Genomic DNA, 60948 nt, shown 5'->3' with positions numbered 1-60948 from the left:
ATAAATATCTTTCAAAAGGGTTATCACTGAACATGTGATGCAATATGAACTCCAGGCAATTAAATCATCGAATACTAATTGTGCTTCTTTGGATTCCATAATATCTCTTCAAGATTTCCTATCAAACTATACTTTAGATGTCGTTAGGCTTTGAAAACAACAAAAGCCATCATACCTCGTGCATAACTTTTAGGATAAAATATAGTCACCAAGAAGCGGAAGAAATGAGGGATTGTGACGTTCATAACATTGGACATCAATAATTTTGCTTTTAAACAAAATAACTACGAGTGAGAATCGAAAACAATTCCTGTAATTTTCTCGCCGGCAGTCCACCCCCAACTGAGCGACACAGTCCGAAGAATAACCAAGGAAAAATTGGATCTATTCTATGACATCGGAACTTGGTCGAAATTAATAATTGGAATACATTTATTGTTTGAGCATAATAGAGCAGAATAAGATGCTTTTATTTTCAAGAGTTAAATCATTGTTTAATATTGTTTTCGCGAATTTGTGGCTTAAAAGTAAATACATACCAAATCCCAGTGGTAATATTTTTGAAGGCCATAATTTAAATTTTTACACCGGTAAATCAACAAGGTTTGAACGGAATACGCAATGCCGGCCAGATGCTGTGATTTGTGATAGGATTTTGAATTTTTTTTAAACTCTAATCTGGCAAAAGGAATGTCATATAGAGGGAGACCCGTTGTATCTCGTGGATCAAATTATGTACCACAGCCTCGAGTAAGTTGATGGAATATATATTCTCGTCCAATTTTGCAATATTTAACCATGCTTTAAAAAATAATATGTGTGAGTATGTGTGTGTGTGTATATATATATATACATATATGTGTGTGTATGTGTATGTTTGATAATTAGATATATCCCCCACAAGGCATATCTAATTCGTCTAATTGAAGCATTAATTCACTGAGAGTGCTCTGCAACTAATTTAAAATTAGTTGGAGCTATAACCAATGTCTATGAGCCAAATCAACGGAAAGACCGAATTATTTAATATACCTATGTAAAGGAAAATACTGGTATGTTTACCTAACGCTAAGTATACGAATATTTTTATATAAATATATGTATATGTATAAATTCATGTAAAGGACTACTCTGATCAATAGTAGAGCCAACCTATACACAGCCTTTTAACACGCTAGATATAACAGCTAATTTTCTTCTTAAATTACATCACACAGCATTAAAAGAAAGGGAAAGGTTTATTGAATACTTTGGTCCTGATAAATGAACGAAGATATTTGGCCAGAAGTCTTTTCATTCAGTTTTAAACATCACAACTGGAGTCGATTTAATCAACAGTACCCTCACTGCAAATAAAGCGATGATTTGTATCAGATAAAAGATTTCTTTTGAATGTCTGTATGTATGTATATAATTATATATTTACACAAATACATCCACCCGCCAACACTCATTCTTGTCCTTATAACTTTTTTCTTTTACTATTTTAGGGCTGTTTATTAGTAATTATAAGCGGGAATTCAGATGAGTGCTCGAATTGATATGGAAAGTGCAAATTATGATATTATTTATGTGTATTCACACACATCGTCTTTGATCTTCCGTCAGCAATGTATTTTGTCCCGTTATGCAATACTATATAGTAGCGAATGCTATTTAGAAAAATAGATTTTGCCATTTGCGACTTGTTGCATTGCAGTGCTCTCTCAATCTTGTTAATATGTGCGTTTATACAAGTATGTGTGTATATATATATATATATATATATATATATATATATAATATATATATATATATATATATATATATATATATATATGCACACACTATCCATTTATTACACCTGCACATTAGTACAAATCTGTTGTACATATAGGATCATCTTTTCAACTATTGTAACTACTAGGGTAGCAACTACTAGCTGGTTCTTTTGCTTTGGTAATGCAGCAACGCAAAGTTCACTCAATATTGTCCTGAGGTTAGTCATGGTTCCCTTGTCTTTATTTGAATTTTGTTTTCTAAAATTCCAAAGATATCGAAATTATGGTGTATGGAAGGGCAAACATGTGCGAAAATTGCGGTATCAAATAGACCTGTCCAATCAGATGTTTTCGTGGGAGAAGAATATCAGCTGTTATAATTGGAATCTGTCTGCTGTTATGGAGCTGTTGTATCAAAAAATGTGTCCGCGATAGAGGCTAATAATGCTTCAAAGGGCATTTTCTATCATAATGAAGCAGAATTGGCTACAATACAACCCTAATAGCTTCATTTATTACACCACTGTCACAGTCATCATTATAATTATAACATTTTTTTTTTGATAGCATGAATTAGGCAAATCTGCAGTAAAATTTTTTGTTTTAATTTTGTGTCATCGTATTTGTGCACTTCTAGGTTTGTCACATGTCTTCTTTGAACCATCCTCCGTCCACTTGCTTTTTTTTTTTTTTATCTTTCATATGAACTGAATCCTTTCGAATTGATAATAAAAGAAAATACTCAGTTTAGGCTTTGTTAAAACAAGAATAGGAATTTTTTTTTTCCTATTTAAGAGAGCAACTTTGTGAGTAGATTTGGTTGGTGGAAACTGAAAGAAACCCGTCATATATATATATATATATAGGAGCACTGTCGGTTTTGATGACGAGAGGGTCCCAGCTGATACGATAAACAGAACAGCTTGCTCGGATCTATTCAGATTGAAACTGAATAGATCCGCTTGCTCGTGAAATTAACGTGCAAGTGGCTGAGCACTCCACAGACACGTGTAGACTGGACTAGACTGAGTAGACTGGAGCAACGTGAAATAAAATGTCTTGCTCAAGGACCCAACACGTCGCCGGGAATTGAACTCACGACCTTACGATCGTGAGCCGAATGCCCTAACCACTAATTTAGTAAATGGAGTAGGTAAACTCCAGGCTACATATGTTTCCTAGCTAGCAGAACCTCAGAAGTAATAATTACACAACGAGGGGTGCTCCACCAGCTACACATCAGACCTAAGTTACCTTTGCCAAATGAAGGTTACATTGTCGTCAAGGGATCCCATATTAGCAACCTCAGTTGCTAAACGTGCACTATAAAATAACTTTTTCCAGCTCATCGAACTTTGATGTTGAAAAATTTACAACCTTCCACGTCAATAAACTACTATTGTTCCTTTAAGTTGTTTTTCATACCTTCTAGGCTTACTTCCTACACTTTGATCCTTGGATCTATCTTTACACACACACAGTGTTTGTGTATTTGTTTTTTGTTCCAACCACTGTTAGACAATCGCTGTTGGTTTGTTTACATTCCCATAACCAGACAGTTTAGAATAAGTAACAGGCTCACAAAAAATAAGTAGTAGAGTCGATTTGTTTGACTAAACCTGTCAAAGCTGTGCCCTAGCATGGCCACAGTTCCAAAGATTGAAACAAGTAAAAGATGAATAGTAACTGCTTTTATAATAATAATAATATAAATATTATTATTAAATTATCGGATAGCAGAACTGGTAGAATACTGGATAAAATACTGTACTATTTGGCTACATCTCTTTGCATTTTAAGTTCAAATCACACGAGTTGATTGGACTTATTTAATCAACCCAGTCCATTACTGGGTTGATTAAATCATTTTGATTAAATATACATCACTAAAAACAAGCCCTGAGTAATTTCAAAATCAATAGATATTACTAATTAGAATTATTTAGTCAAAATAGAATGTGTAGTGCTCATAATCTTTGCAAGATTTCTCAGATTGCTAAAATCATAGTATTTGATATTTAGGATGATCTTCTGCAGATTGTTATTTACAGTAAGATATGAGCATTGATTGATCCAAAGAAAGGTCATAGTTTTAGGAGAAAAGTTAAGTGAGAATTTGAGGATGAGCATATACAATTTGTGAATGTATATAACATGCATTGTTTAATGCTAGGTCAACTTTGATTGAAGAGTCTGGTCTAAATGCTTAAAAGTATCATCATATCATTGTATATCTTGTGATCAAATTTTATGGAGATTGACATTGCTTTTCTTCCTTTTTAGGTTAAGTCCCAATCTTGTATAATTTCCTGTATTCACCCTTTACAAATGTTCCCTGTTGTAGTAATACAATGTATCACTGTTTAGGAGTGATTACAAAAACAGTTGAAGGTAGAATTAGTATATTGTTTTTCAGCATACAAGTCAACATAGTTTGTAGTGTAAATATTCAAACATTACCACTGTTTTCAAACCCTCATATATTTCACATTGAATTTTTAGTTTTCCAAAGTCATCATGGTGTGAGTTGACTAATTTTGGGGGCTGTAAATTTTGGTCTGAAAAATTCGACTTGAATGCTGGAAAATACAGTGATACTGGTCTTAATGTTGTACTCTATTTAGTTTCATCTTGTAGGCCTCACTTTGCCTTTATTCTTTCAATTACAATATTATTATTTAAGGTGGTGAATTGATATAATTATTAGCTGTTTATGTTTTGAGTTCAAATCTCATCAAGGTCAATTTTGCCTTACATTCCTCCAGGGTTAATAAAATAAAGTACCAGTCAAGTACTGGAGTTGATTTTATTGGCCAACTCCTCCCAGATTGCTGGCCTTGTACTTAAATCAGAAACCATTATTGTTGTTGCTGTTAAGGTGGTGAGCTGGCAGAACTGTTAGCAAGCCAGACGAAATGCAGCTATGCATAACAACATTTTGTTTGTTTTTATGTTCTGAGTTCAAAATCCACCAAGGTTGACTTTGCCTTTCATACTTTCATGATTGATAAAATAAGTGCCATTCTAGTACTGGGGTCACTGTAATTGACTTCCCCCTCCCTTTAAAAAAGACAAAAGAGCTGCTGGCCTGTGCCAAAATTTGAAACTATTGTTATTATTGTTGTTCATTTGTTTTTATATCTCTTTCTCTGTTCTAGTATGGGTTAGATGAATATATTATTGAGGCATTGTTTTATAACTGGACACCTTTCCTGTTGCTATCCTTACCTGTTCTCAAAGCTAGCAGGCGATTTGTTGATGAAGGAAGTGACAACATCACTGCTTCAAGCTTGCAAACTTTGTAGGGCATTGACATAAATAAAGACACAAATTCACTCACAAGGGTTTGGTTGGCCTGGGTTGATAGTATAAAACACTTGCCTTAGGTACAATGCTGTGGAACTGAACTTGGAACCATGTGATTGGAAAGTGAACATCTGTGCTTTGTTGTTGTTGTTGTTGTTGCATCTGTGCCACCACTGTTGTTGTTGTTGGTGTTCTTCTTCTTCTTCTCATCATCATGCTGGCAGAATTGTTAGCACGCTGGGCAAAATGCTTAGTGACATTTCATCTGTCTTCACGTTCTAAATTCAAATTCTGCCAAGGTTGACTTTGTCTTTTATCTTTTCAGGGTTGATAAAATTAGTATCAGCTGATCACTGGGGTTGATGTAATCGACTTTCTTTTCCTTGTAAATTGCTGGTCTTGTGTGAAAAATTTGAAATCATCATCATCATCATCATTATTATTATTATTATTATGGCACATAAAAAGCACCATCCGATTGTGGCCATTGCCAACCTTGTCTGGCCCCCGTGCCGGTGGCACGTAAAAAGCACCATCCGATCATGGCTGTTTGCCAGCCTTCTCTGGCACCTGTGCAGGTGGCACGTAAAAAGCACCCACTACACTCACGGAGTGGTTGGCGTTAGGAAGGGCATCCAGCTGTAGAAACATTGCCAGATCAGACTGGGCCTGGTGCAGCCTACTGGCTTCCCATTTGAACCGTCCAACCCATGCTAGCATGGAAAACGGACGTTAAACGATGATGATGATGATTATAGTAGTATTTCTATATTCATGCATATCCCAGGACTTAGTTTATCTTATTTTTTTTTCCAGCTTGCTGTACATCCTGTCAACTACCTCAGCTCTCCACCACCTCAGCTCATTAATGCTCCCAACCGACAAGCTGCTCCAGTTGTTCCACCTCAACACCCACTGTCTCTCCCACCTCAGGGTAGTGGCGTTTCTGTTCCTCCTCCACCTCCACCACCAGTCGGTCCACCACCTCCGGTACCACTTCCATCACAGAGCATTGGCAGTGGGGTAGGTGGATATGTACCCTCTGGGGGTCCCCCGCCTCCTCCACCACCATTACCTGGCTCCTTAGGGATGCCCCCGTTTCCACCAAACAATCCTAGTGGGTGTGTGACGGTGGGTGTGTCTGTGCCACCACCTCCCCTACCACCCCTTCCACCACCTACATCTCTGATTGGCCCTGTAGCAGCAGCGGCAGCAGCAGCAGCTGCTGCAGCGGCAACAGCCCCACTGTGCCAACCATATCCTAATGTCTGGAGTGGGTCATACCCCACCACATATCCTGTCCACAGCAGTATGGCTTCCAGACCCAACCACTTCCCACAGTGGAAGTCTCCAGGGAGTGTTCCATCTACAGGCCAGAAGCAGCAGCCCCCTCCACCCCTTCCTCCCCTAGGTAGGGCCTGCATAGGACCAGGGAGTGGTTCAGGGACGAATAACAACATTAACAATAACAACATTCACAATAATGGTAGCAGCATGTACCATGGCCCACCCTTGGGACACCCCAAATCAAACCCGCCATTGTTGACAGATGGTGGGGAATGCAGTGGCAGTGGTGTTGGTGAAGCAATCCCTGTGATCTCATTGAAAGGCTGTGAGAGCCATCAGCATGGGATGCACAATAGCATGTGCAGTTCGTACATAAGCGGTTGTGGTGTCAGTCGAGACCGTGACAGGGACCGTGGTGACCGAGAAAGGGACTTGAATCGAGACAGAGACAGAGACAGGGACCGAGATCGAGACCGCGACCGTGACAGAGACCGTGACCGTGATAGGGATCGAGAAAGAGACAGCTCCCACTTCTCTTCAAATTCTTCTTCCTCATTGTCATCACTGCATTGCAAGAATGGCAGCAGTCTCCTGTGTCCAGTGCGTTGTGATCGAGAAAAGATATCCAGTGGCTCGACTCTGTCATCCTATAGTTCTAGTGGAACAAGTAAAGGCATGTATGGCACTTCACTGAACTCCAGTAATAGTATTAGTAGTCACCACTCGAAGAGCAAAGAGAGAAAGCGACTGTATGAACCACGGTCAGAATCGCCACATTATTCAAGAAGAAAAGACAATGAAAAACACAGTAGTTCTTGGAGCAGACCAAGGTAAGAGAATATGTATTCTTAACCCTTTAGCATTCAGATTGCTCTGTCAAATGTAATGCTTATTTATTCACATTGTTTGAAATTAATCATGCCTTATCTCATACCTTTGAGATTTAAATGATAGATTATTTATTTCTAGAATGACATTATAGGGTAGGTGTGAGAGGCCAGATCCAGCCAGTTTGAACATAAAACAGAATATTTTGGCCAGATATGGCTGGTTTAAATGCTGACAGGTTAAAGTATAATGGGATTCTCCGAACCATTTACATCATCTTTTGTTTTCTGTTTTCTCCATTATGTTTTCAGTGATATATATTCTCTAGTTATCTTCAGGTATTGTTTTTTCTACACACCTAGTTATGCAAACTAGTCCTGGAAATATAAAAATGACAGGCTGATTATGGTTGGAATGTTTTGATCATAGGTCAGCTTGCTCAAGCTTCACTCTGGGTTCAACAGCAGCGGCATTATTCTGTCATTGTTTTGTTATCTCTACTACTCCGATTGCTGATATATCTGCAGCTGAGGTCTTAACTAACAAGACATACTTCCATATTCCAGTAGACACAGATCAAGGTCACCATCACCGAGAAAAAGTGAAAAAACTAGTGAGAGAAGAGATCATCGTCGAAGTCCAGCTCTTGGGTCCAGCTCAGTGTCTAGTTCTAGTAGTAAGAAAAGATCTTGGAGTAAAGAGAGTGATTCACGAGAGAGCAGGTAAGTTGTCAGTAGACTTTGTTGTTGCATGTTATATCTTATTATATCATAGGGTAATATACCATACTACTATGTAGCATAGTGTAGTATATCATACCATACTGATGTGTAGCATATTGTACCATTTAATAAATATTGTTTTGTAATGTACCATATAGAGCTGTTGAGCAATAGTCCATACCATTGCTATATTATATTGGTGTGTAACCTACAATAATGTAACCATATCGTAGAATGGTGTACATAATACATACTGTATGACATTAATTTCTGTTTGAAGTCTAATCATTTCAGTATAGTAGTAGAAAGGTAATAAAAACCACTAAAGTTTGACTATAACAAGTGTTAATCTTGAATTGAAAAATTTGAAGTAGAAAGTAAATATTAAAGGACAGAAACTGAGATGACATGTGTATTAATACACTTGCGTTGAAGATATATACATGTTAACGTAGTTATTTCACATGCAGAATATCACCACACATACAATAACTGCATGTTATACCACTCAACTGAGAGTAGTCTATTTTGCAGTTTGTCACTGTTATGTTTTATCATACCGTATTATACCATGTTCAGGTCATTGCATGGAACACTATATTATACAATAACAAAACCATGATATGTTATATCTAAACACTAATGACATACCAAATGATGTAGCACAGCAGCAGCAATTATGACTAACAAGAATATTATAATGTATTATATCTACCACACTTTTCCTTATCATATATATAGATATGTATAGTGTTAATGTATTTGTGTGTGTGTGTGTGTATCCTTTCCACTATCACTAGACAACCAATGTTGGTGTGTCTAAGTCCCGATATCTTAGTGGTTCAGCAAAAGAGACTGATATAATAAGTACTAGACTTACAAAGAATAAGTCTTGAGGCCAATTTGTTTGACTAAAGGCAGTGCTCCAGCATGGCTGCAGTCAAATGACTGAAACAAGTACAAGAAGAAAAGAATATATATATAAAATATACTTACAAGGCTTTGTACAGCCCATGGCTGTAGTAGAAGACACTTACTGTGGGCAAGTGTGTATATTACACACTGGCAATCATAACATATTTTAGGTTACTCTCTCTCACCTTCACCCAGTGTCATGCTGTACCAACAGATAATACCATGCTACTCAACCTTATGAGATCTAAGCTTACAAAACTGTCTTGCCATACCATTACCTTATATGCTTACTTATTGAAGCAGGGTATTAATATGTTTTTAATGGGTTACATCTCTAGAGAAACGAAGAAGCCAAGACGGCCTGAGAAACCAGAATCTCCTGAACCTCTGCGGAAGGAGTACAAAAAAGAAAAAACTGAAAAAAGTGATACTCCAGCTTGGATAAGGTGTTCTCCAGCTGATTTGTACTTTTACCGTGATAAGGTAAGCTCCTTCTCAACTGTTTCCTTAAGTTCTGTTTCTGTTGATGGTTGGAAAATTTTTTTTTTTGAAAGTTAGAAGGCTGGTGGTTTTAGTTGAAAGTTGTGTGTATTTACAAGAAATTTGAAAGATTACAGTTGAATATAGGAAAGTAAACATTATTCAGATAAAATTTAACCTTTATGAACTACATTTTTTTGCTAGGCTTGCTAGGCTGCATTTCTCTAATGCCATTTTCAGGAATTTGTTATACAGACTGAGTGTGAATGATGTCCATAAGAAAGGGGCCAGCTTATAAAGTCATTGGTCAATGTAACCCAAGGAGATTTATTTTGCGTAACAAAATGTTGTATATTGAGAGTGAAGAGAAGTTGTTTCTGGATGACTTAAGTTCGGCTTTGCATAGAAGTAGCTAATCAAACAATCATTTGATCAATATTGTTTCATTCTCATAGAATATTCTGTTCTAAAGTTTAAGATGTAAATATGTAACCTCCATTTTAAATAGGGTAAGGAGTTGTCAAAAGGAAATTTAATTGCTATATTGAGTAAGTCAAGCAAATTTGTGGAAATTCCTTCATTGTATCAAATTTTAGAAGGTTGTTAAATTAAACTTTATGAATTTACTTGGTGCTTTATATTGAATTAAATGTAGAACCTTCTAAGGAGTGAGGTAAAAAACGAAGAGTTGGACGTTTGTCATTTCACATGATGAGGATGCTGTCACAGGTTAATCACTACATCTGCTATTTCATTTTGAATCTGTTTCCGTCTAAAGAACTAGTCATTGATATTTTGTTTTCTCAGCAAACTAACTGTTTGATGGCTACACAAAAGATGATAGATCTACAACACCGTTTCCAAACAGAATTGTGTGACCGGGCAAAAACGATCATAGAAACCAGACCAAAGTATGAAGAACCTAAAAGACCAATAATAACACACATCCATGACAGTCCAAGTAAGTATCACTAGTTTCTGTTAACAGGTAAAAAGAATTACTTATTAGCTTTGGATATTGAATGGTAGTTGTTTTACTATTAGAAATATATTGTTTTATTGAGAGAAACCTGCATAAAGCACGTTTATTATGATGTTTCAGAGGAAAATATAATATAGCGAGTTACTTCTTGACAAACGAAATATTACATTGTTTATAGGTCTTTTTTCTTTTTTCTACTCTTTGCTGTTTTCTATCCATTTATTTATGCTTCAAATGGGATATTTGTTATAACCACTATTTCTGTAGTTGGATGTTCTGACTACTAATTACTTACTATGAAGTGAAAATGGTACTTTTTGTGTCAGATAGGTTGACTGAGACATACGATATCTTGTTCAGGAGTACAAAGGACTTGGTCATGATTTGAAATTACAGTAAGGTATATTTTGTGACCACGTAGTCAGGATTCTAGTATTTTAACCATACAACTAGTTGTAATTCAGTGTAATCTCAATACAACCTATCCTTCATTTCTGCAGCTATGCAAAAAGAAAAAAAAAAAGAAAAACTTTATCTTTCAGTTGCATTTCTGGGAGAGTACACTAGAGATATTTCCCAGGGCCTCCATGCAGTAGGCATTGAAACTTAATATTTTTAGTGAAACAGAAACCAAAGTTATGATGTTAAAGCATTGTAAGTGAACTGAAACTGCTACAACCATGAATTGTAAATATGTTACTGATTCAGTTCATTAATATCTCAGTGAATCTGTCTATTATATGGCAACCTTGGGAAGTATTTAAATTCAGCACCATGAGTGAAGACAATGAATTAAGACAATACAGTAGGTACTTGACATGTCATTTATTTACCTACCAGCATGGACAATGGACATTAAATGATGATGATGATGGACCAAATTAGATAGAATAAAGATACATATTTAGTAAAGTATTGGGATGATGTAATGAATATAGTGAGTAATTTGCCACGGAGTTCAATTTGTTGGCTAAAAAATCTCTCTCTAAACACCCTCTAATATCTAAAGGAAATGGTAGGTTATGTTGGTGAATGTGATCCTAAATAACTTATATATGAAAAAATAGTAAGAAAGGGCTAGAATGCTTTTCTTGATAGGTCTATTTGATCAGTGTTGACTTGGTTGTTAAACAACAATGAGGAATATTGGGTTGGTGCATAAATTATTGCAGCTTTTTTTCAACAAATATGATTCAACAAAAACAATAACAACAAGTAACAAAATCATCTTTAAATGATTATTCTGGAGCATATTCACCATCTACTTCAATTACTGCTTCCCATTTGCTTGGCAGATGGTCAGACCGTCATTTAAAGATGTTTTTGTTAAATATTGTTATTGTTTTTGTTGAATAAAATTTGTTGAAAAAAAGCCACAATAATTATGCTCCAATCCAATAGTTTCACTCCTACTTCATAGTTTAATAGTTAACTAAATGAAGGATATCTATATATAGAAACATTCATAATTAATCAATATAGGGTGGCAAGGAAAATTTTGTAGAATTTTATTGCCACCAGCGGCCCAGTGGGAAAAAATTAAATAGTCATAGACCATTTTTAAGTTCAACATTAACAATTAAGGAACGGCATAATAGGCCATTCACCCACTAGAAATAACAGCCAAAGCTTCTACCGCAAATAAAGATTAATTCCGTAAACAGAGAAAATTAAAAAAAATTTACCCTGTAATTTCTTGTACGGTATACCGTTTCATCCGCTGTTTAATGGTAAACTAACCTGATTAAATTAAATCAAGCCAATCTTCCATAAGCCCTCGGATTCTTCAGCAAGAAATAGCTCAAGTCGGAACAGATATTTACACGAGGCATACCCAATCTTGCCAAGGCAATATCTGACCTAAAATTTTCAAATCGTCGCACTCGCGCCAAATTTATCGGCAGCAAATAAATATCAGCCGTCGATTCCATTACGGAATTAACCAAAAAATTCATAATTAATCAATATAGGGTGGCAAGGAAAATTTTGTAGAATTTTATTGCCACCAGCGGCCCAGTGGAAAAAATTAAATAGTCATTGACCATTTTTAAGTTCAACATTAACAATTAAGGAACGGCCATAATAGGCCATTCACCACTAGAAATAACAGCCAAAGCTTCTACCGCAAATAAAGATTAATTCCGTAAACAGGAGAAAATTAAAAAAACATTTACCCTGTAATTTCTTGTACGGTATACCGTTTCATCCGCTGTTTAATGGTAAACTAACCTGATTAAATTAAATCAAGCCAATCTTCCATAAGCCCTCGGATTCTTCAGCAAGAAATAGCTCAAGTCGGAACAGATATTTACACGAGGCATACCCAATCTTGCCAAGGCAATATCTGACCTAAAATTTTCAAATCGTCGCACTCGCGCCAAATTTATCGGCAGCAAATAAATATCAGCCGTCGATTCCATTACGGAATTAACCAAAAAATTCATAATTAATCAATATAGGGTGGCAAGGAAAATTTTGTAGAATTTTATTGCCACCAGCGGCCCAGTGGGAAAAAATTAAATAGTCATAGACCATTTTTAAGTTCAACATTAACAATTAAGGAACGGCCATAATAGGCCATTCACCCACTAGAAATAACAGCCAAAGCTTCTACCGCAAATAAAGATTAATTCCGTAAACAGGAGAAAATTAAAAAAACATTTACCCTGTAATTTCTTGTACGGTATAACCGTTTCATCCGCTGTTTAATGGTAAACTAACCTGATTAAATTAAATCAAGCCAATCTTCCATAAGCCCTCGGATTCTTCAGCAAGAAATAGCTCAAGTCGGAACAGATATTTACACGAGGCATACCCAATCTTGCCAAGGCAATATCTGACCTAAAATTTTCAAATCGTCGCACTCGCGCCAAATTTATCGGCAGCAAATAAATATCAGCCGTCGATTCCATTACGGAATTAACCAAAAAATTCATAATTAATCAATATAGGGTGGCAAGGAAAATTTTGTAGAATTTTATTGCCACCAGCGGCCCAGTGGGAAAAAATTAAATAGTCATAGACCATTTTTAAGTTCAACATTAACAATTAAGGAACGGCCATAATAGGCCATTCACCCACTAGAAATAACAGCCAAAGCTTCTACCGCAAATAAAGATTAATTCCGTAAACAGGAGAAAATTAAAAAAACATTTACCCTGTAATTTCTTGTACGGTATACCGTTTCATCCGCTGTTTAATGGTAAACTAACCTGATTAAATTAAATCAAGCCAATCTTCCATAAGCCCTCGGATTCTTCAGCAAGAAATAGCTCAAGTCGGAACAGATATTTACACGAGGCATACCCAATCTTGCCAAGGCAATATCTGACCTAAAATTTTCAAATCGTCGCACTCGCGCCAAATTTATCGGCAGCAAATAAATATCAGCCGTCGATTCCATTACGGAATTAACCAAAAAATTCATAATTAATCATATAGGGTGGCAAGGAAAATTTTGTAGAATTTTATTGCCACCAGCGGCCCAGTGGGAAAAAATTAAATAGTCATAGACCATTTTTAAGTTCAACATTAACAATTAAGGAACGGCCATAGGTTAGTTTACCATTAAACAGCGGATGAAACGGTATACCGTACAAGAAATTACAGGGTAAATGTTTTTTTAATTTTCTCCTGTTTACAGAATTAATCTTTATTTGCGGTAGAAGCTTTGGCTGTTATTTCTAGTGGGTGAATGGCCTATTATGGCCGTTCCTTATATATAGAAACAGTTAATAGTTATCAACTGACAGTAATACACATGCTGTTCAAAAGGTGTATTAGTTGTAGAGTTAAGTTGTTGTGCTCCTGAACAAATCACTTAATTCTGCTTGTTCCAGTTTACTTTGTGAACAAAATATGAGCTAATAAAGGAAGCTCATGCTTTGTTCCATGTATCCTCTATACACTTGCCCAGCCTACTAGAAATAGTAGTCAAATTTCTTTTGTCAAAAAAGAAATAGAAGGCCACTTTGGAGTACATAGTCTTAGCTGCATCATGTCTGAAGAAAAAACTCAAAATAACGAGATGGTTAGGACTGGGATGCTTTTTATCATAGGTCAACATGGGGCTTACAACAATAATAAGAAATGTTTCATTCTTCAGGGCTTATGGGTAACTGCAGGAAGGACATCCATTTGTAGAAATAGTTGCTCTAGCAAAAGAACATCCCACTCATTCATACATAGAAAAATGGATGTTAACTAGAGAAAGAGCTTAGTCAATACATTAATAATAATAACATAGTATTAGTAATAAGAACATGATTGCTTATCAAATATACATATACACAGCTCTTCATATGCATGCATATTTTCATATTCTCAGCAACAAAAAAGAATTGCATGAAAGACTTAATATCATATAAACTCAGATTGCCAAACACTTTGTCTCAGCAATGGCATTTGTTCAGTAGAATGGTGTTCCTGAACGCCATGTTTGCAATATATTTTTGTTAGTTATTTCACTTTAGTTATCATATGTCCTGCATGCACAATGTATATTTCATATTCTTTGGAATATGGTGTATGTCAAATTGAAGATGCAATCTGTGAAAACATGTCTGTGTGTTTTATTGTATTGTTCTATTGTGTTTTATTGTATATTAAGTATACTTAATTCCTGCTGTAGTACACAAGTCTGTGGACTAAATATTTAATTAATTTATCCTTTTGTAAATTGCAAGTATCTAGCATTACTCTTACAACTTGTAGCATCAAGTGTTTGAGAGATGAAACTTCCTCTTGTTAGAGAGTTAGTTTACTAAAAGAAACATAGAAACCCTGGTACCTTTTCCTGCACTGATAGGAGAATTGGTGTCAGTACAACAAAATATCTTGCCAGTAGTTGAAGTGCCTATGTTAGTCTGTGGTCCTATACCTTATTCACTCTGGTATTTTACATCATCCACCAATGTACTGATGGTAGATTCTATCAATTATACCCTCACCTGATAAAATTGTGCTTGTATTTAGTCAAAATATCATTATCATCATCTTCATCATCATCATTGTCACCACCATCATCATCATCATCAGTGCACTATAATAATAATAATAATAATAATGAAATTATTGTATACAGTGCTCAGGTGCACCACAACTTGTCAGAAAGTGCATATAAAGTACATGCAGTAATGTAGAAATGTCTGGAAAGTGAACATGCTTGTGTGTGTATCAAGTGTAGTGTTGGCGAATCTCAGAAAGCATGGAAGTTTTGAAGGATGCAGTGCTCCGACAACTAACAACCGATGCCGGCAGTTTGTTCCACGCTTCAGCAACTCTCAGCGTGAAAAAATGTTTCCTGAAGTCATGGAAGCTGTGCTCTTTTCTTACTTTGTAAATATGTCCACGGGTGTTAGATGGGTGGAGTTTGAAGAGGTGCTCAGAATTATTGTTTGTGCGATGGTTGATAATTTTATGGGTGTCTGCCAAGTCAGCTGCCAGACGTCGGAGTTTCAATGTGTCCATGCCCAGGGAAGTAAGGCGTTCAGGATATGGCAAATGCCTGATGGAGGGTATTCTTTTGGTTGCACGTCGCTGAACAGCTTCCAGACGATTGATGTCCTGGGCAAGATAGGGGTTCCAGACCGGTGAGACCTCATCATCTAGATTGTCCTCTTCTAAGATAGTAGAATGTGATTTGAAAGAAATTTAGTTACTATTTCTAGCAGGTAGAACAACCAAGTAGAGGCTGTCTTACTGGCTTATAGTTTTCATGTTGTGTTTCTAAGAAAATTAGTTTAGTGGAACCTGTCTTTTTTCAAACCGAATCTTTATTTTTTATGCAAATTATATTTGCCGAAAATTATTCATTATATTTTTTCCATATGTTAAAATCTTGGTCAGCTGAGCAGTTAGGCTTGGGTAGATAATACTATACTGTCTAGGTTTAACAGAGTGAAAGGTATCCTGTAAATATCAGACTTTCCTTCCTCTAACGATGTATATTAACTTTGTAAGAGTAATTAATTTTCTTGAAATTTATCACCCTTTTTCTTTGAGGGTCATTAACATCTGCCACTAGGTTTTTGCTTTCTTTCTCCAACTCAAACATTTGACTTAGGAATTGTTTGCTTATACCATTCACTACATCACCCTTTATTTATCCAAATTCATGCCATTAGCTTATTTGATTTTCCTTTTGCTTGTTTTATATATTATAACTTATAGATTTATAGCTTTAGACTCATAAAGGGTTTAAGCCCAACATTTCAAGCAAGCAAAATGCATTAAGGTATAGTGTCACTCATTTTAAGCAGTAATCCCACTTAGTGTTTATTTACAGCTAGGTGAACTGAGATGTTGAGATCAAGTATTGCTGTTGCTGATGTCGAACCAGGTGCCCTGATTGAGCAGAGATATTATCAAAGGCATTCAAACCATCAGTACTCTCTCTTTTCAGACATAATTCACTTAGTACTATATTATCCAATTTATGTACTGGTGGCATGTAAAAAGCACCAACTGATCGTGGCTGCTGCCAGCCTTCCCTGGCACCTGTGCTGGTGGCACGTAAAAAGCACCCACTACACTCACGGAGTGGTTGGCATTAGGAAGGGCATCCAGCTGTAGAAACACTACCCAATCAGACTGGAGCCTGGTGCAGCCTCCTGGCTTCCCAGACCCCAGTCGAACCGTCCAACCCATGCTAGCATGGAAAACGGACGTTAAATGATGATGATGATGTCCTTCCTCTTTTTTAAAAGTTGTAGGGCACGAACTGATGGAGATTTGGCTGCTGTTTTTAACAGATCAAAGACATAGAGGTTCCCGCATTGACTAGAAGTACAAATGTCTATGTAGTTGGTGATTAGAAGTTCAAGTGTCGTCGTAGAATGTAAAGTGTTGATCCTTCAACCAACAGGCTTAGTTCAGCTTGTTGCAGCTGTCCATAAGACTTCAGAAACCAAATGATAATGTTTGCAGATGGTTATTAAAGGATTGAGTCACTGTAAAGAAGGTTATTTGGATTGATTACACAAAGCGGAGTTTTAGAATAGTATTCACTAGAGAAGAATATTCCAACTCTGGTCTGCTCATGCCGTAACTAAGTATAAAGAAGATTATGATGACAGTAATGGTATTGTGTTTCCATTTGTTTCAAATTGATGAAAGTTATATTTGATAGTTGTGTATTTATATTTGTTTGCCTTTTTCGCCATTTTCCAGCCAGTGAGGTGACGACTTGGACTTTTCATACAAACAGACATTGTTCAGTCGGTAAGAAAAGTTTGTTTCTCTGACAGCCCCGAATCCCACCAAATAACGATGGGACATTGAGCATTAGCAGGACAAATATTTACTTCCTTTACTTCTGTTTCTGCAGACGATTCTACCGATGATTCTGATGATACTGATGACAGTGGTTCTGAAGAGACGACCAATGAGTGGCTAGAGGAATTGAACCGTAAAAAGCGTCATCCATATCGATTACATGAAGAATTATGGTACAATGATCCAGGAGAAGTAAGTATTAAAGGGCTCAGCTCACAAGGGAAGTAACTCATACTTTCTCGAGGATTTACTTATCTCTTCTCAAACTGACAAGTACTAGTTCATCCAAAAATATAAGTGAAATTTTTTGCTTGTTCTCCTTTTATCAGCGAGAGTTTGCATCGGTACAATTCTTCACTCCTTGCTATAGTGTTGTACAAGTTTAAAAAGTTTAAAGCCTTGATTTTATTAAACAAGGTAATTTGTCAGCATAACTATAGTATGTGCTTGCTTTATCTTTGTTTCCACTTAACATTCTGAAAAAAGGATATTTTTTCATGAAATTTTCTGCAAATACATTTCAGATTGTGTAGGTTACGGTTATATCCTCTGAATGGACAGAGATTTAAAGATGTATTACTTGAAGCTTTTGACAAAATAGAGGAAGATATAGTGTCACACAACATGGAGGTTCCTACGGGACAACCTGTTGAGGGCTATTGACCAGATCTGTAACTGGTGCAAAGTCCCCTCTCGACCTAAGGTAACATAGTGGTGGAACAGTGTAGTTGACAAGGCCATTAAGGACAAGAAGCAGGCCTGGAAGAACTGGAAGTGTGGTGGTAGCAGAGAATTGTATCAGATAGCCAGAAGAGAAGTTAGGAGACAGATTTACTTAGCCAGAGAGGAAGCAGAAAAGAAGAGATTTGCCAATGTTCTGTATCCTGAGGACCAGAGACTTGAAGTGTTTTGAATTGCAAGACAGTGTGTGAGAGAAGATCATGATTTCATAGGAGAGAAGTGTGTGTGTGCATGGATGATGGCTCACTTGCATTTAATGCTGCTGCAAAGAAAGAGACTTCGAGACACCACTATACAAGGTTACTAAATGAAGAGAATGAATGAGAGAGAGTCTGCTAAATGTTGACCCAACTGAGGGACCAGCTATTCGAATTAACAGTACCTTGGTAGATAAAGCAAGGATATGAAGACAAGGAAAGCCCTTGGCCCATCAGGAATCACTGATGAGATGCTTAAAATATCTGACAGTGTAGGCTATAATCTAGTCACCCATATAGTCAGCCAGGTGATACATGAAGGAGTCATAACCCAATGACTGGTGTAGCAGCACCATAGTCAACTTTTACAAAGTTAAAGTAATGCCTTAGATAGGAATAATTACAGAGGTATCAAATTATTAGATCTGGTGATGAAAGTTACAGAGGGGGTCATAACCCAACTAATTAGGGGGAGAGTTAGTTTAGATGAGATGCAGTTTGGGTTTGTGCCAGGGAGAAGCTGCACTGATGCTATATTTGTCACCCATGCTGGTGGCATGTAAAAACCACCATTTGTGTGTTGGTCCTCATGGAGACAGTGGTATCAACCCAAGTGAGATCACAGTCATAGTTGATACCAGTGTTGCATAACTGGCCTGTTAAAAGCACCCTTCAATTGTTGGGCGATATGCTGTGTTCATGAAGATCTGTTGAACCGAGTGAAATTGTAGTCATGGCCAATGCCAGTACTCTCTGACTGGCACCTGTGCCAGTTACATGTAAAAAGCACCATTTGAATGTTGGGCTTCAGGGAGGCAGTGACAAGTGATGAAGACCCTTGGTGATATACTGTACTTGTGTTGATTTGTCAAGCCAAGCGAGACCATAGTTCTGGCCAATGCCAGTGTCAGGTCAATGGCACCCATGCTGGTGCATGCAAAAAGCACCCACTACACTTTCAGAGTGGTTGGAGTTAAGAAGGGCATCTAGCTGTAGAAACCTTGTCAAATCAGAATGGAACTTGGTGCAGCCCACCAGCTTATCAGTTTTCAATCAAACCATCCAAACCATGCCTGCATGGAAAGCGGACGTTAAATGATTTTGGTGAAAGTTTATTCAGAGTGTAGGTGTGTGGGGAACAAGGAGTTTTGGATAATTTGTCATCTCATTGTCCTTCAATGTCCATTTTTCCATGCTAGCAGGAGTTGGACAGTTTGACAGGTGCTGTCCAGAGTCCAGTTGTCTGATTTGGCATGGTTTCTTTGTTTGAATTCCAATATGTATTTGTAGAAAATATCATTAAAAAAATATCCATTTTTCAGAAAGTTGTGAGGAAACAATGTCAGAATTATGGGTGGGGCACAGTTGTGTAGTTATGTCAATTTGTCCCCTTCCCACTTCAATCCTCACAGACGGAGAAATATTGCATTAGTTATCAGCAGTAATACTCAAACAGTATGTTGCAAAGGAGACCCTATACATATGATTTTATAAAACATAATGAAAATCCATACTAACACTGAAGAGTCCTCAAAAGCATGTTAATTGAAATTTTCTTATATACAAGTATAATTGCTAAAAGACAGGAAGCAATAGTTTTCTATATTTGTTTTAAAATTTTTAACCTTCAAAAATGTTCTAAACTTTTTACGAGAAATGCACTAGTAAGTTTTAATTTGATCTCCAGTAAGCCATGGTGTCAAAGAAATTTGAAGTTACATTTTTTATCATTTTAGATGAATGATGGACCACTCTGTCGTTGCAGTCTAAAAGCACGAAAGACTGGAATTCGACACAATATATTCCCTGGAGAAGAGGTTTGTTGTGTTACATTATATATGACATTATATAATATTTAGTGTATGTAGTCTACATACATAGAAGTGTATAGCATGGTGCAGTACTTTAATATAAAGGCATGTATATCTGTGTATAATTATAATACTGTAAGAGTATAAATGACCAAATTGATAAATGTTTCTTTGTGGCTATGTTAATGAGATATCATGATGTTGATATTGTCTTTCATTTCAGGAAATCATTCCATGTGTTTCAGAGAGTAATAATGCCAACAGGTTATACCATTATCACATCACCATGTCACCATCCACAAATTTTTTGGTTAGTACACTTTTGCTAGTTTCTTTCGTAACTGTTTTTCATTCAGTCTTGCTGATATAATTTTGGGTGTTATTTGTAGCTGTGTAGTGTGGATTGTTGGTTCTGTGTGTGTGTATGTATTTTAATGTGTATCTGTCTAGTGCATAATTATGTTGCATAGTAATGTGTGAATATATCTTTTAATGAATGTATATATGGAGAGTATTATGTTTCTTTTATATATTTTTTTATAGTTTCATCAATCATTGCATTCACCGCTATCCCCGTCTCTGTCTATCTGCCACTCTCCTTTCAACTCTTACAGTCTTACTATCTGTTTACCCTGTAGGATCCTCTGGGCCACTTCTCTTATATTCACCTTCCTGATGATATTCTGATGCATTCCAGAACCAGCTATGTATCTCCTCTATCACGAGACACATGTTTCTACTTACACCCCTCTATCATACCTTAACCTCTTATTTGGTATAAAGCCATCTCCCTCAATGTTACACCTCTCATTTGAGGGGTCTTATTTTGCAAGTTACTTGGTGACTTCACTTGTGCATTTGCCATGTAAAAAGCATCCAGTACACTCTAAAGGGGTTGGTGTTAGGAAAGGCATCAAATCATAGAAACCATACCAAAGCAGATGTTGGAACATGGCATAGTCCTCTGGTTCATCAGCTCCTGTCAGGCCCATGCCAGAATGGAAAACAGAATGGAAAATAGATATTAAAGGATGATGATGATGCATAGTTAGGAAGAAGGGCAGTTGCTATGACCCGTTACAAGTAAGATAGAGGTGGGAGGATAGTATCTTCTAACCAGAGACCTGACTTGAATGTTTGCTATAGGCTTGGCTCTGTTAATGGCATCCAAAGACAAGCTAATGATTTAGGTAATGGATTAATTTTGCCACCCAAGTAGCCTATGACAGGATAGGATTCTGCTAGTACACTGCCCTTAACTAGTACTTTATTTATTGACTCTGGAAGGATGATATGCAAAGCTTATTATGGTGGAACTTGGAACTCAGGACCACTTATAATTGCCATAGCAACAATAGGTGATGAAGTGTCATAGTTGTTATTGATAGTGGAAGTGTGTGTGAGAAAATGGTAGTTGGCAGGATGAGAGAGGTTGCCTTTTTTTAGAAATGTGATGCACTATAGTATGTTTCCAGTAATTGGGTTATACTTCTGTTGAGGGAGAGAAAAATGAAAAGGTTTGGTGAGGATAGGTGTTAGCTGTGGGACACATTATTTCTGTAAAATAGAAGCAAAATTGTCTGGGGTGGTGGCCTTCTTAGTTTGAAACAACTGGATATGTTTCTGTACTTGGCATGTATGTGTGCAGAGGAATGAACCAGGTGGTGAAGTGGAAAGAAGGGGATTTATTATTGTTGTGTGTTCCCAGTTCAATCATAATCAAACAAAACTATGATGTAAGACCTGTTAATCCCATCTTTTGTATATCAGGAACTATATTATTATATATAGCTTTTATCACCATTCTTATTCAGCTTTTGCTTTTCATTATTGATAATGTTGATGTCTTAATAATTGATATGTCTCCTTTCTTTTCAGAGTAAAAACCCCACCATCATTGAGCATGATAATCATGAATATATCTTTGAAGGATTTTCTCTTCTTTCTCATTACCAGTTAGAGAACGTAAGTTGTGTTGTCTTTCAGTTAATGTTATGCGTTAGTATTGTTTGCTGTTGTTGTTTAGATTTTGGTCAATCCTGATTGAACAAATTTATGACTGAAGTTTATCCAGCAGTGTTCATCCTGTTTTTAGAGTTATGTAGAAGTTCATTAGCAAATGTGTCTTCTTTTTTTAAGATGGTGGGGTGTGATTTTGAGAGAAATTTGACTGCTATTTATAGCATATTGGGTGACCATGTGACCATCTCTGTTGTCGGCTCATAATATTGTATATTGCCTAAAGTGTGTAATATTGTTGTTGTACATAATGTGGTATATTTATTGAAAAAAAAAAAAAACTATGGTTGAATTGTTAAGCAGGTTGACTCTGTATGTAGGAGTGTTTTTTGTTGATTTTGATGTGTCACTATTGTCTTTTCTTGAAAGATATTTGTGTATGAAAGTAGTTGGAAATTATTGAAAGTTGTAAGAAGTGGGGATAGGCAAAATGCAAATGTAAGAAGAGGTTATGGATAGATTATAATGTCTTCTGAGATGAAAGATTGTATGTGATGTTTGATGTAGGGATTTGTTGAAAGAAGTAGCAGTCTCATGAGATATACTGGATAAATCTGTGATCTCATATTCTACTTTCTATTAGGTTCCTGTTTGTAAAGTGATCCGATTCAATATTGAATACACAATCCATTTTTTTGAGGAGAAAATGCCAGAGGTGAGTTTATTTTGTATTTTTTAACAATTACTTTTCTTCACTGTTGTTTATACCAGTTTTCTCATGTGACATCCATATTGTTGTTTTATGTCTTTATCAAAACCTACCACTTTTTTATGCAGTCTTGCACATTCTTCATATTATTTATCAAATTATCCAATAATACACAAACAAGCTGGTGACCCATAATTTAGAAAGCTCTGTAGTCACAGAAAGGGGATTCAACACTATATCCCCATTCTTTGTGAAGATTTCTTTTGGATTAGGCACTAGGCTATCTTTTTATATTTGTTAGGAATTGGTATCCAATATGTCCCAGGTATTTACTTCAGAAACTCTAATTTGATTTGAAAACATTGAATTATTAAATCAGATATCTTGATATCAAGTTTTTTCTTGCCAACTAATCATATTAAATCTCAAGATCAATCAGATGAGCCTCAGCTATTTTTATAGTTTGTCAGATAAATCAAAACATTATAACAACTTTAATTTGCTCTTGGTAAGCACTGAAAACCAAAAGAAAGCATCAAAATAGTTGAGACAATTATTTGTTGATATTGTTTAATTCCAAACTAGCTCTGATCTAGCAGTATTATGATAATGCCGTCCAACTATGATTACTCTATCTATTTTCATAGAATGCAGTATTCAATGTGTTCTTTTTGAAGAAGATAAGATATTGTCTGAGTTGAATTTAACTGCTGTTTTTAGCAAGCAATGGTTCAAGATAGACTTGGTCAATAAATCTGGTAGATATAGCCAATGGTTTTGAGTTCAAATTCCACTGAGGTCAGCTTTGCCTTTCTTCCTTTTGGGGTTGATAAAATAAATACCAGTTGAGCACTGGGATTGATGTAATAACTGGCCACTGCTCTCAAGATTTCAAGCCTTGTGCCTTTAGTAAAAACTGCTGGATATAACTGTTTGATGCACACACAGACACAACAAAACCCTTTCCAAATTATGTTCTTTTTACTCCACATATTTTTACTTCCCTTTATACATAGGTATCAAAAAGGGAAAACTCATACCACTCCACACCTACATGATAGTGTTGTGTTTTACAACATTACAGTAGTCCCACCCATGCCAGCATGGAAGGCTGACGTTAAATGATGATGATGATGTAATAGCAACAGCCATTGATAATCATCTCTGTCATCTGGGGTTTCTCCCCACCCAGTTTCTGTAGAACAACTAACCAGTCTAAGGAGGATTGCAAACGTCATGGGCACCACACTCTTCTTTATCTAAGCAAATACCCTTTTACACTTTTGTTTCATCATTTGACTGCAGCCATGATGGAGTACCACTTTTAGTTGAGCAAATCAACCCCAGAACTTATTCTTTGTAAGCTTAGTACTTGTTCTGTTGGTCACTTTTGCTGAACCACTTAGTTACGGGGATATGAACACACCAGCATTGGTTGTCAAGCGATGTTGGGAGTACAAAAACAGACACACAGGCACACACACACACACATACAATATACGATGGGCTTCTTTCAGTTTCTGTCTACCAAATCCACTCACAAGGCTTTGGTCAGCCTGAGGTTATAGTAGACGACACTTGCTCAAGGTGCCATGCAGTGGGACTGAACCTGGAACCATGTGGTTGGTAAGCAAGCTACTTACCACACAGCCACTCCTGCACCTCTATACAGCCATACCTGTATATATATAATAAAGAATATGTATATTTAAAAAAGAAGAAAAGCAGCAAATAGTGCTGGTTTTTGCTATTGTTTACTTCCTCTCAACCCTGAAAACGGATAAAGTAATGGTTACATCAAATATGAGGTAACCATTGAATATGAATGCATCTTAAAAATTTTAATCTAAGTTAGCTGTTTCTTTACAGTTTCTCTTTGTTTATTTCATTTTTCTTGTGCTGCAGAATTTCACTGTTCGGTCCCTGGATCAAGTGTGTCATTTCCTCTTTAATGAGATCCTAGAACTTGTAGATTTGGACTGGAAAGGCCCCGGAAATGAAATCAGTTGTAGTAGGTTTCATCTTATGCCTCGGTTTGCACGCGAATTGCCAGGTGAGTTTGCAGTTACTCAGCTTCCTTTATTTCTCAACTATTTTATCAGATTTCTCCTCTTGTTATTGATAATGGTAATGATGATGTTGCTGCTTATTTTGTGGAACAGAGAAAGAAGAGAGCTTAATTGGTGGTTTGATGGTCTTATGATATTTTTTGTGAGTATGTGAACATGTGTATATATGAGAGCATGTATGTGTGAGAAGATGTCTTCTACTGTAATGTTATCTTTATGTTACCTCACTGCTGTGCTTGTAATCCACCATCAGTCCCATCTTTCATCCTGTGACATTCAAAGAAATGAGCACAGTAGGGTGACAGAATCAATAGAGTATTGGATTACATCAGATGAACTATTTAGTTGTGTCCCTTTATGTTCTGATTTTGAATATTCTGTCTTGTGGAGGATGACTTTTCCTTTCATCTTTTAGGGGTTGATAAAATACAATAGGTCTCAAATATGGTGTTGATATAATTCACAGTTCCCTCACCCAGAATTTGTGGCCTTATTAAGCATGTGGATTGGCAGAATTGTTTGAGTGTTGGACAAAATATATTGTGGTATTTCTTCTGGCTCTTTATTATCTGAGCTCATATCTTGTAGATGTCAACTTTGCCTTTCATCACTGGGATCACTTTCATTGACTGATTATTCCTTCCACCTAATTTGTGACCTTGTACCTATGAAAGAAATTATTGATGTTTTCGTTTTGTAAATTTAGTGTGTATTCTTTTTGTATTCTGTTGCAGACAATGGTAAAGAAATTTTGTCAATGAATGAAGTACTGCTATATTTGTTGGGCAGTTCCAAGCCTCTTCTGGAAGAGACGGAACTGGCTCAGCTTCTTAAATATGACAACAATGAGTGGCAGAACTTGGTAGATGAAGTTCGAGGTATGATTGTCAGTAAACCTGGAATGGTTAGTAGTGTTATTAATTATTATTGTTGTTGTTGTTATTATTATGAAAGCTATGAGCTGGCAGAATTGTTAGTATGCTGGACAAAATGCCTCTAAGCATTTTGTCTGTCTTTATGTTCTGAGTTCAAATTCCTCTGAGGTCAGCTTTGCCATTCATCTTTTTGGGGTTGATAAAATAAGTACCAGTTGAGCACTGGGGTTGATGTAATGACTTGCCACTGCCCTCAAGATTTCAGGCTTTGTGCCTTTAGTAGAAAGTATTATTATTATTATAAAATAATACAAAGACACTATCAACATGAAAAATTTTAGGTAAGTTAGTGTTAAGATATTCATTACATTAAGTATTAAAGAGCGAAGTTGAAATAATTATACCAATGACTAATATGATGTTCAGTACGGGCTACAACTCCAGATGGGTTTCAGTTTTATTCTTTCCTCCTCAGTAAAGCATACCTTGCAGCATACTTACCAAACTAATGTTGAAAGATTCACTATTTAACTATATAAGATTGTACCTTTGCTGGTATAGGAAAATAGAATTGTTTATAAACAGTGAATTTAGTATTTATATATTTAGTGCATGGAGCATTAAAAAGCTAACTAGAATTAAATATGAGGGAAGGAAAATTTATTAGTGACCATCAATATTACTAGCAGTGTTTTGAGGTTAGAACACTTGGCTTTCACACAAGCAACTCGTGTTCAATTCCTGATATGGGACCATAGAGTCTGTATGGGTGCAGGCATGACTGTGTGATTAAGAAGCTTGCTTACTAACCACATGATTTTAGGTCAGTCTCACTGTGCAGCGCTATGGGTAAGTGTGTTCTTCTATAACTTTGGGCCAATCAAAGTTTTGTGAGCAGATTTGGTCGGTGGAAAGTGAAAGAAGTTCATTGTTTATATATATATATTACACACACACACATACACACACACACACATATATATATATATATACATGTGTTTGTGTGTATGTGTCATACGATAGTTGTAATACTGTCACACATACTTTGAAATCACAGCCTTATTACACTTATGCCATCACAAATATTTAACATAATATCAGCAACATGACCAACACATAGTTGCTCCACAGACTTTAGATGTGTAACTATTCTCTGTTTCAGAAACCAAGTTCTATCCGTGTTGACCAACTTGATCGGCAGCAGTTAAAACCAGATGTGATCACATATCCTCTCATCATTCATTTTGGTATACGTCCAGCACAGCTCAGTTATGCCGGTGACCCTAAGTATGAACAACTTTTCAAATATCAGCTAAAGCATGTTAATAAAAGTGGTTAATTATTCTCATTAAGAAATAGTAAATGCCTTATGCATTCTGTGTTCAAATCTCATCAGGGCTGATTTACTTTTTATACCTCTTGGTATAAAATGAGTGCTACTAATATGTTGTGTTGATTTATTTGACCTTTTCCCTTCTTTCTAAGAACTGTAACAATTTTTTAAAATGAAAAAAATCTTTTTGACAATTTTGCATATTGTTAGATTGAACTAATGTTTTAAGGTGGTGAGACATGAATAAGTCCTAGAATAACAATAAGCATCGGAGAGAAATGAGCTAACTATAATTTCATAAGTGTGCAGTGTAAATTTACACAAAAGGCTGAGTACAAATGAGTTGGAAAGGTTACTTGGCATTGAGGACATCAGTTGCTGTTTACAGGAAAGCTGAAGTAATTGATATGGATAGGCTTGTGATGTGAATGAATGAGAAAATGTATTAATAGCTAATGGTAGGAGGTATCAGATATAGTGAGTACCTATAAAAGTGATGTTAATTCTTAGTATGCTGACCAATTAAGTTATGAATATGCTCACCAATAAAGGTGAGGTTAGTTCTGAGTAAGCTGACTAATAAAGTACTGAGTATGCTCACCAATAAAGGTGAGGTTAGTTCTAAGTATACTTATAAAACAGATGACTCAGTATTTAGATGACTGAAGATATGCTGTTTGCATACCTATCTAACCCATTTCAACATGGAAAATATATTAAACTAATGATGAGGAAATGTTTTTTTCCACAGTGGTTGGCTTTCCAATTATAAAGTTAGAGTCAGACCATTACGCTCTCATTACACTTTATTATAAGACTAAATACAGTTTTATTTTCATTATATTCTTTGTCCAAACCATGCTCATGTTAATGCTGCCTATCATTCTTCTAAGACAGAATTCACTCCTCAATGCATTAAACTGTTTCTCTAGAAATTTCTGGGTTGATGAGATGGATGCTCAGATAGATGACAGATCATTTGAATTTGAGTATAAAATGAAATGAGAACACATCTGGGTATCTGAGATATTTATTGTTAAAACTGTAGCTCTGTTGGCATGTCTTTGTTCATCTCCCAATTTCTCTCATAATATACTTTCATTTTCTTATTCTACAGTTATCAGAAAGCCTGGAAACAATATGTGAAGTATAAACACCTGCTAACGAGCAAACCAAAAGTAACATATGCAGATAAAAACAAATTACAGATGAAGGAAGAATTTCTACAGCAATTGCGACTCAAAAGGTGAGTTAGATTTTTGAAAATTTCAGTTTTATTTTAATTCTAATTTTACTTATCTTGTGGCGAAAGATGAAGGGCCAGATGATGGTCTCTGTGGGTGTATGATGATGGGTGTGGTGGTGTGATGTTGGCAGTGGTGGTGTAGTAGTGGTGGATGTGGTGCATGGCAGTGACTGTAGGGATGTTATGAGAGTCGTAGCAGCAACTATAGTGATGTTGTCTCTTTTTTATAGTACTAGTTGATGTGTCAAAGGTTAAGGTGTAGTGGTGATTGAAGTGATGTCAACCAGAATTAAAGTTGTTGGCCAGTGTGGTAGTTTATGATGGCTACATCATCATCATCAACAAATACACCTACACCACCACCACCACCACCACTACTGCCACCATCACCACCACTACTACTGCCACCACCACCATCATCATCATTTGTCTGCTTTTTCATGCTGGCATGTGTTGAGTATGTTGTATGGCCAAAGACTCTTCCCTATGCCAGATCTGTTAGCTGCCTCTCACAAGCAGGGACACAGCATGCCTGTTTTAAAAATTAGGATACACATCACTGAGAATTGTTTTGTGGTTTAAAGTACTGACATGTTAATAATAGTTTGGTGGTTTACAGTGATTACAGTAGTATGTACAGTGATTACGGCAGTAGTATTAATAGTTTGGTGGCTTGCAGTGAGTAGTTTGATAGTGTCAGAGCATTGAACAGATTGGTTTTCAGGATTTGTTTTGGCTTTCTGTGCTCTATCCTTAGACCCTTCCTAAATCAACTTTGTCTTTTGTCTTTCAAGGCATCACTAATAAAATATTAGTCAGATATTAGAGTCGTTTCTTCTCTCCCTCTGCTTCTCTCTCTTTTTTTCTAGCTTTGGGAACTGGCTTTGTTGTACTATGGAAAGGGTGATGAAGGCCTTCTTGCAGCATGTTTTCCCAGGAATGGAGAATAGTTGAGTGAGAAGCTAGCAACTTCTTGTAGCAAAGCTGATAGCATAGAATGAAAATAAAACAAAAACAAAAAGAAATCTTTATGGTGGTTAGTATTAATAATTATTAAGCAAGTCCTCTTTGTTTTTCAGTACAATGAAAAGAGAAGTGACTGTGGAAATCAGCAGTGAAGGTTTTATCCGAACTGGTATCAAGTCTGATGTGTGTCAGGTATGTGCTATCAGCTCTTACTTCATGTGATCCAGTATATTTGTGGTACTTACTCAATTGTTGACTCACCAGATAAATGAAAAGTGAAGATCACCGAGAGGGATTTGAACTCAGGGCATAAAAGGATGTATCTAAATACTATAAAGCATTTTGTTTGGTACATCAGCATTCTCATCCCTTAACGTCTGTTTTCCATGCTGGCATGGGTTGGATGGCTTGACCAGAACTGGCAAGCTGGGAAATTGCACCAGGTTCCAGTCTAATTTGGCTTGGCTTCTACAGCTGGATGCCCTTCTTGATACTAATCACTTCACAGTGTGTGCTGGGTGCTTGCAACATGGCACCAGCATGAGCACTTTTACGTGGCACCAACACAAGTGCTTTTTATGTGTTACCAGCACAGGACTTTTGCTGGTCAATCCTCTTCAAGCGAAGTGGCCTTAACATTTCTATTGTGGTGGACAGGTCTTCTTGAGTACAGCAAGGTGCCTGGCATCTTAGTCATTTGCCATCATGTTTGAAAGGATCAGCATCCTAAGATTGTCCTTCAGTACCTCATCCAATGTCTTCTCCCTCTTCCATGAGACCCACCCATGGTACTTAATTTGTTGACTCACCAGACAAATGAAAAGTGAAAATGGCCGAGAGGGATTTCAACTCAGAACATAAAATGATATATCTAAATACCACAAAGCATTTTGTTTGGCACCTTTATCCATTTTACCACTCCAATACCTTACTTTGTTAAATCATCATCAGAAGTATACTAAAAAGTATGAATTGACTTATAAAATCTATTCTTTTTCCTTTCTTTTCAGCATGTCATGTTATTACCTGTTTTGTTATGTCATCTACGATTCCATAAGTCTTTGGCCATTCTTGAAGGCTATTTAGGCTATAAATTCAGTGACCGCAGTCTGCTACAGGTAGGTGTAGTTTATTTCTTTGTTTTACAACCTCTGTATGAACAGATTATAACATTCTGCAGTTTAAAAATCTTGATGGTTGATTTTGAGTTACGTTTTTGGTTTCTTTGTCTTTTATCTTTTATGATATAGCCATATGTTACTAGCAAGTCGGTGAGTGCATTGAAGGAGTCTCTGTGCTACAAGTACCAGTCAAATTCTCCCTACTGTCTTAAAATATATGTAGGACATGTTAGATAAGCAAATGCCTAAATAATGAAACGAGATGGTTGCAGCTGGAATGCTTTGAATGCTTTTGGTTGTAGATCTGCTTGATCAGCGCTGATTGGTGGGATAAATAACATTAACAACAGCAACATGGATACTAATGAGTACAAGAATGAGAAATATTGATGAGAAACTATTGAAAGATCAGGAATCAGTTATATGGTATTTCACATAACTTGCATTAATTGAGAAATAGGGAAGGGACATGTTAAATTAATGGATTGGGCACATACAAGCAAAGAGAAACAGGTGTAGAATAATGACAACGATGATTCTCTGTTGTTTTGTGATGCTCTTGAGGAAGATTTGATCTCGCATAGTTAACAATTTGATCTCTCTCTTATCAGTTAACACTCAATTATACACTCCACCTCTGAGTTCTTATCATCATCATTTACCCTCTGCTTTCTATGCTGGCACGTGTTAGATAGTTTGGCTGAAACTGGAGAGCTGCACCAGGTTCCAATCTGATTTGGCATGGTTTCTACATTTGGATGCCCTTCCTAATGCTAAATGTGTTAGAGTTCTAACACTCTTATTTCATTACTATCTCTCATTCCCCCTTTTCTTTCTCCTTCTTTCTGTATATGTATGGCTCTCTGCACTCTCACCATTCTATTGCACTCTTTTTCACACATTTCTCTCTGTCTTCCAGTTGGCACTCACGCACACCTCTTATCGAGTGAACTATGGCACCAACCCTGACCACGCTCGTAACTCATTGACCAACTGTGGCTCACGTCAAGTGGAATACGGAGACCGTAAAATACATTACGTTCATACAAGAAAAAGAGGTCTGTGGAATATTAACCATTTCTAGACTTTTGAAGTTAACACTTACAAATTTGTTATGTTTGGGACGGTCATCTATTGCCAATTAAACACATGGGCTATTTATCAGATCTTCATTTTAGCTTTATTATTATTATTAGTTTATTTGTCAGAGTTCTTATGTCATTCATTCTGTGATCTCCTCTTCAGCTTTCTGTTCCTTGTGTTTCCTCTTCTCTCTGCTCTTGTCTATTCTATTTTGCCTTTCTGTGGTATGTATCCCTATCTGTGCATGTGTTTATGCCTGTATCTGTATGTGTGTCTAAACTAATAATAATCCTTTCTACTAAAGGTTCAAGGATTGACATTTGTGGAGAGAGAACTAGTCAATTACATTGGCTCCAGTGTTTCACTGGTACTTAATTTATCAACCCTGAAAGGATGAAAGACAAAGTTGACTTCAGTGGAATTTGAGCTCAGAATGTAAAGATGGATGAAATGCCACTATGCATTTCGCCTGGTGTGCTAATGATTCTGTCAGCTCACCACCTTAATAATAATAATAATAATGATGATAATAAAGCTAATGTGCTTAATTGGAAAAAGATGACCATCCCCAAATATAACAATATCTATTTCAACACATGAATTCACATCAAGAATATTGCAAAATAAATACATAAATGTAACTTAGAAATTTCTTTTGTGAAAAAACCCTTTTAATATTGTCAAAACCCCTATAGATATTGTCTTCATGTAGCATGTTAAGGTCAAGATTTGTTGGGGAGAGATTATATTCTTATGAGACTGACTCTGTATTTTACAAGTACTTTTGAGAAGTAAAATTGACTCTGGCAGGAATTGAACTCAGAATATAAAAAGGATGAAACTAATTACTGTAAAGCCTTTTGTCTGATGCTCAATCATTGCTGATTTACAGCTCGCTTTTCAGTTATAATAATGATTTCTAACATAAACATGAGACCACAAATTTAGTGGAGCGGGTTAGTTAATTAAATTGGTTCAGTACTTCACTACTACCCTATTTTATTGACCCCAGAAGGAGGAAAAACACAGTAAGTCTTGTTGGGATTTAAGCTCTCAGATAAGTCAAGGATTTATAACATTAGTACATGGCTATAAATGTGAAGGGGAGAAGTATAGCTAATTGAGTCTGTCACATTATGTTGATAGTACTTATTTTATCAACTCTGTTTGGATGCAAAATAAAGTTGACTTTAAAATTGAATTGTAAAGAAAGACACACAACTAAACACTGCTAGGTATCTTAGAATTTTTTTTTCAAATTGTTGCCCTCTTCCTTAATGATTTCGTTACCCTCTTCCTTAATGATCTGCACCAGAAAATTTGTAAATGGTTAGGGTGGGGTGTATATTTGGTTAAATCAACTCCAGTATTTGACTAGTTCTTATTGAATTAGCCAGCTTATTTTAGTTACTTTTGTCTGATGAGAAACTGTCAATGGCCAGGATCAACCAATTCAGTTAGTGAATGAGTGTTCTCATCTGCAGTTGTAGTATATGGAGATGAGATATTTCAGCTAGACTAATGTAAGACTAATGTGACTAAAACCCAGACAAGACATTCAAGTCTCATTGCTTGATTGGGACGTCTAGTATGGAAGATTTACATCAGTCTGGATGATGATTCTCAGTTACACTGATAAATTCTGGGTCTCACAGAGACGAGGTAGGTGGCTGAGTTCCTTTTGAGTGTTGGGCCTCATGAAGGCAATGACCAAGACCTTTAGCATTATGTTGTGCTTGAGAAGATCATCCATCGAACCGAGCAAAATTGCAGTCGTGGCTGATACCAGTGTCACACAAATGGCACCTGTGCTAGTGGAATGTAAAAGTACCCTTTACCACTCTCAGAGTGGTTGGCATTAGGAAGGGCATCCAGCTGTAGAAAACCATGCCAAATCAGACTGGGGCCTGACGCAGCCTTCCAGCGTGTCAGCCCAGTCAAACCATCCAACCTATGCCAGCATGGACAACGGAAGTTAAATGATGGTGATTATGATGATGATATAGAAAACATCATTTTACATTCTCTCTCAAAATTTGTATTCATCTTTCTGTCTCTGGCACAAACTCTTCTTATAACTGCTCTTCATTTCTCCTTTGACCAGGCATCAATATTCTCATTGATATCATGTCCCGGATGGGACATAAAGAAGAAACATCTTCTGAAATACCTCATAATGAAAGGATGGAGTTCCTGGGTGATGCTGTTGTTGAATTCCTATCAAGGTAAACTATCAATTTTCACACATTGTTTTTAGAGTGTCATAGTTGATGGTCATAGCTGTTTGGGTTGACAAGCTGCTGGCCAGTTGGCTGCAAGATCAGTGAGTCAGATCTTGGTCAGTGTTGTGTTGTGTTGTGTCCCTCACAAGGACATTCAATTCTAGGCAGAATGAATTATCTAGTGTGGTACTCCGTTGTACAAGACTTGGTGTTAAAATTATTGCAGACAATAAGAGTCAATAGTATATTAGGCTGATAGCCGAAGGGACAGTAGCTTCATAATTAACTCTCATTTGTCCAACCCATTTAACTGTAAGCAGGTACCAAAGTCTGATGTTGTGTGTAGAGTTTATTGGGTGAGAGAGAGAGAGAAAGATCGGTTTTGTCACTCTGACTTGTAGATGCAAATTGCTTGGGAAAAAGTTTCTAAATAGTTTTTGTTTTGAGGCAGTGCTCATAACCTTTCCAGGTCTTTCTAGAGGAGTGATACTTATGCAGCTAATGCCATTCTTAACAGGGTCAATATCTGTTGGAAAAAAATGTGCTGCTTTGACCCAATATGTTACAGAGCTAACAACCTCTATTTGATAGACCCTTTGAATGAAGTTTGTTTAGCCAATATAGTAAACTAAAAAATAACAAAAAACCACAACAAATGCCAATTGTTTTCTGAATCATATAGCTCCAAATTGTTGCTGTTTTTACCAGCTTTATAGCTTAAAAAAATAGAAGATAAATGTGTTTTACAAAGGATGTTGAACTATCACAAGTTTCATAGTGGGTGGAATTGTAATTAGAAACATGAAAAAGGAAACTTGGCCTTAATGGGATTTTATCTCAGAAACACATGAATGAGAACCTAGAGAGAATGAGATTTTGTTGATTAGCCCCAGTTCAGCCTGCTTACAACTAAGTGGAATATACCAATCTTTAGTATCTGTTTACAGCCAAGAATTGTACACTCCTGTGGAATCTACTTAGAGCTAGGCAGGTTTAACTGCTCTGAAGTACCAGTTGTAAATCAGTAGTTACAGTTAGGGTTAGTTATACCATTTACCTGTTTACTTATATGTAGGTGAATCCATGTCTTTCTATTAAAATGCCATACTTGGTGATAAGATGCAGAACAAAAATCTCTTTGCTGGTTATCTGGTGCTTTTTCTACTCAGCCATCCATTCTAACAAAACAAACTATATTGAAACTTAATGTTTCTTCATATGCTTTACTGAGTTAATCCTTTTGTGTGTTTTTTCTTTTGCAGCGTCCACTTATTCTTCATGTTTCCAGGCTTAGAAGAAGGTGGTCTCACAACATATCGGGCAGCTATAGTTCAAAACCAACATTTAGCTGTTCTTGCAAAAGTTTGTACTTTTCAATTGACTTATTTTTGTTGTAAGAGTTATGCAAGGAGTGTCTCTGTGGGCTTGTTGATTTAATTTTGATGGCTGAATAGTTAGTGTTGACAACATGTTATCATCACCACCTCTACCAATGCTAGTACCAACACTAACACTATCACTGCTGTTTTCTTTTTGATTATTTATAATCAGCAGTATCTGTTAAAGGATGATATGTATGCAGTTCAGGGCAGACAAAAATGGGAAGTTGTGAATAAATGTTCCCCACCATGACATTCCTGAAGAGTTTAGTGAGTTGAAAAATGAGATTTGTGATGCAAAGCTAATTTGAGATCTGAGCACTTTGTAGATTGTTTATGGATAATGGCAATCATAATTATTATAATGCTAATGATGATGATATGATTTTGACTGATGGTGATAATGAGGGTTATGATGTTACTGATTGCAGCACTTTAGACATTTGTGGGTGGAAATGATTATGGTATAAAGCTGGTTGTAGTGGTGAAGGTTACTAATGATAGGGTGGTGCTGGTGGTGTTGGTGAAAGTGACAGATATTATTGATGATGATGGGTATGAAGAGTACTAAGGGAATATGCCAATTTGTATATTTTGTAGAAACTTCACCTGCAGGATTTCATGCTCTATGCTCATGGCCCTGATTTATGTTATGAATCAGACCTTAAACATGCCATGGCCAACTGTTTTGAAGCTTTGATGGGTAAGTTGATTTTTATTATTTACTAGATACCTGGATTTGGTCGGGATTAGTTTTTTATTGTTTTACTTGTTTCAGTCATGTGACTGTGGCCATGCTGGACACCACCTTTGGTTGAAAAAATTGACCACAAGATTTATTCTTTGTAAGCCTAGTACTTATTCTATCATTGTCTTTTGCCAAACTACTAATTGATTTTGGTGTTTACATCTCTGTAAATTAGCAGTTTGGCAAAAGGGACAGATAGAATAAGTACTAGGCTTACAAAGAACAAGTCCTGGGGTTGATTTGTTTGACTAAAGGTGGTGTTGCAGCATGGCCACAATCAAATGACTGAAATAAGTAAAAGAATAAAAGAAAAGTAATATTTGTAAAGACAATTTCTTCAAGTTCTCACATTTGGAAAGCTTCATAAAGTGTGAGGAGAGATGTGGGGAACATGCTGCAGGGGACATTTTCTGGCCATCTACAACTACTGCTCAGAAATTTCTCAACATTTTCCTCCTTAATGCTTTATTAATGATTTATTCATAAATTATCTTTTGAGGTGTGTTGCTACTTTGTTGACTATTGGATTGGATTATTGGGTTGTTGCTCATGTCGTTTATGTTGTTATTTTATCCAGGTGCTTTGTTTCTTGATGGAGGTGTTGATTTGGTAGACAAGATCTTTGCCAAGACGTTATTTGATGATACAGACCTGGTACGTACTTGGAAACAACTTCCTCTCCACCCATTACAGGAGGATGAACCAGAAGGAGACCGTCACTGGGTAGAATCATCACCAGCACTTCAGGTACTTATATACACACACATATACTATACATGCACATACATATATATGCATACAAGCAAACACAAACATACACAGACATGCACCAGAAGCAGTGTCCTGCTACAAAGACAAAAAACAGAGAACGTGGTACCTAATTCCAAATACAGGCCCATACCAGGGGTGTAACCAGCCCACATATGCGTACCTTTCCTTCATTGGACATTAAACTCTGCTTGTGAAGACCTATTGAGGCAAGTGAAATCGAAATCAAATTCGATGACTGGCATCCGTGCTAGTGGAGTTCTAAGAGCACCATCCGAGTGTGATCGTTGCCAGAGCAGCTAACTGGCTTCCGTACTGGTGGCACGTAAAAAGCACCATTTGAGCATGATCATTACCAGTGTTGCCTTACTGGCACGTGAAAAAACATTTGAGCGAAGTCATTGCCAGTGCTGCTGGACTGGCTCATGTGCAGGTGGCTCGTAATAAACACCATTTGAGTGTGACCATTGCCAGTACTGCCTGACTGGCCCTCGTGCCAGTGGCATGTAAAAGCACCCACTACACTCTTGGAGTGTTTGGCGTTAGAAAGGGCATTCCACTAATGGTATGTTTTCTATGGCTGGATGCACTTCTTTACCTCAATCACTTCACAGTATGTATTGGATGCATTTTATTGTGGCATCCTCCCAAGACAGGTTGTATTGCCCTCAGCAAGCATAAAGAGACCTCACTATTCTATGCTATCTTTGTTTGTTCAATGCAAGATGACCACGGATGTGAATAGAAGATAGCCTTGTGGTGAGAAATGAACGACAGTATGTGTTTGTGTGTGTGTGTGTGTTTATTTGTGTGTTTGTGTATATGTTTGTGTATTTGTGCATATATTTGTGTGTATTTATTTAACACAAAATAAAATGTATATTTTCTTTAACACAAAATAAAATGTATAAAAATGTAATTCCAGAAATTGGTGAGATTTGAAGATGACACAGGTATCACCTTCTGCCATATCAGACTCCTGGCTAGAGCTTTCACTCTCCGCAATGTGGGATACAACAACTTGACTCTGTAAGTCTTTCCTAAAACTTCTGCACTCCATTACTCCCATTACTTTCCATCTTTTAAATGCATGAATTTTAATTTATGTTAGTCATGGGCAAACTGTGGCTTGCAGAAATTCCTGAATGGCACACCTGACGAAAAAATACCTTGATTTTTTTGAGTAGTGTGGCCACCTGATGATGAAACGTGTCTCATGCAACCCACTTCTTGAAAAAGGCTGCCCATGCTTGGTTTATGGTATACACAATAACAATGGTTGGTGGTGGTAGGGATTTTTGTTGTGTTGTGTACCAGGTGGTGAAGAACAACAAAGAAATGCCAAGACTCTGAGAGAATTCTAACCCATGTCAACATGGAAAAACAGATGAAAGATAATTTTTAGAACACACACACATACACATGCATGCACACACACACAGTATCATCATCATCATCATTTTATAACCATTCTCCATGCTAGCATGAGTTGGTCAGGTTGTCACATCTCAGTATGGGAATCCTCAGACAATATATATCATATATATGAATAAATATGTATACACATAACTTCATGACTGTATTCATACATTCATAATTGTAGGTACAATACCAGATTGTATGTATGTGTGTGTGTAATTGAAATCAGATGTTTTAATCAGTCACATTGCTAATTTCTCAATGAGAGAAATAAATATCACATCTTATTTCTCTTTGTAAGTAACTAACATTTTTCTCTTTTATTTACTTACCAGAGGTCACAATCAACGACTTGAGTTTCTTGGTGACACTGTCCTACAACTGGTTGCCTCTGAATATCTATTCCGTCATTTTCCAGACCATCATGAAGGTCACTTGTCTGTGAGTATTTGACTGTAGTTTTATTTTGTTGGGTATAATTTGCAGTGATTACTATTGATGTTGTTGCTGTTGCTTAGCTCAAGATCAACTTGGATTGAGCAGAAGTATTTTGTGTGACCATTCAGTAAGACAACATTACCCAATGTATTCTTTTTGAAGATGGTGGGGGGAGGGATTTGATGGTGATTTTCAGGCACATTAATAGTTCATGTAGTTGGTCCCTTGTTTCTTGCAGTGCTATAATGTGGTGGTGTTGTGTGCGATGATCCCTCTAAGTTGTGCATAAACATAGACTTAGATGGAGCATTGCAATCCACTATCTCATATCATATACACCACCATCATTCATGTCTAGTAGCTTTTAAGAAGGAGTTGCTCTTGCTTTTTAATTTATGATGGTTACTGACATGGATATGTTCATACTCTGCAAAGAAAGACAAAATTTGGACACAGTAAATGTCTGTGCATACCCTCAGCAAAACATTAAAGAGAATATTGTTGAAGTGATGTTTTGGCTGTTGTTTTGCTCCGGTAAGCCCTTACTGAGTAGACTTTTATAATGAAAATAATAAAATATGGTACAGAAGGACAACAAAGAAACATATGAAACACCGGTAAAACACCCAATGGACATGGATATGCTTAATCCCACATCAGTTATTAATGAAACATCGCAATTTTGGTGCTTTATTGATAAATTTGTTCAGTTTGGTGGTGTCAACAGCAAAAGCTGTTGGGGTATACTCTCTCTCTTTTACTCTTTTACTTGTTTCAGTCATCTGACTGCGGCCATGCTGGAGCACCGCCTTTAGTCGAGCAAATCGACCCCGGGACTTATTCTTTGTAAGATCAGTACTTATTCTATCGGTCTCTTTTGCTGAACCGCTAAGTTACGGGGACGTAAACACACCAGCATCGGTTGTCAAGCAATGCTATGGGGACAAACACAGACACACAAACACGCACACACACACATATATATATATACATATATACGACAGGCTTCTTTCAGTTTCCGTCTACTAAATCCACTCACAAGGCATTGGTCAGCCCGGGGCTATAGCAGAAGACACTTGCCCAAGATGCCACGCAGTGGGACTGAACCCGGAACCATGTGGTTGGTTAGCAAGCTACTTACCACACAGCCACTCCTGCGCCTATAAATGAGTGAATATAAAAGATGAGCTCAAGTAAGAGAAAATGAGACATACGAGAGAGACAAAGTCTCTAGACTGAATGATAAAAAGGATGAGTTATGAGGAGAATTGGAAAATTATGCAATCAAAAATATTCCAACCAATCTGATCTGTAGTAGATAGTGTGTTCATAAATCTGTTGTATAGAATTTTTTTTCTTGCAGTAAAAGCACATGCACACCAAGTGTATAATTGTTTCTAAATTAGGTACAAGACCGGATAGTTGGGTGAGGGGTTCATCAATTAGATTGACTCTGCTAGTTAATTGGCTATATATTTTATTGATCCTGGAAGGATGAAGGCAGAGTTTCATCAGTGGGATTTGAACTCAGAGTATAAAGAGCTGGGATGTTAAATATACAATAAGTATAATTATAAAACACCTGTGTCGGTGGCACATAAAAAACACCATCCGAGCGTGGCCGTTTGTCAGCCTCGTCTGGCACCTGTGTCGGTGGCACATAAAATCACCCACTACACTCTCGGAGTGGTTGGTGTTAGGAAGGGCATCCAGCTGTAGAAACACTGCCAGATCTGACTGGACTGGTGCAGCTTTCGGGCTCCCCAGACCCCAGTTGAACCGTCCAACCCATGCTAGCATGGAAAGCGAACGTTAAATGATGATGATGATGATGATGATAAACTACTACATTATTTTCATTTGTGTGCTGGTTGCCAAGCATGTGTATGCACATGTGTGCAGCTGAGAGAGAACAATTATTCCAGTTATTCTCTCTTTTAAGAAATACACCTCGGACTACATTTTCCCAAGCATTTTTATTTTGAGTAGTTTGTGATTTGAAGGATTTTGGCTGTTATATCTAGCAGGCTATGTGGCTGCATAGATGTTCCTTCATTGATTCACTAGTAGTATGTAGTGGTATATGACAGATCCTATAATGGTGCTAGTCTAATATCTGTTCCCAAACTGGATGTTGGAAAGAATGGTACAGTATAATGGTGATTCCATAAGTGATTCCTACACTGTTCAAAATGTCACTGGTTTTGGAAGCAGGTTACTGTTTGGTTCTATTTATCTTAGTAAAGAATGAATTATTTCATTTTACTGTTCTTGTATTTATTTTGTGGGTCTAGGTTAGATGGGGTGGGTTTGGTTGGAGTTATTGCTTTTCTAATTGGATAATCAATTCTGTTGCTAAGTGGAGGTGGACTGCTCAATTATCAGTGTTATGTAAATACCTTTAACGTTAAGGAGAGAGAGAAAGATGATCTGGATAAGATGTCAGTCAATTGTAGTTAATATTTCTGAAAACCTGGCATGTATTTGTAACAATTAAAAGATCCAAGGTATTGAAGAATTAAGTGTACTACCCACATACGGAAGAAATTGCTATCAGGATTTAATGTGAAGGTTTGTAAGTTGGTATTTCAGTTCCTTGTCCATATAACTGTCCTACTTCCATAAGATTATACATCCTATCATTTTTCTGTCACTTGAGTTAGTGGTGTTGAGAGGTAGTAGATGGAAATAGAAGTTATATTTATTTTAATAATTTATATTAATTTTTGTTTGTTGGTGGCAGAATTGGTAAAATGCTTGATTAATTGTCTTGGAATATTTAGTTATGTCCCTTTACATCCTGAATTCAAATCTTCAGGCCAGTTTTCCCTTTCACCCTTCTAGGTTTAAGTATCTATTAAATACTAATACTTATTGTATTAAATACTGTACTTATTGCAATACTGTACTTATTGCAACAAAATTTCTTTGCCAATGTCAAAAAAAAATAATTTTCTTTTGTTTTAAATTTTGGTGGTGGTTGAAGTAGAGTTTTGAAATGCTTATATTTAGGTCTCTTGCCATTCTGTTGCAACTTATTACCATTACATATAATTTTCTATTATACACCTATTGCAATGACCAGTATGTTACGTACAATGTTTTATATATCCTCTTCACTTATACAACACTATACTCTATTACATACATTTCACTAACCAATACATCACATATACTGACAAATAAATCATACTCTTGCTATGTGCATCTTTTTAGTCAACACACCATATTGTTATATACACACTACTAACCTATATACCATACTTGCTATTTGTACTATACTAGCAACTGTACCAGACTGTGCTATGTATATATACCCTACACAGTGGCAGACTGGCCAGGTTGCCAGCTTGCCCAATGGCAAGTGGGCCCCTGTGCCTTTAGAATCCATATATAGGGGCCCATGTTAGTATCTAAGGGACCCATTCCCTCAAGTTTTATAATTTTTTATTCACTTCTGGAAGAATGCATTAATTATTTCAGCCTGGCTGTGTTTGTAGACAGTTGAAAAGAATACTTTTAACCAAAAAAAAAAAAGAAAATTAAACGATAGCATTGTAGTTGCGGGTGGGTCCCCTTGTAGTTGCAGGTGGATCCTCTTGTAGTTTTGGGTGAGCCCCCTTGTAGTTTCGGGTGGGCCCCCTTGTAGTTTCGGGTGGGCCCCCTTAGTCTCCTGACAACCAATATTTTTAGATCCAGTCCACCACTGACCCTACATAACCTACTAACTCTGTTGATCAAGTTGTTATCCTTTATATAAGCTGCATTTATACCTTGTATGTATATATATATATCAATCTAACTGTTGTGATCTTTTGGTGTGTTTAGTTATTACGAAGTTCTCTGGTAAACAACAGAACCCAGGCCATTGTGTGTGATGACCTGGGTATGTCTAACTATGTTATTTATGCTGACACCCGAGGTGACCATCTGGAAATGAAACCAAAGGAGAAAGCTGATTTACTAGAAGGTTAGTTAATGTGTTCAAATTTGTGTATGTATTTGAGTGATTGTGTGGATATGTATATATATGTTTGTGTGTATGTCCATATCTGTAAGTAAGTGTGTTGTGTGTATGTGTAGGATAAATGTATGAGCATGAGAGGAGATTTAATTAATTCTATGTGTCTGTGTGTGTGTGAGATTTCAATATAAATTACATATTGTGTGAAAGATGTGAGTTTGTGGTCTGTTGTGTATCTGTTGTGATTTTAAAGACATCTTCCTCTAATACGCGTGAGAACTCTTCTTGATACTATTTTCCTTCATTCACAGCATTCATTGGGGCTCTCTACGTGGACAAAGCTCTTGATTATTGCCGTGTCTTCTGCAATGTCTGTTTTTTCCCAAGACTCAGAGTAAGTGAAAATTTCCATTACCAAATCTTCTGGATATAATGTATTACTTAGCTATCTGTTTCTTCCTTAGTTAGATGAATTCATGGTATGCCCACTGGGTTTTAAGGGTGCCACTGAAGGCCTTGTCTGTAACTTATCTAAGGTTAATTTGAGGGCCCCGGTCAGCTCTGGTAAAGAAGCCCTATGTTATGTGAATAGTTGACCAAACAAAGCATTACTCTTATAGATCAATCTTCCTAGTTATACTGTGTCTCAGTTAGTGTGTGGCTTGTGGTGAAAGAGTCTGGATATATTGCATTCTTTCTATGCTTCTGTCTATTTCTATATGCCCATACTGAACCTGGAACCATGTAGTTGGGAAGTAAACTTCTTACCTCACAGACATGCCTGCACCTATATTGCAACTATTTTCAAAGTTGTACATATAAGAATCATCATTCTTATATGTACAACTTTGGAAATTCTAGATAGACTGAGTCCTCAACATCATCACTCACACATCCTCTTCTCCAAATTACAACACAGACTCAATCACCAAACCTAACACAGAAATACCTGATAACTACAAGAATAAAAAAAATAATTCCTCATACATACCATTCTAATCATCATCAACAACAAAGCTTTCAATTCTATTCATTTCTATCAATTTACATAAAAAAATATTCAACACCACCTTAACCATTTTGATACCATATTTGTATTGAATTGCATTGCCTTTGTTTCAATTTATTTTGAAAATAAAGAAAACTTGAGTAAAATAACTTTGTCATTATTAAGCTACACCTACACAAAAAAAATAAAAAATATTAAAAATAAAAGTCCACATGGACAGGCAATAGGTACAGTTTCTTATAGCAGCTAGCTTCAACCCTTACACTCTTGGTGACTACTCAAGAAACAAAACAACCAGACACATATACAAAGCCCTAGAACACTGCAACATCACTGTTGCATCATAAAGTGAAGTGTTACTTCACTTGGATTTTTGTTAGAATCATTATAATTTTGTCCAGCTTCTAGATTCTTACACTCCCAGTGTTGATGCAAATAGTTATAAATATTAGTAAATGCAGCAAGGCAGTGAGCTGGCAGAATCATTACTGTACTGGGTAAAATGCTTAGTATTTTGTCTGTCTTTACATTTTGAGTTTTACCTTTCGTCCCTTCAGGTTTGATAAAACAAGTACCAGTTGAGCACTAGGGTCAATGTAATCAGCTTAGCCCCTCCTCCCAAATTGCTGGCCTTGTGCCAAAATTTAAAGCCAATATTAGTAAATGCAGTGATTCCCTCAGTATTTCAGGTGTATATTTTGAATTTTGTCTGTTTATGTTAAATTTTTAGATTTTGCTATTGCTTTTTGAGTGTCTGATGGAATTGCATGACCTACAAGATTTGAGCCTCACCTTTCTCAGATATAATGCTACTGTCTTAAAAATCTAATTCAGGCAAACCATCTTGGTAAAGCTCAAAATTTAGTGAGGTTGTTTAGATATAAAATGATGGATAATAATGAAATGAAACATCTTAGAAATAATTGTGGTGAACCCCAAAAACTTACTGGATCATAGGAGTCACCACTGAAGACATTGTTTTTGTGTAGCAGGTTGTACAAGTTAGTGTGGAGTGAGATTGTGTAGAAATTGGATATTTGTTTATTTAATATGTGAATGCTTTTGGAAGTTAGTATTATATTAAGGCTGATGGTGATGATAATACAAGAGTGGCAGAGATGGTTTTAACTAACAACCTGAACTACTGATGATGATTATGATGTTTTAATCATCAGCAGTGATGATGATTAAAAGAAGAAATGTGCAGCCCACTGATAATGTTGTTAGTAGTGATAGTGATGATAACAATAATAATGTTGAGAAGGAAGGGGAAGTAAGATGGAGGCTGGTGATGATAGTGATAGTGATGATAATGGGAGTGAGGAAGGTGATAACAAAGGGTAATGGAGTTGATGCTGCTGCTGCTGCTGCTGATGATGATGATGATGATAACAGTAGTGAAATTGGTGATAATGGAAGTGATTATGTAAACAAAAAAAAAAGGATGAAGTAATGTGAAGACCAGTGATGTCAGTGATGATGACTGATCTTTTGTTAACTGATCTTTTGTTTGTTTGGTGTTTACAACAGGACTTCATCTTGAATCAGGATTGGAATGATCCGAAATCACAGCTTCAGCAATGTTGTTTGACATTACGAGAACTAGATGGTGGTGAACCAGATATACCAATATACAAGTGAGTTTCTCTAGCTTCTTTATGCACACACGCACATGCACAGCCACTCTCTCTCTCTTTGTCCCTCATACACACACACACACACAATATGTGTGTATATTTTTTATATATTCTTGTGCTTAACCATATCAGGATGAATAGCCATTTGCTAGAACTCAGCATACATATAATGCATGGTATTTCTAAGCTGTTGTGAACTTGCAAGGCTCTGATGAAGCTATGTTCTATTGTCACTCATCTCTAAGTGCTTAATTCTTTATAGCTGAAATAGCTGCGAGCAAATGAATGTGATTACACAACCTTTGGTCTCATGTCATCGTTTTATTAATATATATTACATAAGTTGGACCTAAGAAGTACTTTGAGAGAAAAGTTGGAGAAAAGTTGGACCTAAGAAGCATCAGTTGTGGTGTGCAAGAGAGACGTTTGCGCTGGTATGGTCATGTGGCGAGAATGGATGAAGATAGTTGTGTGAAAAAGTGCCACACCCTAGCGGTTGAGGGAACCTGTGGAAGAGGTAGACCCAGGAAAACCTGGGACGAGGTGGTGAATGACTAGAGACCGAGACCTTTGGAAGTATGCTGTGCGTGAGAAGACCCCGCAGGACAAGTGAGGCCATAATCCCATGGCCTCTACCTGGGATGTAGCCAGCCCACTTATGCATTCCTTTCCTTCTTGGGACACAAAGCTCCACATGTGAAGACCTGTTGAGGCAAGTGAAAATCAAAATCGTATTCGATCAACATCAATGGAATTTGTAGCTGTGATACCAGTGCCGGTGGCACGTAAGAGAACCATCCGAATGTGGCCGTAGCCAGCTCCGCCCTGACTGGCCTCCGTGCAGGTGGCACGTAAAAAGCACCATCCGATTCGTGGCTGTTGCCAGCTTCATCTGGTCTATGTGCCGGTGGCATGTAAAAAGCACCGTCCGATTTGTGGCCGTTGCCAGCTTAGACTGGTCTCCGTGCCGGTGGCACGTAAAATGCACCATCCGATCGTGGCCGTTTGCCAGCCTTGTCTGGCACCTGTGCCGGTGGCATGTAAAAAGCACCCACTACACTCACGGAGTGGTTGACGTTAGGAAGGGCATCCAGCCGTAGAAACACTGCCAGATCAGAATGGGCCTGGTGCAGCCTTCTGGCTTCCCAGATCCCAGTTAAACCGTCCAACCCATGCTAGCATGGAAAGCGGACGTTAAACGATGATGATGATGATGAACTTCTGTTCTTTTACCATTTTTCATATTGCTTTATATTACACACAAGAAAAAACATTTTGTTCTGCACATATATATATACACATACATGCAAACATTTACACTGTTATTAAAACACTAACAAGGCAACAAGCTGACAGAATCATTAGCATGCCAGGCAAAATGCTTAGTGGCATTTCATCTGTCTTTATGTTCTGAATTCAAATTTGGCTAGGTAACCATGTATCTCCTTTACAGCAACACACCTCTTTCTTGGTAACCCCCCTCTCTTTTTAGGTAACTATGTTCCGCCTCTTTAGCAGCACACCTGTTTCTGCTCTCATTCTTGTTAACTCTCGCTCTCTTTCTATCGCTCTCTTTCTTGCTTTCTTCCTCTCCCTCTCTTCCTCTGTCTCTTTTCATCTGTCTCTTTACTTCTGTCTCTCCCTCTCTGGCTAGGTAACCTCGTACCTCCTCTATTGCGAGATATGTTTCTGTCTCTCTGTCACACTCTAACCTTTCATCATCTGACATATGATCATCTCCTCCAATGCTTCCTCCCCTCACAAAGACTCCTTGTCTTGTAGAGTCACTTGGTGACGCCACCAATGCAGGTGCCACTTAAAAAGCACCCAACCACACTGTAAAGTGGTTGGTATTTGGAAGGGCATCTAGTTGTGTAAACCATGTCAAAACTGGCTTCAGTTGTGTGAGTGCCTTGTTAAAAGCTCTCAGCCCACTCTACAGTGTGGTTGGTATTAGGAAGGGCATCCAGCCATAAAAATCATGCCAGAACCATGGTGCAGGCTCCTGTCTGGCCAGCTCCTGTCCAACCATCCAACCCATGCCAGTATGAAAGAAGGGCATTAAATGATGATGATGATGATGCTAACAACATTTGATATAATATTTCTATTAATGTTTCCAGGGTTATAGAGTCATCTGGTCCAACAAACACAAGAAAATATACTGTAGCTGTGTATTTCCGTGGAGAACGTCTGGCTACAGGAATTGGTCACAGTATCCAACAAGCTGAAATGGCTGCTGCTACAAATGCACTCAACCAGAGATCAGGTATGGCTATAAGAATAGTCTGTTCACTGTGAGATCCCCATGTGGACTGGAGTTTTTTTTCTATATGACATAACTGCTGGTTGATTTTTATTAGCTGTGTTTTGCCATGAGAGATATTGAATAGTAAGCTTGGCTAAGCTCAGGGTGGTGTGGGGTATTTTCAGCATAAAGTATTTAATTTAAGTTGTTCTTTCCATGAGAATTTGGTTAAGGTCTTGGTGTTGTGGGCTGTTGTGTATATGAAATGATTGGTTCCTATTATTGGGTTGTTACAGTAGAATTTGAAGATTTCAATTCCATTTGGTATACTTAGGGCTAGTCTGCTTGCTAGAATCTATTTCTCTTTAATGTTTTACACTTAGCAGCATTTTAAGTGAACACTTTGAGCTAAGAAAACAATTGTCAGTCAAGCCATTGAAGGAGCTTCTATTTTTAGCTTGGCCTGATAGAAATAGCAGTCAAATTTCTGTCAAATCGTATACATCTATTTTAGTTAAAAAAAAAAAGAAAAGGACATTGTATAATGCAGTCCTATATACAGTATCTGAAAATAAAAAATGAGATGGAGACAAAAGGAAAATATTTGATCATAAGTTTTATTGACCAGAGTTAACTTGGAGTCAAAGGAAAACAACAACAGTATCAACCAATGCTATTTATTTACAACTAAACAAACTATTGAAATGTCTTGTTTACAGACATAACAATAGAGTAAATTAGGGTTAGGCCTCTTTAGTCAATAGTCTGATGCAGAACTAACATTTTTAGGGGATATAGACAGTTGAATTCATCCCATTATATTGGCCAAAGAAGAATGAAGCATGAAGGTAAATTTATAATTTGAACTCAGAAGAGAAAACATTGTAATTGAATACTGTGAATTTTGATGGTTTATTTTCTTAACAATCTACTCTGGTCCAAATAATTTTCTAGTCAAAGTAAGTTGCATAAACTGTAATAAAGGGGAATAACTCAGGAATCAGATTTTTTTTTAATAAGCTTTTTCATTGTTAAGCAAGTAAGTCTGCTATAAAATATGTATTATGATATTTATTATTTGAGAAATTTTGACCTTTAAACCGTGGATATATTGTGACAATTTGTGTAACTGTGTTAGTATAGAATTAAAATCGGTTCTCCATAAATCTCTTAGACTTTGTGATAAACCAACTCATAGAGTGAATAGAAATAGAGTACATAAGATATTGGTGTCTATAATACAGAAGTGAGATGTATGAGGTGTTGATGATATGACCCTCAGCTGAGTGCTGGGGTTATTATACACATGTTCACATTGAAAATCACTGATTGGCAGACACTCAGTTGCCAATACGCTACAGCCTTTAGCCCAGAGATGTGCTGGAGAGGATGTATGGAGTATTGAAGATATGACATAACTGACACATGCGATGGAATTAATGGTGATTATCTAGGTGTAAGTGACTTGGGACAAAACAGCAACAAAAGCACCTATTATGTGGATTATACCACTGAAAATTATGATTCTCCTACGACAACAAATCAGATAAGTTGATCTCTCCCTTTCCTGTGTCTCAATTTGGAAGGAAATATTGTAGACAATAAAAACTGGTTCATTTATTTCAGGCTAAAAATGTCTAAATACTTCTACTTTTTTTGGGATTGCCCCCAAATTTCTTACAATTTGTATTATATGTTTTTGTCGTGTTCTTTCTATATTCTTTCTTTCATTCTAGAACTGTTCCCAATTTTGGCTCACCAAAAGAGATTCCTAGAACGACGGCACCCTAAAAAGAAAAGGCGAAGTTCTCGTCGCCAAGATGAACACCACTGACAGAGCCATAGATCATAGATTTTACTGTTGAAAAAAAAATACTGCTGAATTGTTGGTGGATGGAGTGCCCATAATATTGGGGACCGTTCCATCTGCATTTGACCAAAAATGACGTCCAAGGACGTTTTGGAACCATTCCACAAACTTTTGTCTGTCATCAATTCACAGACAACACGATATTGACAAATTTTTTGTCTCATAATTTATTACCAAAAAAATCCTTTTCTGATTGAAAAAAACAAAACAAAAATCTTTCAAACGAATGAACAAATCAGTGAAGCAATAAATACATCAAAGAATTTTTATTTTCTCTCACTTTTGTTGTTTTTCTTAGTTATATTTCAGCACTCACCTCTTACCTACTTCTTACCTTGTTTCTTGCATTCTCTGGCTGTGTTAGGTGCAGGTGTGGGTGTGTGGTTAGAAAGCTTGTTTCCTGATCACTTACTTTAAATGACATATTTAACATTGCTCTTCCTTCCCTGAATGTAATTAGTAAATGGTCTAATCTAATTTACATTTCATACCTAATACAGCACATTCTTTTATCAGTTTAATTAGTATTTGATATGAGTCACAATTTGATTAAAATGTTAACTCTAATATTGCCTGTACTTTTTTTACCTTAATTATTATATAGTAAAGTATACACTTTTGTTTATGTTGCCTATGCTCCCTAATATTTTCTACACTCCCCTAATATTGTCTATGCTTCACTTAAGCTAATTTATAGTATCATCTACTATTTAGTTTACATGTCAGTTTTTATATTTTCTGTATTTAATATAGATTGCTATTTGATTTAAATGTTAGCACTAATATTGACTGTTCTTTCTTTAATCTAGTTAGTGTATGCCAATTCTATTACTGCCCATTCATTATTCTAATTATGTGATACAATCCATCATTTAGTTCATATATCCACATTAATATAGTCTTTTCTCTTCCTGAACACATGCCATATAACACATGGCATAATTCACCAATTAATTTAAATATTGACTCTACTCATACTTTTATTAACCTATTTGATCTTTAGTATTTTCCTGGGTTGGTTTTGTGAATGAAGATTATTACGAAAGGGCTGGTCCATGATGACTGCAGGCATGCTTATGGCTGACAAGGCCAATGTGGGACAGGCAGGCATGCTACAGTGGCTGCAGGTGAAGGTGTGGTCAGGATTTAATGATATGGTGTTGTGGTTCTTCCTCTTGTACACACACACACACATACACACAAATGCATGCATGCATGCACACACATGCACACAAATGCACGCATGCACACACATACGTAAATATATATACTTTTTTGTTACTGCTGTGCATAAGGCTTGATTGCATGCAACAAGGTCCCTCAGGAAAGCAATTTTTGTCCTGTTACTAAGTGTTAACAGCCCTCTAATGTTCAGTAAGAGCACCGATGTGATGTCTGTGTTGTTGCTAGTGGTGTCCACCTTGGGTCCATTTGCTGTGGTGGTCTTGTGTATTGGGGATAGTCCCATCTGTGAGATTGATGTAGCCAGGTCAGTTGCTGTACAATCTTCTGTGCCATACAAAAAAAAAATTGTTGTCTAGCAGCTTCCCTTTCTATAACATGTTGATAGGACTGGTTTGTAGTGCATAATACATCGTATTTCTGTTTTGAGGCAGGTGGTACGTGGTCCTTTCCTTTTGGCAATTGGTTTCCACCCTGTTTTGTGTTGGTGTGGCAGGGTCTTTGGTCTACAAAATGGCAGTATGCACCCCCCTCTCTATGCCACCAGACACCTTTCAAGTGGAATTTACACATTCGTGTGTGCTGTCGCTTTTTATCCTTTTTGTTGTATTGGCAGTCAGACTTGCTTCTTTCTTTGGCTGTTTCACATGCATATATACATATATATTACTGCGAAAAGACAGAAGGGAGAGGAGCCACGTTGGAGTTGCTGTATACATCCGTGAGGATCTCATACTCCATGTCCTACTGTCACACTCAAATTCAGTATGTGACGCTAGTTGTATACATAAGACAACACAATATAGTCATATGCAATACATATTGCTCACTGGATGCTCCAAACCACACAGGCAAGTTTGAAGATTGCCTCACAAGAATAAAAGAAATCCTCATGAAACTGGAACATCACGTGAGCGTGTTTCTTATGGGTGATTTCAACTTCCCCAATGCCAAATCCTTCGAAGACCTCATGCTCTCAAGAATGACTCATTGCAAACAAATACAGGTGGAGTTCCTGCTCAACCTCATCAATGCACTATTCATGGAGCAAGTTGTGCTCAGACCAACTAGGGCGAATAACATTCTGGATCTCTGCTTCACAAAGAATATGGACATCGTTCATAATGTGAAAGTGACGCTGACATTAGTTTCAGATCACATCATAACAGAGTAGTCTATGTATGGACCAAAAGTATCCAGAGGCATACAGCCTAAAGGAAGCACCCAAAATCTCTCCAATCCGAACTTCCATAAAGCAGACTGAAAATCGATCCAAAAAGAGATCCTCAGATAGGACTGGACGAAATGTCTCTTCACACCAGACATTGACATGAAACTCGAATATTTCATGTCTGTTATGCAAACCATATGCCAGAAATATGTCCCAGAGCACAAGGCCAACATAAAAAGGAACAAGATTCCAAGGGAGAAGAAGATGCTCATGAGACGACAGACGAAGGTTGCATATCGCTTCAACCAGCATCCCAAAAGTAGTGAAAGGTCCTGCCTAAAAACAACACTGATGGAGATTGAAAAAAGCCTGCAACAATCCTATGTGAAGGATGGAGCAAACAAAGAAGCCTGGTTTATAAAAAAACATTAAGTCAAACCCAAAGTCCTTCTTTCATTATGCCAAAGAAACAGCTTCAGTACGCTCTAAGATAGGACCCGTCTCCCAAAAGGATGGCTCCCTCACAGATAACCCAACCAGGATCAGTGAGGTACTGAATGACCAGTTCAAAAGTGCCTTTACCATCCCGTTGGAACACCGACAAGTGAGCGAACAAGTGGATTTCTTTGTCGCTTCACCTATAACCAGCGAGGCAGCTACGATAGATTACATCAACATTGGTGAAGAAGATATACTACTAGCCATAGATGAGGTGGACGCAAACTCAACTGCTGGCCCTGATGGTTTCCCAGCAATCCTCTTCAAATCGTATAAGTGTGCCCTGGCGAAACCACTACAGATTCTCTTCCAGAGTTTTCTTGCAACGGGCAGGTTGCCAAGCAAACTGAAGGAGGGAATGATATGCCCAATCCATAAAGGAGGAAGTGGAGCAGACACCAAAAAATATAGGTCTATCTCTCTGACTTCTCACATCAGCAAAGTCATGGAACGAATAGTCAGAGGGAAACTAACCGCATTCTTTGAAGAAAACGACTTGCTGAGTGATACCCAGTATGGTTTTCGACCAGGTAGGAGCTGCCTGACCCAGTTCCTACGGCACTATGACTGGGTGTTGAGGCAATTATTCAACAACTCAAATGCTTTTGATAAAGTGGATCATGTGATATGCCACAAACTGCGTGATCTTGGCATAGCTGGAAAACTTGGAGAGTGGTTACATGACTTTCTGAAAGATAGAAGTCAGGCAGTGGTGGTCAATGGAGCCACATCAAAGTCAACACAAATAGTGAGTGATGTTCCCAGGGACCACTGCTTTTCATAGTAGCCCTCTCAGATATACCCTCAGCTGCCCAGATAGTCACTCTTGCTAGCTACGCAGACGATACGGAAGTCTCGCAGAAAATACAAATTCCTAGCGATGTTGCACACCTGCAGCAGGAGTTGGAATCAATTTACAGATGGGCTGAGGACAATAATATGCAGTTTAATGCTGGAAAATTCCAAGCCCTGCGCTACCAGCGCCCAAAACTGAACTTAAAACTTACAGAGTACACTGGCCCACAGGATATTACAATCTCCAAACCTAAATCAGTGCGGACCTGGGTATCGACATGAGTGATGACATCTCTTTCCAAGTGCACATTACCAATATGGCGATAAAGTGCAGACAGCTGGCTGGCTGGATCCTGAGAACCTTAAGAACCAGAGAGAAAGAAACCATGATGGTCCTCTGGAGAACATTTGTCCTCAGCTGTCTCGACTACTGCTCCCAGCTATGGTCGCCCCACCTTCCCCCTCGTTTATCTCCTTCAATCCCGCTGCCACCTACACCTCTCTCCTCCATCCACGTGACTGGTGTCCTGCCAGCCATGATCTTTCTTTCTTGGCTTGACTGCCGACTGCCAACACCTCTTGTGTCCATCTCCTATGTTCACTTCATACACGCCAATTTGATTCGTTCTCAGTCAAAAGACACCTGTTGTTATTTTCTTGTTTGTATTTGTAATTGCGTAACATGTTCTCTGTTTTTTGTCTTTGTTGCCGATACATTCGTTAGCTTTCTTACAAAAAATTCTAATGCTCTTAGCTTAGACTTTTTTGGGGGTAACCAGATCGAACTTTCTCAAGTGTAACTGCCCGAAACAGTAAGGACTTCTGGTAAACTTAACTGATGAAAGAAGGCCACGAATGACCTGTCTTTTTACCCGTCCTTCTAATTGTTGTTTCCCCTGTCCGCCTTTGTATCGTCTATCTGTCTGAATGTTTTACTGTCCTCTATTGTGTTTTTGTTCTATATATATATATATATATATATATATATATATATATATAAGTAGTTGAATGAATTATCTTAGTATGGATAATTCGGTTAACCGATACCTGGGTAGCAAATTCACGTCAGAAAAACACGGTTGAAGCTACATGCCAGGGGCATAGATCACGTGCTTTCGTGTGGAAATTTGTGTGTTTTTTTAAAAAAATAAATGAAAGAATGGAGTTGAACGACGATTTAACAAAATTCCTTTATTCTCGACATATGTTTCGAAGGCTGCATATTCCTAATTTCGAAGGAATAAGGGGTGCATAATGCCGCCTTCTCATCAGGAAAAACAAGGAACTTATGTCAGCATCAAGATAAACAAAAACTCTTAGATGGCTGCCCACATGGAGTCCATAGCTATATATATATATATATATATATATATACCCGGAACCATGTGGTTGTTAAGCAAGTTACTTAGCACACCAGCCACTCCTACGCCTAACACATATATATATATATATATGTATTAATTCAATTTTTTGGAGATTAATCGATATGCGGGTATTCTATTTCAGCTAATTCAAAAAGTAACCTAATGAGCATATCTGAAAGTAAACTCATGGTATCAGTTTGCACATCACGAAATAATACTTAAAGGAAACCAAAATCACCAGCAGGGTATATATTATAGTTCATTAATTATCTCCTATTTTAGTTAATACTTAAAGTTATTAAATATGAAGGAACTATACGTGTTTCAGTATTAGAAGATTATAATATATATATACATATATACAATTGTATACATACATACATGTATTTATATATGTATATATTGATCGAAGGTTTGCAAATCTCAGTATTGCCTATTGGGGCAGGAGACTTCGTATGTCATATGAGATTCTAGGTCTGAAGTGGGCATAAAATAAATCGCAGAGTATATACTTACAAGAGAGTATTACTTGGTGGCATATACTAAACTGTTGCTAATTACTTTAGGTGATCATGCAGTAATGATTAGACATAAGCACTTTCTTGTTTTTCCTACCCTTGATCCAGTATAACATTCTGGATTTGATGGCTAGGGCAAGAGAAAACGCCATCAACATTGAGCTATTACATTTTTTTTCGACTTCGAAAGGCTGAAAGGCAAAATTAACCACGGCAGAATTAGAACTCAGAGTACAAGCAACTGGAACAAACATCGCAGCAACCGGATCTCTAACGATACAACTAAACCTGTGAATAGTCGTTGGAAATTTTCACAACTAGGTATTAAAGGATTAATCGGTTTGTTGTAAAGTTAAGAACGTATTTTCTGGCAAAGAAATTATAAATAAAAATAATTTTCTTTCGTAACATTTATTGCGCATGAAAAATTATTCCTTAAAGAAGAAAACAAAATAAAAACAAGCAACAAGCTGATAAAAGAAATGTTTGTTTTGATTTGCATTTGATATGGAAGCTTTATAGTAAAGAGGTTAACCGTTTTAAGATTTGTTTCCTAATTCAATCATAAAGATATTTTAATCTCTGTTTGAAAAATAATCTTCCAAAAAGCATAATGCCTCTAGTGTTTTATCAGACAGACTTGATCTTAGTTGGGTTATGAATAAACAAGCATTAAATCTTAAATTAAGATAAATCAGCAGCCGAGAAAATTCTCTCAGCATCAACACTAATTTCTTTTACTGGCAAATTTGTACTGTTTTTCAGTATTTTCCCCTTCTAATTACTGTAATTTTAGTTCATTTTAGTTCATTGTTGATACTGATATTTTTAACACTTGCTTTACGTTTGGATTTTAAATATTTCATGACACTGATATAACTTTTAAAAATAAGGCTTGCTCAATAAGGGTAGATCACATTGAGCCACTTAACCACATCAGTCGTTATTTCTTCATCTTTGGTTTCCTAAGCTTCTATATTCAATCGTTCAAACGTTTGCTTTTCACATTTTTTAAACATTTACTTTGGAGGCTGCAGTATAATTATTTTACAATAATTCAGAGTCATGGAGAAACGTTGTAGAATCGTCGCATAAAATAGTGACGTGATTGAATAGCAACAAAAGTCTTCTTATCTTAAAGCTTTGACAATAAAACTGGATAAATGAATCGGTCTTGAATAAATTTGTATGTACAGAACACAGATTTTCAAGAGCTATCTCTAGGGGGTGAAAGCGAACACAATTTTTTCATAATATTCCATTCAGAAATAGAATTGTTTCAACCAGAGACACACCCTGTTAACGAGCTTCAATCTACTGGCAGCTGACAATCCAGATATGCCACCCTAGGCTCAGCTGTCCCAAATACAAAGGCAGAGCATTTAATTCACGCAGCACCACCCATACTGATCATCCAATATCAATTTTAACCTAGCACTATCAAATCTGGTTACTACCACGTAAGCACTACTACCAATGGCCCGAGAACGAAATTTACTTCGGAGATGCAAACCTAGGTCCAAAAGTTTTTACGAAAAATGTGGATCTTTTCAATGTTAATATTAATATAAGTGCAGATATAATAATAATTGTTATTATTATGAGGGTCGGCTGAAATATTCATAGGCTGAGCAAGACACTGCTATGGAATGTGACCTAATGAAGTTCATTTTTTAATATAGTTTCTCTTACTGTTCACACACTTCCACGAGTGTTACAGTGTTTGGATCGTATTGATGAAGAAGCTATCCTGTTGGTCAAAAATAGCCATCAACAGCAGATAAGACGTCATTATCACAGCAATAGTGGTACCTAGCCAAGTGTCTTTTTCATGTTGGGAAACAGACGATAGTCAGATGGAACCAAAACGCTAAAATAGGAGGGTGATCAATCAGTTCAAAATCTATCACACACAGCAGCCATTGAAACCAAGGACTTGTGTGCTGAAGCATTGTCCTAATAAAACAAAACCCCTTTCATCAGTTTTTCTGGGCGTTTGGTTTTGACTGACTTTCGTAACTGCCTTAGCAAGTTGGCATAGAACTCAACATTGATGGTGTAATCATTTTGAAGAATTTTCTACACTCGAGCGTTTTGGCAATAAAATCTTTCTATGAATATGTGCGAAGCGTTTTTCTTGCACAGGTTTTTATGCACATGCATTATGGAACAGTATATTAGGCAGTGCTGTTTGAATGTGGTACAGAATCAGGTCTTCTTCAAACAGCGAAGTGTGCTGAACGTTTTCTCAATTGATGCAAAGACAGAATAAGCTGCAAGTGAGAGAACGTTCAGCGCACTTCGCCGTTTGAAGACCCGGCTCCGTACCATAATGATATATCTCCTTCTACCAAACAAACATGATTTTTATTGAAGTCCTAATACTTTTTCTGTGTATGTATATATATATACTACCAAACATGATTTTTATCGAATTCCTAATACTTTTTGCTTAATATTTTCTTAGATATTTCCTTATAAACTGTTTTTACATTTTCTTCTTTTTATTATTATCAAAGAATGTATATATGTATTTCAATACTTTTGTGACAACCAGTACTTAACACAACAAAGCTTATACAAAGCCTTACATTTTACTTTTGACAATCTTTTTCTAAAAAAGTGAAACCGGTCAAGTGAATAAACATCTTTAAAATTGCATTTTCAAACCTTCTTTCATATATATATATATATATATACTTTTAATTTTGATGTTGATAATGCTTTAGTTCAGTAGTATGTCTTTCTAGGATACCTTTGGGAATTTTATGACCAGCTTCATCAGTTAACATTTTGGACTTTTTTAAAAATGTAATTTTTGTCTTTCGTTCTGTTTTGAGAAGAAATCTAACTTCAAGCAACTTTTTACAGATCAATTTTTAGACACTATCTTCTAAACCGGGCAAAGTATGTAGGAGATGCAAATTTTGATTTTGCACCCACCAAAATTTTAGGGGGTGCAAGCGCACCACCTGCACCCCCTGTTTCCGGGCTTTTGACTACTACTGCTGCTAATGTGTGCTAATAGTCCACTGAACGTCAACTAAGCTACTACTAGCCTTTAGCATCCCACCCGGCTTTATGCCCCGAGATCAAATTCACTGAGTTCGATGTAATCGACTGATCTCTTCACACAATATTTCGGGCCTTGTGTCTATAATAGTGAGAATTATTGATAACAAATATGCTCTCTACGCATTCTGATCGAATATTCCGCGTGTTAACATGGGCCTCCTAACGACGATATAAGCTTCATTTAATCAAGATATCTTTGGCCTGAAGTGTAGTCTGCGGTTTGCACCTCTCTTAGATATTTACCACTTCCGAGGTTCCGCTCGCTTCTTTGCTATCAAGCTGTGTCAAGAGAATATTGTGTTATTTCATCTGTTGATTCAGTTATTTTGGTAAATTATCGGCAAAAAACTTCGTCATACACCTTCTTCCCACCTAAGCAGTAATTTGAAACTAACTCAAACAATTTTATGAGATGTATATTGAAAGTTATTTTCTTCTGATTATTAGCTGCATGGAATATTGCAGTCAGCCAGATGATCAGACTTCAAGTTTGCCAGCCAAAAAGTTTGACGCTTCGTTAACTTCTTTCCTGGCAAAATAAAACATCTTAGTGTGGCAACTAGAAAAAAAAATCGTTAACGGTATCAACCTACGTGTATGGCAAAGGTGCTAACCTTCGATGTCTCAGGTTACTTACTTGTAAATACATACTGGACGAGGAGCAGTTTCGATATTTAAGTGTTTCGTAACGTTGTAGTTCTGTATTCAAAATTCATTTATGGCCAGGAAAAAGCAACAGGAAGTGACTTTAGTAATTACTCCCATGCCAGGGTCTCTGGGTTCTGCCTCTAAACGTCGTGATCTGTCTTGACATTGAATGATCGGCGAGTTTATGTGATGATCTATGTGAAACAAGCCAGCACTACATTAAACGCATTACACTTAAATATCTACCACAAAAACCAAAAAGACACCTTGTACAAGCATTAAAGATTTCAGGCCGGCAACAGTTGCAACGAAACATTACCTCTGCGTACTTATAAACTGAAATTGTCATATGATTATGAACAAAGTTATATAGGAGAACTCATTGCTCAAAGATTGTTGACTCAAAGACTGATATTGACTGATCAGCTCTGCTCATTAACCTTTCTCATTTTATCATCATACTATGTTTGTGATGGCAAAGACACTCTACAGTCTACTCGATTGACTCTAAATGAATATCCTTTCTACTGTAGACACAAGGCCTGAAATTTTGAGGGAGAGGGCCAATCGATTAGATCGACTCCAGTACGCAACTGGTTCTTAATTTATCGACCCCGAAAGGATGAAAGGCAAAGTCGACTTCGGCAGAATTTAAACTCAGAACATAAAGACAGACGAAATACCGCTAAGCATTTCGCTCGACGTGCTAACGATTCTTATTTCTTTATTGCCCACAAGGGGCTAAACACAGAGGGACAAAAAAGGACAGACAAAGGGATTAAGTCGATTACATCGACCCCAGTGCGTAACTGGTACTTATTTAATCGACCCCGAAAGGATGAAAAGCAAAGTCGACCTCGGCGGAATTTGAACTCAGAACGTAGTGGCAGACGAAATACCTATTTCTTTACTACTCACAAGGGGCTAAACACAGAGGGGACAAACAAGGACAGACACACAGATTAAGTCGACCACATCGACTCCAGTGTGTAACTGGTACTTATTTAATCGACCCCGAAAGGATGAAAGGTAAAGTCGACCTCGGCGGAATTTGAACTCACAACGTAACGGCGGACGAAATACTGCAAAGCATTTCGCCCGGCGTGCTAACGTTTCTGCCAGCTCGCCGCCTTGGCTCTAAATAAATATCATAAAGAAGCACATGGTTCACATCATCAACAAATGAAGTGGGAGGTTTCTTTTAGTTAATGACCATTGTTTAAAGTTTGAAGTTCTAGGTTCAAATCCTGCTGCCGCTGTACAACATTTCTCAAAGTGTTTCTTACTAAACACCAGTATTTAAGAATGAAATGAAAAATAGACTAGTTGTGTACATGTAAACAAAGTGAACAGAAATACAGTGAATACGTGGGATTGATATCCAATAAAGGCATGTGTGTGTATGTATGTATGTATGTATGTATGTATGTATGTATGTATGTATGTATGTCTTATTCATTCAGTCTAATCAGTTTGGCGCGGCTGACGGACTTTAATTTATCCGCTTGAAATACAAGAGAAAATACGAAACCTAAATTCCAATTAAACATAGAATTCTGGAATGTGTGAATTCTGGTTGATAATCAAAATGGATGACTCCAGAATGTAGAACTGCATTAATTTCAAGGCATCAATAAACCTTTTCCAGAGGTTCATCTTCCTGAGGATGGACAGTCACAAGAGATTGGTGGTGTATATACATCTTTTTTTTTTGGAAGAGACGGGACGCTCAAAATAGTTGAGAAGCAGGTGTGGGTTTAGCGATCAGCACAAGTTTAATTCACAGACTAACAGAACTTCTCTCTGGTGTTCATGAACGGTCGATGACAATGCGACTGCTTCTATCAAGTTGAATATTCTGGTCAATAATCAACTGTAATCAGTGTGTATGTTCTCACAATTGCTATTGATGAAGCTACAAAAGCCGATTTTTATGACTCCTTATTGCATGTACAGTGATATGTTCCTGATAGTGAAAAATATTCTCATTGGAAACTTTAATGCATGAGTTGGCAAAGACTGTGAAACTTGGAGTTGCTTGGGAAGGTATGGTGCGGGGAAAGTAAGCAATAATGGTTTGCTTTTGCTGGAGTTTTGCACCGAGTTTCATCTTATATTTCAAGTACGTAATTCAAACACAAAGTTGACAACGTTATAATCTGGATGCACCCAGAATCCCGCCATTACATTTAGCTGACTACGGGATTGTCCGCGAACAAGATGCCTGCAATGTCCATTCTATGCAAAGTGCTGAATGCTGAACTGACCATGGCTTAGTAAGAGCCAGACTACTGGTAATAAAACCGGCTGCCAGAAATCATAATACCATG

The 60948-nt window shown here is 37.0% G+C and overlaps 1 protein-coding gene across 2 annotated transcripts; it reads left to right on the top strand.

The window, feature by feature from the left end:
- The first annotated feature begins 573 nt into the window (after positions 1 to 573).
- On the top strand, positions 574 to 49643 carry LOC115209644 (ribonuclease 3). Of its 2 annotated transcripts, none has more exons than XM_029778102.2 (29): positions 574 to 750; positions 5883 to 7183; positions 7751 to 7903; positions 9157 to 9301; positions 10106 to 10259; positions 17451 to 17501; positions 17608 to 17747; positions 20230 to 20310; positions 20528 to 20614; positions 22183 to 22269; positions 22907 to 22978; positions 24878 to 25025; positions 25776 to 25945; positions 27079 to 27203; positions 28367 to 28495; positions 29575 to 29653; positions 30472 to 30579; positions 31502 to 31640; positions 33770 to 33890; positions 35150 to 35249; positions 35867 to 35969; positions 36592 to 36761; positions 37708 to 37811; positions 38537 to 38642; positions 42468 to 42609; positions 42915 to 42997; positions 45143 to 45249; positions 47373 to 47518; positions 49234 to 49643. In XM_029778102.2, exons 1-29 carry the CDS (start codon positions 691 to 693, stop codon positions 49329 to 49331), a joined length of 4509 nt encoding a protein of 1502 aa, XP_029633962.1. In that variant the 5' UTR covers positions 574 to 690; the 3' UTR covers positions 49332 to 49643. The 2 variants fall into 2 exon arrangements, with proteins under 2 accessions (XP_029633962.1, XP_029633961.1); XM_029778101.2 differs by having other exon boundaries at positions 575 to 750; positions 7748 to 7903.
- Positions 49644 to 60948: the final 11305 nt, after the last annotated feature.

Source organism: Octopus sinensis, linkage group LG3 (genome assembly GCF_006345805.1).
Source record: "Octopus sinensis linkage group LG3, ASM634580v1, whole genome shotgun sequence".
NCBI lineage: Eukaryota > Metazoa > Mollusca > Cephalopoda > Octopoda > Octopodidae > Octopus > Octopus sinensis.
Note: the sequence above shows the minus strand (reverse complement) of the source record. Positions and strands in the feature narration are given on the sequence as shown.

Bases quoted from the DNA above. Each gene is read 5' to 3' on its own strand.
- LOC115209644 (XM_029778101.2), top strand. From the start codon at position 691: ATGTCATATAGAGGGAGACCCGTTGTATCTCGTGGATCAAATTATGTA. The intron at 7,184-7,747 runs GTAAGAGAATAT...TCCATATTCCAG, and splicing joins AGTTCTTGGAGCAGACCAAG to TAGACACAGATCAAGGTCAC. The intron at 35,970-36,591 runs GTAAGTTGATTT...TATTTTATCCAG, and splicing joins CTGTTTTGAAGCTTTGATGG to GTGCTTTGTTTCTTGATGGA.